The sequence below is a fragment of the Pleuronectes platessa genome, chromosome 8, assembly GCF_947347685.1.
Source record: "Pleuronectes platessa chromosome 8, fPlePla1.1, whole genome shotgun sequence".
Lineage (NCBI taxonomy): Eukaryota > Metazoa > Chordata > Actinopteri > Pleuronectiformes > Pleuronectidae > Pleuronectes > Pleuronectes platessa.
In genome coordinates this window covers 22,697,454-22,769,542 of record NC_070633.1, presented here as the reverse complement: position 1 = coordinate 22,769,542, position 72,089 = coordinate 22,697,454, and the positions used below count along the sequence as shown (strand labels likewise).

General features: G+C 40.6%; 2 protein-coding genes across 2 annotated transcripts in view; both read left to right on the top strand.

Moving 5' to 3' along the window:
- The first annotated feature begins 28,508 nt into the window (after positions 1-28,508).
- On the top strand, positions 28,509-48,121 carry gfra4b (GDNF family receptor alpha 4b). The gene is made up of 8 exons (XM_053428371.1): positions 28,509-28,555; positions 37,763-38,049; positions 38,307-38,387; positions 40,644-40,989; positions 41,677-41,786; positions 44,392-44,526; positions 46,420-46,586; positions 47,981-48,121. Exons 1-8 carry the CDS (start codon positions 28,509-28,511, stop codon positions 48,119-48,121), a joined length of 1,314 nt encoding a protein of 437 aa, XP_053284346.1.
- A 22,804-nt stretch (positions 48,122-70,925) lies between these two features.
- The window catches only part of LOC128446489 (solute carrier family 4 member 11), a 19,222-nt gene continuing 18,058 nt past the window's right edge, over positions 70,926-72,089 (top strand). Inside the window, exon 1 of the mRNA XM_053429562.1 lies at positions 70,926-71,150. Coding sequence (XP_053285537.1) covers positions 71,114-71,150 — 37 coding nt within the window. The 5' untranslated portion in view covers positions 70,926-71,113. The remainder of the gene's footprint in view (positions 71,151-72,089) is intronic.

Genomic DNA, 72,089 nt, shown 5'->3' with positions numbered 1-72,089 from the left:
TCTCAAACGTGGCCATGAACATTTGTGTCGTAAAACCGTGTTCACGCTAAGTGAGATAACAGCCATAGTAAGAGGTTTCTACTTCCCTGGGTTAGAAATAACACGGCTGCTGAGCTGTTTGCTTTACATCCAGTATGGAAAACAGCAGCGGTTCCCCTTTTGACCTCTGGCCTCACCAGATTCCGCCTTCTAATTTGGCTAATTGTGTTTTTCCCAGGGGAATTACATACACGACCGGCATGGGCAACATCAATGAAGAGGTGTCCGGGTCAGGTCAGCCCTGAAACATACCAAAAACTAAAAAATGGCCCCCCCATCTCTCACTGTCGATGCACCGGCACAACGTTATTACAGCTGGCGGTTGACTGGAAACTCCTACTGTTAAGGTTCCTCATAAAAACACGGATGTCTGAGGGGAGACAGGACTTTCTGGACACCCGTCAGGTTCTCCATCTGTACATCTCCCCAGAACAGAAGCACTTTCATCTTAGCAAACGCTGCTGACAACACTTTACTCCACATTCTTTACTCTCTTTGTGCTCAACGTTTACATTTTCAGGAGCCAGACTTGGAGCTGTTATGTTCTGTCAGTGTAGGAGTTGGTTAATATGGCGATGCTGGCTGTTTGAATGAGCTACATTTATTTAGTGCTTTTCTAGTCTTATCGACCGCTCAAAGCGCTTCGTACAATGATTCACATTTACCCATCGCACACATTCACACAGCACAACTATTTTTTCTATCTCACGTCATCCACAGGCTGACAGAGCAGCTGGTTAGTGGACGACCCGCTCTCCCTCCCAGCCACGCAGCTTCAGCTCTAACCACTGCTGTCGCGCTGTGAGGGATTGCAGGGTTTCTCTCTGGGGATGTTGGGTTTTAGATTTTCAGACTTTTGTTAACACTAACCAGTGTGCACTAATTACCTAAACATACCTGCTTAATTAACCCTAACATAAAGCCAAGGTTACGTATAGCAGCCCTGGTTCTAACTCATGCGCAGCCCTTTAATAGGTCCAGAAGGCAAAAATGTAGTTAATGGACCTGAGAGCCAATTAGAACAAGGCTACATATAACTGTCAAAACCAAAGACTGTATGTAAAAAGATGGATGACATAATGAATCCTCAAAAGTAATAAACTCGCCTCCTCCAGGTTAGGGAGCGGGACATGGACTAAACTACAAATTATTAAAAAAATCAAGTTTTGATATTTCCGCAAAAAAAAACGGCTGACAGCACTTGTATCTGGAATATTACAGCTTTATTTTTGCATAATGAGAGAAAGTGGAGACTCTGTGTCCATCTTTATTTAATCTATGCTGAAAATTGTACCCAAGACCTGAACCTGAACCTAAGTCCGGCTACACTCAGTCCGACCAGGTTCTGTTATACTGCTGATGGCATTAAAACGCTACGTAATGTGAGAGTAGCTCAGAACGAACCTGCTGTCAGCCTTTGTTCTTTGGGGAGTGATAACAGTCTCAGGTGTAAATATGTTTTATGACTCAAACTGTGAATTTCAGGGGCATAGGGACATATTTTACACTCCTGTTCACCAAAGCCGCTGCTGCTCTTCTCTTTGTTTGGTTCTATTTAGAATCAACCATATTTTGGATTGAGTCTAATCCTTGGCGGGTGCCTTCAGATCAGATATGACTATCCAAAGGTCCTTTTTGATTCAGATTCAACTTTTTATAATAGTAAGTTACAGGGCTGTACCTGTGTTCTTTGTATTTCACACCGGTCACCCTCTTAAACAGACTCTTTAGGATCAGTGGGTTTAGTCACTCAATATAACCTAAGGCAAAATGCTAATCACAGAAGCCTTTAGGGGCTATAAGCTCAAGTAGCGAGCAAATTTAAATGAGCCACACAATTTTTCCTTTAACAATATACCATCAACAATGCACTGCAGCTCGGCCCAATCAATTTTTGAAGAATGTGAACATCGTGATATCACAAAGGTCCTTAGAAGCTTCCTTCAGCACACAGCTCTTTCACTTTTAGGTCTAAACATGTCTTTTCAAACTACTGTGATATTTTGTTGACCCACCACCCATCGAAAATGGTACTGGTTATACACTTGTGACAACGCTCTAACCACAACCGCTCACAAACACAATGATAAAGCATAAGACAGACAAGGCGGCTAAAGGAAAGCCAGTGTCAACGAACACCCAGAGGCAGAGTATGAGCTCTCATATGGACACGGGTATGCAGAGACACTGAACACAGAAAGGAACAAAGAATTTCACAAAGACAATAGATGACAAAAAGTTGAAAACGACGAAAAGTAAATTTCACACAGCTACCAATTAGACTAGGTGGTTGTAGGGCATAATTTGTATCCATGACGTTGCATCGCTGCACAGACTTTGTGCTCATTTAACAGATTATGATCTGAAACAAAATACTTACGACTTTAAGTACAAGTCTTAAAAGCTGAAAATATTTCAGCTTTCAGTCAAATGTGGTTTTCAACGGCAGCATCACTTCCCGTGAACATCTGCTCGGCGCTCCCAGCTCAAAAAGACACGCGGTGAAAAGCATAAATTCTCATCAAAATGTCAGCGACAGGGGCCGAACAGCCATTTGTAAACAAACCCAAAATCTGCAGACACACACTCGCGCTCACCCACACATCTTTTCGGTGTGTGCTCTCACATTCACAAAATCCCGGGAGATGAGTTATGGATCTCGAGGCGCAGAGCTGTTGATCCAGGTGCCATCTGATTATTTTTGGCCACCAGGAGTGTCAGGAAATCAGTGATAGATGTTCTGGGATAACCTTTTCACCTCCCCAAGCCTACCACAGAGACACCCATAGAGAGAGAGATAGCCTCTTCTGGAGAAAAAAGAAAGCATTCATGAATTTATCGTCTGTCAAAGCCGGCGTAACCTGATCTTTTATGCTCTTCTTTAAAGAAAATCTCTGACTAATCTTTAATTACAAAAGTGGGAATGGCCGAAACGTGAGGTGAAACTAAAGAGAGCGATAGAGCAGATACACGTGTTTCTATATTCATCTGTTGAAGAAAGGAAGGATTGAGGGGAATAAGAAAAACAAACAACCCTCACCATTACGAATGTGTTGGTGTTGCAGCATGGGGTGCCGCCCTCCACTGGGTGACCATTAGAAAACTATTAACGTCATCTTTCTTACCATCTACCGCTTCCTCTCTGCATATGTGTCATGGCATGCATGTGCGTGTGTGTGTGTGTGCGTTTGTGTTCATCTGCGTGGTCAAAATTAGGCTTAAGACACAACCAGCATCCGCAGAGTAGTAACATAACCTTCCGTGCAGTATGTGAGAGACACACCATCTGCTGTGTGGTGAGGGGGTGAGAGTCGCCGTCTGTACGAGAGGCCGCCGTGCAGTCTTGCACCATTTGAGCGCTGCTGTATCTGGCACGTCGCTGGCTGTGAAACACCCCCCCGCCTCAGTTTGCGGTGACTGCAGGCGCCAGAAAAACCTCCCAGCGTGTGTTGTCAAATACCGGGAGTCCCTCTTTTGTCACACTCCTTGGAGATGACAAGTTAGATTTCCTCCACCGACATTTAAAAAAGGGAGGGATCACCGGTGATATCGGCTGTCCAGCTGGGATTAAAGCTTAATTACACCACGTTAAGCCTCTACAATTATTCAACGATGAGACAGTGACACTTCTGGTGCGGAGAAGAAGTTTCTAAAGTGGTCTGTCCTGTACTGACCCGCTGAAAGAAGAAGTGTCCCTGGAGGTTCCCACAGAACAACTACCGCTCTGTTTGCAATCAACCACAGACGTGACGTCAATGTCCAGGAACCAAAATGTATGCATGGCCTCCTTTTTAGTCAACCCTGAATGTGTGGGGGTGTGGAACGAGGTCCCGAAGCACATGTCACCAGGCTCATTGTGGCTCGCTGCAGCATGAACTCTCCTCTGCGCCTCTAACCTGCCTGTCGTCGTTAAAACTGGAACGTGGGTGTCCGTCTGCCTCGACCGACAAAGATCCCAGAAATATAATCACAATGATCAGAGTGACGTGCTTTACAATTATTCCCTCCTGCAGACTTGTTCTTTCCAAAACCTCAGCGTCCCCCTGAGAGGCCGTGAATTTCTGTGGATGTCGGCTGATTGGCAGAAGAAGAAACCTCTCGACGTGGGCAGTTTAGAAACACCATTAAAATGAGGACTTTGTGTTTACTCGTGATGGATTATGCATCCGGGGGAAACGCCGGGTTCTGAAACTTGTTTACCATGAGAAGGGAATGGCAGCTAATGGCTTCTGAGAGAAAGACAGAGAGCTCGGATATCTCAAATTATGGTAATAAGTACAGAAGAGAAGCGAGACTCCTGCCACATAATTAAAACTGTTCACCTGATTAGACCCCCGCTGAGGTTTGCGTGGGTTGCGACAGCTTGACTGACGTCTCCCTGAGTCTGCTGTTTTGTGCAAAAGTCAAAGCAGGACAAGAAAAACTTTGTCATTCCAAGGCCAGAAAGTGGCACAGTGAAGTTTAAACATGTGGCCTGGAGCTGGTGCTAGGAGCTTGGTTACTACTCGCAGGGCTACACCGACCAAGCTGGGATTCAAACCTCTTTCTGTGAGGAGACAGTGCTACACCCATGTTAGCCTTACCATCTGTGAACCAAGCTGATATTTTGCAAGTTTCTTTTGTCTCCAGTGGTGGAAAACCACTTCTATCACAGGACATGTTATAAACACAAACTGTAATAAAAGCTGAAGCTCTTGGAAAGTGACCAGTACCACCACCATCAACACCCCCGGCTCCCAGCAAGGATCCACATTCAGCAGCGTAGAACATTTTGAGGAGATGTAGGAAACCTTTAAATGCTGCAAAGACCTGGTCTTTATTTAGCTAAACTCCATTTAGCTGTGTGAGCTCAGACATGTGTGACTGTGCATGTCGGTCATAACTGAGACACTTAAATCTGACGGAGCCTTTGTTTCATGTTATAAATTTAATTTCTGGTTGTTCTACTAGAGCCTGACCAATGTATCAGCTGCCTGATGAAAAGAATCCTGATATCATAGCTTTATATACTTGGTAGTTTATGTTAAACTGTGAAATATCGAACCTACATAACCTTAGGCATTTAAAATGTTTTCTCCCATATTGGTTGAGATGTGTTTCCTGCTATTTGAAGCCCAAACATCTGCCATTGAAGAGGTCTCTCTCGTTCTCTCTCTCTCTCTATCTACAAGGCATCGGGTGTCCTCACATAAATCCCACACGGCCTTCCCCCCCAACTTCAACCTGAATGAGGTCTAATCAGGCAAAATAAATGAAAGCACTTGTGTGGCCGTGCCAACGACATGGACATGCAGGAGCTTTGAAATCTCCCTGAACGAGACAAAAAAACAAATCCCCCCCCCCCCCCAAACCAACGAAGAGAACATAGGCATGCTTCAAATGGGACACTGTACTTTGAACAAAGGGAAATGAGGTCACTCCGCTTTGGTTCATCATGCAGAAAAGTTAGAAGTCTGCGTTTGGCAGCGAGTAGAATGCTGTAAAAATGTTAAAGCTGCTCCAACAAATATTTACAAAGCCGCTCTTCATCACCCAGTTCAGGCGCTTTGACACAACAACTAATCTCTCATTAATGTCGGGCCTGTCCACGTTGCTGCAGCTCACAAAGATGGGAAATCAATAAACCTTTGCCTGAAGCAACAGCTGAGGGTTGTCCATCTTCCATGTTTCAACAGCACCTGCTCTCCATATTGAAAGATTGCTGTGGAAGGAAGAGATCCTGAACCTAATGACGGTAGCTCAGTTTCCCTGAATCATGTTTTGTGACAGCCGGCACTGGTGTAAGAGACGGATACATTTCTACCGGAGAAATCAGAGCTGAGGCGATTCTGATCACGTCAGGTTAGCGTTTGTCAATTTGCGGGGGTTGTGCGAGACGAGCCCCTCGGCACCCGGAATCCACTGGGACGGAGCCAGAGACTTAAATGGTTTCGAAAGAAAATAAACATTTTCCATCTCATTCTCCCTAAACCGTTGTCAGGGATTTTTTCATTCTCGCAGAATTTGATGTTGATTTGAATTACAAATGTAGGAGCACATTGCGAATATGTGCTTTACCGAAAGATCCCCATGGCACAGAGTCGCTCTTTAAAGATTCATAAAGCATTCTCTGAGCCCATCTCCCGACGTTTAAGCACTCCAACTCCCAATAGAGATGGCAATGCATTGTTTCAAATATTCTCATTGCAAGCTTGTTAGGGAGTTAAAATTACAATCGCTGAGGCGTATAGATATTCCGCAGTTACAGTCTTTCCAATCTGAGGCCTAGGCAGAAAAAAAACGAAAAGAACACAGCTTAATAAGAATGGCTCGGAAAAAAACGCTTGGATGAATATTGCAGTTGCTCATGTAAGTCCAGTGAACGGCTGTAGAGCAGCAAAGATAAACAGGAGCAGGCGGAACTGGCTCTTCTGAGGTCTTCATTCTGTCTTCGGACACAGCTGGATCATCCTTCTGGACCCCCGGGTTGCTTTACAGACACTGTCACACATGTACAGTAGAGCACACACGCTGCGTCCGGCTGATCCAACATGGTGACCCTTTTGTTATCAGCTCCTCACCAGCTCTGTTTGCCCGGATCATCTGGAAACTCCATTTGTTGTTGACGTTTTGGAGACGTACGTCAACAACAAACTCCAAACGCACAACCTGGCCCACTGACGTTCTCTGCTGAACCATAAAATGAACAGATGGTGCGAACGTTGAATTCTTAACGCTGAAGAATCAATAGCAGCCTGTTTCCAAACAGTGAGCAGCTCAGGAAAATGTGGCTGTGCAGCTCTGGTAGTCGGTTGTGACCAGAAACTGGATCCACGCTTCTCCTTGGGGACCAAATGTTTGTTTTTTTGTTGAACAAAAGAAAAACCAATGCAGTTTCTGAAAAAGAAAGAAAATACTTTTTTTTTTTCATCCAAAATTTATTCGGAGACTTCCGCCTACACACAGGATCTCCAGGTGACTTTCTATATCTCGCATCCCGAAGCTTTCAGGCTTAGGGAGGAATGTGAGGGACGGCCTGTCTGGATCTCATTGTGTAACATTTAGAGGTGAGCTGTCCACATGAATTTAGACCAACGCTTGTGCACAGAAAAACAGACAGAGGGATTCCTGTGAGTGCCCTAAATCTGCCTCTTCTAAGATTTGTGATTTCTTGCCTTGATAGAGAAAACTGCTGAACATGAATATAAAATAACTCAGATTCAGCCCTTAAACATTTGTGATCTTGATAACTCAGACCAAAAATGACAGTGACATTACAGGAAACATAATAAATGATAACTGCTTCAGACTGAAACAAGAGGTAATAACAGATTCTACATGAGAATATGCAGATTCTGTTGGCGAGGGTCTGATTTTGGTCTGAAGCCCTCTGGTTCGACCAATAATGTTTGAGCAGGCTTTGGACGCCCACAGGTAAAAAGTCAGTGTGGAGAGAAAGAGAGGAGGAACACACTGAACAATAATACACCAGCTTATTCATGGATTTATCTGCTTTCATATGCAGATAGTTGTTAATAAAGATTAGCTAAAATATTGTCTGGATCTAAAACCCCTACGTCAAAACATTTGACATGTGTGATAGAACTTGTTGGACTGTAAACATTGTACGACAAACAGAAGCAGGACTCTTTCCATGAATATTTGCTCAAAAATATTGGTTGTTGCCCCCTAGAGGCTTATTTGTCATCAGATGAGAGCCGATGGGCCCCTGAGATCGAACGAAAGGCCCCGAACTAAGGTCCTCAACACTTTACCCTTTGGCCTCAGATCAAAGTCACAACTCAATTTTATCTTTCTGTTTCTTTTTTCTTTTTTTTAATCAACACTAAACACTAAAACTCGTTATATTATTTAAGCAATGATAAGTGTTCGATTTTGGAATAAACATAAATGAGAATAAATTACCCAAATTATACCTACCTAACAGCCCCCCCCACACACACACACACCACACATACACAGATGGAAATCAAGTAGAGTACAAAGCAGAAGTTATTACGAGAGAGATTATATTCAAATGCAAATATTTACAGGGAATATGAAATAAGAGCATCAGTAGTAGACTTAAAAATAAAAAAGCAGGTTAAGATCACTATAATCTCTCTCACACACACTATAAATCCCGGTGGGAAAAGCATAATAAGGTTTCTGCTGCAGAATAAACCTCGTGTCACACTTTATTAGCGCTACAGAATCCCTGACCATGAGACCAGGCTGTTTAATGTCCTCCTGCACAAACTGTTTTCTCTCTCGCTCCCTCCCTCCCTCCCTCCCTCTTCTTCCCGGCAGCACTCAGCATCTCTCCAGCAGCTCACAGCACTGGAGGACTGGTGCGACCACAGCGACGCGCAACAGACTCACACACACAAACACACACACACACACACACACACACACACACACACACACGCGTTACTGGACCGTACAGCGCGCAGGAGCAACTTTCACTCGCATCATTTTACGCATGGCTCCGGCTTTGCGCAAAAGCGCGGCAGTGACGACGTCCTGGGAAAAACTGCTGGGATCCTAAGTACAATTCCGAGACAGCAACAAGCTGAGTAGACGCTCTGAGGATTTTTTTTGTTTTTTAGATGTTCAGAGATTTTCGCCCCTGTGCCAATAATGATCTCCACATGCAGAACAGGACACCCTCCTCTGGTAGTGTAATTGCGCAGCTGTAGTTGCAGATCCGACGCGTAACCTGACTTCTCGTTTCACACAGAGATGGATCTGTGGGGAGTTTATCTGTTCCATCTCATAACTTTGGGTAAGTGATGGCTTTTTGTGTTTGAAATCATCTGTCAGGAGAGGAGAATAATCCCAGCAGCATTTTGCTATATGATTGTACAGGCATTGCTGACAACTGGTTATAATATATTTCAAATGCCTCTTTATTTTTATACATTTCAGTTGTAAAGAACATTTTCTTCCTGTTTCAAATTGGCTGATTTGTGTGGTGAGCTGCAGAAAGGAGCTTACATGTGTGTGTGTGAGAGTGTGCGTGTGCATGTGTGTGCCATAAAATGCAGTATTTTTACATGTGTGGATTACATGTTTAGCTTCACAGTTACATATTTCAGGTCACTGCAACAGGCCATCTCCCATCTCCACATTTCAGTCCATTATATATTATAGATATTCATGCATATTGCAGAATTTATACTCTGTAGGCTATTGCCCCATCATTTCAGCCATTTACCTGCTACGTGCCAGCAAAGTTTTATTCTGGAGGAGCCTCCCAGTAAATTGAGCATCCTCAGCAGTACATCTGTCATTGCAGCGAGTGTCACTGAGCCACCTCCTCTCCATGTAATTGAAGGAAGCTGGAATATTGATTTCTGAGGCAACTATCCACAGTCTTCTGAGAGCAGGGCCGTGTGTTGTTGCCTCTCAGCGTCTCTTTGTCACTAGACACAAATGTGTCAATCCGGCTGCTGCCTCTGAAGAGCTCACAGACATCAATACACCCGCTAATGACCATGACAGCGGGTCATCACTTTAATTTAATTTCCATCAGCTCTCTTGCTTTAGTAAGGGGTGGGAATATGAATTATGTCACCTCTTTATTCACAATGAATACCAGCCTCTTTGAAGGTCTTCACTGGTGAAATGACAGGAGATGCCAGGGTGACGTAAATGTTGAAAAGAAAAGAGCACAGTTTGCTTTTTGAATCGGCTTCTCTCTCCGTCCTGACCTTTGGTGGTGAACAATTTGGCTCGTAATGGCTGATTAGAGACAGACAGAAGCAGTGATGGTCTCCAGCCTCATATACGTCTTCATACTGCTGCATCCAGGATAAATTACTGATGGCATACATATTGTTCTAGGCAGATTTAAAAGGGTTTGGATGTCGATTGTAAAGGCAGCTGCGGTGATCTGCCCAAATTAATTAGCCGAGACCAAACTGCGAAAGGTCAGAAACGATAGGGGGCCTTTTTGATGACTCAACCCAATTTATGTAGCATTCTGGGCAGTTTCAGTGACAGTGATGGCTTATTTGGTGAGCAAGCCAGGCTCCCACATTACCCAGCTCTCCCCCTAACTGCCCCAGATACCTGCGAGCCAACACAGAGGGATCCTGAAATCACCACAGTTTTGCAGAAGGAGCTCTCGGAGCAAACATTATAGGAGCAGTATTTCTCAGCTGGGAAAAGTGGCCATTAAAGAGATGGCATTTTGAGATTCTTTTCCTTCTTTGTCGGTTGAAATTACGTCTCAAGAGTCAAAGAAATTATCTTCACTTCATCATGCTCACTATATGCAGAAAAGATTCAGTTTATGTGCCTGAAAATCTTGAGGTTTTAATTGTAAATCAGATGGTGAAACATTTGGAGGCCTAGTATTAATTGTAGGAAATTTTGTCATTCAAAATATCTAATTTTATTGGTCTACATGTAAACCATAGAAACACTAGTGATGAATACTTTAAAACTGACAAGATTAGTCGATTAATTGATTGAACAAAAAAATGGCCAAGGCCCAACAGTCCCCATCAATTCAACTCAGCCGACAGTACTGTCAGTTATCAGTTCCCTAGATAAGACCCATTAATTATTCCCTGTTCCCAGTAATCAGTGAAAGTCTAAAAAAAATGCCTTATCTTGCAATATTAAAGAAAGTCCCAAAAAAATCCGTTGATCCGGACCGGCACCAAACATTATTGAGATCTTCCTCGACCCATATCGCAACTTTCCACCAAGTTTCGTGATAATATGTCCAGTAGGTTTTGCGTAATCCTGCTAATTAACAAACATTCAAACCAACCAACAAAAATACAAAGGACATCGGTGTTAACAGAACCTCTTTGTTGGGGGCAATTTTCTTTCAAGGACAAACGCTTAACATTCACATTGAGGCTGCAAACTAAATGCCTTTTATCACAGATTGCTAGTGAGACAGAATGAGACTTTCAAAAATGTTAACTTTTGCCCCGGGAAAATGTGAATCCACCCATATTGTTGGCGCCAGGCTTGGTTTATTAAGGCTTGCTCATTAGGTGGTTGGCTGTCTGACATGTTGGTCTGAGCTGAGACGTGATCCTGGAGCAGAGATGATGTTCAGTCCAGGGCTGCAGGTCCCGAAGGAAGACATCCATCTCACACAGGGTCAGTTTATTCATTCACAGGAGTTGCGGAGTTCAAGCCGAATCCCTGTTGCCTCCACTGTTATGAAAGATGAAAAAACTAAATCCCAGGCAAGTAGTCGACTGTCCAGGCCTTGATCTTATCTGCATGATAAATGTGCAGCGGGGCTCATTTTGACAGATCCACGCAGAGGCTTGAAATGATATAGAATTAAGCACAATTGCCTAGTCCAGGTCTTTTTTCCCATTTCCCTGCTGCAGTAACGGGCAAAAGGTGCAACAACAGGCCCATGATAAGAGTTTCCTATCAAGGTGCAAGTCCCATTTGTAGGTGATTGAGTTTATTATTAATGAGTCAAGCTGGAAACGTAAGCAAAGATCTCCAGAGGCTTTCAAACTGGAAATGGTTGCACCGGAAATGCAGGTGACAAGGTTCCATAAATCCATCAGGACGTTTATAATAAAATTAAAAAGCTTTGACAGACCTTGATCGGAAACCATTTCAATTATTATAAACATCTCTATTATCATAATGTTTATACTAATTGAAATGATTCTGATTCTAGTCTGTCAAAGCTTTTTAGTTTGTCCTCAGATTTTTTTTTTTACTGTAAGAGGTAAACTATTTTTTAATCGCCCTCCTTCGACAGAGCTGCTTTTTAACTGCACCAGCGCCCAGCACCAGCCGGTGATCAGGCTATATTTTTTGATTTAATGGTTTTGACATTGCGGGATATGACCTGTGTCTTTAATGGAGACAGATAAGTACTGCCAAGCATGCTATTACCAAGCATATTGGCTGGCCCCTTGTAGTGGATTTGTCATGAATCTCATTTGGAGCACAGGTAGGACCCAAGGTGAACAGACGACCCATCACACGCCCGCGCTCTCCTCACGTGGCACAAGGAGACAGGTCAGTTATTAAATCCCTGTAAAATGGTGAGAGGAGATGGTGCTGTGAGTTACACCCGGACGTTAATACCACGTTAACGCAGAACACCAACGTATGACGGGATAATACCTGCATACGATTTGAAGACTATTACCTGCTGTGTGTCAGGGTTGATCATTAAAGTTCAGCTCCTCACATGTCACTGTTAAACAGCACCCTGTGTGATTTAGTGTGAGTTTCATCTAGAATGCCATTTTTGGACCAGAGATTGAATTAGTTGTAATTGTGCATTAATAGTTAAAGCTCTATGATAGGAACCTTCCCCAAGCAGTTAATGTTTAATGGCTGTTCATTTGTTTGACAGCAGGATTGCAAAAAATTGGTGGAAGAGGCTAAAACAGAAGCCATTAGGTGAGGGCGGGGCCACATCAGCAAATATTCATAGATCCCAGTCACTAAAAAACGAAGAGAGCTTAGAGTTATATTTAGGTCATTTTAAAGCCATGAAGGGAATTTTTTCATGAAAAACTTCTTGAATATTCAGAGTTTAAGGGATGAAATAAACTACTGGAGTGGGACTTTAACATTGTGAGACATTGTGGGCTTTTTCTGGACATTTCCACAAATTTGTCCAATTCATAAGGGAGTAAGGTTAAATTTGTGTGATTTTATTTTATTTTTATCAACCCATCAATGCTCTGAAATGGAGATTATAATTTCATGTTCGGCTGTAAGGCTCGATTGAGCTTAACGGGACTGTCGGCAGAGGTATGTGCCATTCCAGTTCAAATTATGAAAAGTTAATACAACAAATTACTTTCTACAGCCATTTCTGAGTGTTTTTGTGGCCGAGCAGGGGAGAGCTGAGCTTCGTGTCTTAGAGGGACAGAAGAAACAATGGCTTTGTGGCACTCTGTTTTATGGGCCCTGCGTTTCCCCAAATAAGTTCAGAGGGAGGAACAATTTAACTTCCTTTATTTCCTGGGGACTGTCCTCTAACAGAGTACACAGTTTGGGATTGAACGTAACCTTGTTCCAGACCTTTGAATTGCATCCCACATCCCAGGGATTCAAATGACTTAGGCAACACAAAATGGCAACTGAGTCTGGTTATCAGGTGTGGGGGGATGAAGTGTTCGTTTAGCGCTCTCTGCACACTTTCCATTTAATTTTTGTCAGTTGTTTGCAGTTCAGGTAAACACAGGAAATACAAAAGAATGGAAAACTTTCTGAGTTATTTTATTAACAGGGTACAAATACAATCATCCAGATCAACAAACAGAGAATAAACTTGCTGACTATGCTCACAAAGATCTTTCGTTATTGTTTTGATTGCGAGAGCCCTAGTGGCTGAAGATACACATTATGTATTCAAATTTATTAAAGTCTGACTGCATTAGTTTTAGCTGGATGCACTCGGCCTAATAAACTGGAAACTTGATTTCTGTCAGTCTATATACTTATTACGAATGCTGCAGTTCTTTCAAAAAAAAATGTATAAATCTGCAGATTAATGGTACAACAATAAGGGAGATTTACAACATATATATTTTTGTATAACCAGGAAAAATACTGCTAATATTTGTAATAGTGTTACTGTAATTGTGTAGTTATAGAAATCCATGTTATCATGTTGTCGGAGCTCACTGCTACGTTACAGAGGCTGTAACAGTTGATATATAAGCCCATACCAGTATCCCTGCATTCTGTTGATATTTTCCAGTACATGGGGTCTGTCCACACCAGTTGGGCTACCTGGGTCTGTCACTCCCTGTTAATTGGGATTAAACTGTGCATCTTAACCTGAAGTTATCCTTGAATAAAGGTGAGGAGACTGGTTATCAAACCTTGAGAGTCTGAGCTGCATCTCCTCAGCGTCATGGTCTACAGGAAATACAACTCTATACAGGAAAAGAGTTTCCCATTTAAACCCCATCAATACATTTGAGTAACATTTACTCGCTGACGGATCTGAGGTTTAAAAGCTTCACAGACAGAAAGGCTGTGAAGCTTTTCCTGTGGGCTGCTTCTCTTCTCCAGCCAATTTCAGAGCCCTTCAAAAAAAAAAAACGTCTATGTACTGCGTTTAAAAATCTGGCAAGTTAATCTGATATCAGTCAGCCCGACAGCTCTGACCTCTGATGGTGACTTTATTCAATTTAAACAAATAACCGCCTGCATGTGACATTAAACTTTAATAACTTGAAACAGTAACATAGAGTTTGGAGTAAAAGGGCTAAAAGACGGGGGGCCACGAGGGTTAATACCAGAGACAGGGCCATTGATTAGCTGAGATGTATGAGGGGGAAAAAATAAATGAGTCTGAGTTTAACGCCCTGATCTATAATGAAGTGCCTCCAGATAAATCACTGTGCACTCGTTATAGAACGTGTTTACATGTGGAGATTTATGTGATTGCAGGGGTTTTGTTGTTACCAGCATCAAGTAATGAGGAAAAAACAGTGTCAGATTCTATTTTACTCTTGTTTTCATGTTGTAAGAGGCTTATTGTGCTTGTAAGAATGGGATAGAACCTAATTTGGTAGAAACTGTAAAAGAGCTTATTTGTTGATTCAGTCATATTTTCCCACTCCCATCCTTAATCTTTCTTCATGTTGGCAAATTCAACAACATGTGTGAAACAATTATATTTTCATGTCATCAGATTATTTGTTACACTGGATCAAACAATTTTTTAAGACTTCTTTCCGCAGCTTCCAAGTGGCTAAACATTCACTTCAGATGTAAACAGGATCTTCATTTAGCAAAATGCTGAGGGATTTATTTTAACTACCATCCATGTTTTTCTATAATGTTTGTCTGAAAACATCCCTACGTGTTCTCGTTATCATAATATAAACTGTCCTAACTATCACTATAGCTCTAAAACCGACATTGCTATTAGAGGATTACTACACTTTTGTATCAGTACACTTTGTGGGATTTCTAACTCATCAGATTTCAATTTATTAAGCAGAGTTAGAGATTCATTGCACACATTCTTCCTCCTGATTGAACCGATCCTCATCACCTCCGTCTAACTCAATCCTCTCCGATCTTTTTTCTTCTTCACAGTTTCATTCCCAGGTGATTTCACAGAGATCAGGTGTCTGTGAGCAGACTTTGGTGTGAAAAAGTAATAACTGTAATTAGTAATTAAGATTACTGCCAGTCGACTAATGCTAATAATTAGTTAATAATGACAATATGAAACCCAGAGGTGATATTAAACAGAATAATTGAAAATGATGAACATCCTTTTACAGAATGGAAATGTGAGGCACAAACCTTCATTGGCCAGATGAATATTTTCATTTGCCTTTTTCTTTTGGTTTACACATGAGTCAACATTGAAATTCAGGCCATGTAACAATAACACTGACAAAGGTTTTTTTGGGGGAAATCCCTAACGTGTTCGGAACAATCTAGCTCATTGTTAAACGTTTTGGTTTGGGAGAAGAACGTGATGCTTTGTGGTTGTAGATCAATCTTCCCACGAGTGTACTGGGTTTGGTTTGATTTCAATGTGTTCAGTGAAACGCTGAGCAAGCAGTTTCTTTACCTCGCTCTCAACTAGTGGAACTGTTGGATGGAAAGTTTTGGTGAGAAAAAACACGATGCATTCCAATATAGACAGATGACACTGCTCCGTTCCTCTGAGAAGCTCCAGGATAAATCTCTGAAAAACGGATCCTGCGAGTAAAGGCAGGATCTTTGGGTGAGGGATGACATTTGGGAACCGGATTATCTCTGGTTTCTCTTTCTAGTTTGACCAATCAAATTTGAGTAGGCTTTGGTTGCCCACATGTAAACAGTCCATGTGGCGAGTAAATGAGGCACTTTGAAAAACACTTTGACGGAAGTGCATCAGCCTTTTCCATTTACCTTTTTTACCAGCAAAAATGAAGTCTGGACCTAGAACCTACAAAACGTTTTGCTGTTTTTGTATTGTGTGGAGAAACATTAGACTTTCGATAAATGACACCATCGGAGTGTAAACAGTGTGCAGTGAATGGAAGAGCGAGTCCTGGATATCCGCTGTCTACACTGGAAGCACCAAAATATTGTCCTTGGTCCCCAGAGGCTACTTTGTCGTCAGTCAATAGCCAATGGGCTCCAGGAGTCCTCCAGGATTAACTCAGTGAAACGTGCGATGGACATGCTTTACACGACTCCAATATCCTGCAGGATCTGCTTTCACTCCACACACTTTTTCTTTGGCTGAGACTTCCCTCAATTGTCACCTTTCAGGTCAGGGTCCGAGATCTCAGCTACGATTGTCCGCTAAACGTAACGTCTTCTGTTCCACTGGTTGGTTATAGCTCACCAGCAGGTGAAAAGAAAAAAGCAGCAGTGGTCATTGTCCCAACTCAAGTGACAGTGATATTTCCCAGAACACCATTCCTTTAATGGACCTAAGACCATCTGTTTAAACCTGCTGTTGATCACCAAGTTTATACATCGAGGGTGGAAATGTCCTTGAGTCGAGCTCCTGATCAGATAAAAAATGGAGTCTCTCTTCTTTGAGCCTGTTCACAGAGCGGCTCTGAGGTTACTGACATACAGTGGCCTCTAAGGGCCAAACACAGGCTCATTAACTCGGCCTCTCTCATGGTTATCCAGAGAGAAAGACCGTTCCAGACAAGTAGGCACAGCCCCATTGTGACACTCTTTCAAATGCAGGGATTAGACTCCACTTCCTGTCCTCTTGTTGAATTTCTGGGACGTTGCTAAATCTATCTGGGCTGAGCAAAGTTTCGTGAAGATTGATGGAAGCAAATCTTGGAAGAACATGTGCGACAAAAGGTCCAAGAACATAAATCTTGGTCTACCCCCCCTCCAGTTAGCTAACTGTGGAATTTGTATTTTCATTGCCACAATATGCCAGTGAGTGAGGCATATTGAGTTATTTTACTTGTCATATTCAGACCATCGCAGATTTAAACACCAGTTTTATGTCGGCAAAAACGTACTTAAAACTTTTTCTAGACTTTAGTGAGATCCAGACAGTTGTAATCCTCTTAAATATAATACTTTTTGCATGAATAACATCTCTCTCCCCCAATTCCGATAAACCTTCAGTCAATTTGACCTTTTTTAAATCAATATATGCCAAGCTTTCTGTTTCCTCTTTGACTTGCTGGCATTAATAACCAGTGATTGAGAGACTTTTTCACCAACCCTTCATCAGAACTGTTTTTCCCTTCCCAAATAGAGATGACAGCTGCTGATAATCATTCCCCCTTCCCAGTTTCCCTGTGGTAAAGAGCTACTGTGTCATAATGTGGTCAGCTTTTTGGGCAGCTGTGTGTAACAGTATCTTCCACAGTAGCAGCCCTAATTACTGCTTGAACACAAGATTTATAGTCCTATGAAAATATTTGAATCTGTAGAGTTTGTCCAATGTAATTATTTCCATAAACACTGGCCTATTATTTCACCTCGGAGATATTCCAGTGTGTTAAGAGTCTGATGCAAAACCTAAAGAAATCTTTAGGAGCCAACCTTAAAGTTCGACTACAACATTGCTTGCGAATGATGAATGTAGATGCCTTGTATCCTTGTGGTCCCCGCGCAGGTTTTATGACAGGCACGATGAATGAGCTCCCCAACTGAATTTTTTAGATATCTGTAGCTGTGCATGTACGCTATATGCTTTTATCACTGCTGTTATTTAATTAAAAATAGGTGGAGCCACAAACCTTATAGTATTTAATTACTGTTTCATTGTTTGTTTACATGCACCGAGTGAATTACACTGCAGTTCAGCCGGCAAATGGAATAGTTTCTTATCAGCGTTCCCAGACCAGACCATATACCAGCTGAGCTATGGCACCGCACGGTTTCTCAGGGAAAATTAATTCGGCTTCTTTTATGCCCAGGAGGAGCTCTTCAGTTAATCAAATCGTTGAAATCAGCTTGTGGCCTCGTCGTAGCCACAATAAAAAGGAATGACTGGAAATGCTTGTTTGTGCAAATTGAATTAACGTCTAGACTGAGATGTATGAAATGTATAATACAGAGAATGGCAGAGCAGGAATAAGATCGTAACCTTGCAGCAGTTCACGAACCCCTCACAGGCCAACTGTCCTCAAGAACACATCACTTGAACTACATTCCTGGGGACAAGAGGAGAATATGCAAACTCCACACAACAACTGCTTCACAGCAACCTTCCAGCCCGATCGTTCATGACAGCATTTTTTGTGGACAGAATGAAAGAATACATGTCTGATCCTTGTTCAGGTTCCCTGAGGTGATAACATGACACAGCCTGTACTCTGTGGGCACAGACGATAGCTGATTCAATATCATCTGAACACAATGTTACAATTTTGATATTGTAACCACCATCAGCACTGAGACAAGTAAAATGATGCAGGTCAGTAGAATAGTAGGAGTATGTGTGTCAATATTAACTATCGTCACCAAGGCTTAGCTGCAATGATTTACCACCTAGATAACAATGAGAGCTCCTTTGCATTGACAAGAGACAGAAATCCTGATTAGTTCAAGCAGTTTATTCGTCTGATTAATAAAAGGGCTCTACAGATTATAATCTTTCCATATTCAAAATCTACATACTCTTCATTTTCTTCCACCAAACACCATCTTGCAGTGATTCGTCAACTTGGTGTTGCTGCTGTTGAATCCTGAAACCTGATGATTATAGAGGCTGGACTGAGCACTGCTCGATTCCTCCAGTGTCCCAGGGAAAAGGAAACACACCATTACCAAGGCAGCAGACGGGAACCGGCTGGAGGGCACCTGTCTGTGTGAGCTGCAGTGGATTTACAACATCTGCTCCACACGCAGGAGAGGAAGCCACCTCCGCTCGCCACCACTTGATTAATTATTTCAGACTCGGGGAATGACGCCGCCAACAAATTGTGCGCGCAGAAGATGCTCATCTCGCACAGAGGTCAAAGATAGCTTGTCTGTCTGAGGAACTGCTGGGCGTCGCCAATGATTTCCTGAATCGATTCAACTCGGATTGCCAAAGTCTCAATTCGATTACCGATTTAATTAATTTTCGATTCAGTCAGGAATACTTCAGGAACCCTAACTCTAACCCTAACCCAATTTTGCTTGGATATGCAAGAGATTCTCAGAGATCTAATGGTGTAAACTGTGAAAGGAAACCTATAACCTGGTGCATTATTAGAAATGTATCCAACACGATTAACATGTCCAAATCCTCTCTTTCTTTGTAATTCTGAAATCTTGGCTGTGCCTTCAGTGGAGGAGCTGCCGCCATGTTTTCACGTTCACAATTCCCTCTCAAGATTAATCTCACAACTTTTTGAATCGATATCAGATCTGAGAAATCTGAGAAATCTCTTTTCTACCAGTCAGCATGCGATTGGAAACCTCGTCAGTCACAGTCACAACTTTCTTCGACACATGCGCTTCACATGTCTCCTTAATGGACAGTGTGTAACGAGATATCGGCCTCGTTTGTGGAGGCCTTTGACTCTGTCGCCACCCTGTAGATCTGAATCCCTTCCCTTTCCATGCCTTGTTAGGCCCTAATTAATTGGATCAAGAGAACGCCGCTAAGCGTTTGACAGCTCTGTGTGAGTGATAACTGTGAAACCAGAGCCACATTCCCATGGAAATGCCCCTGGAGAAGAATCACTCCATATTAGGTCCATTGACTCTCTGCCACACACTTCCTGGGGGATTCGACACTGCTGCTGTGATTAGATGCAGGGAGACCCCTCGGTTGGAAGGCGCTGTACAGTGTGTGCCCTGATAAATATATCTCCGTACTGTTTATCATAATGCTACAGTACATGAACGTGTACAGAATGTGCTCAGAAATGTACAAATATAACCGTGACGATCCTAATGAATTTCATTACATTGTATCAGAACAGTATTTATCGACTGCTCATGCCAAATGTTTCCTGCTGCTCCACATAGATAATGTTCATCTGTTGAAACATAGTAGCAACACAACATGCAATACATTCAAATCTGGGATCTTTCAAACAGCATCCACACAATATGACAACCTTAAATACATTTTTTTAACAACTACTAATTTTATCATCACTGAAATTATTATAAGAGCTGAGGGGTGCTGCAGAGTTTAGTGACGTTTCTAAAGCTGCAATCTTTTACATTACACTTAATTCGACAACATAAATTTTAAGTATTGATTAATGCAAATTCAAATACTTAATTCTTCCTATTTCAAATGTTTCTCCAATTATAATTTCCTATTATTAGTGTAGTTTAAAACCAACTACTCAACTAAAAGAACTAAACTATTTAAATAGTAGTTTTGTTGAGATTCGTGAGCAATGAGCTATAATATAAAGGGTCTATACATTCTGTCTATAGTGGCTTATAAGCCAGTAAAGACAATAAGACTTGAACATCTGAAGGGTCTGGGCTTGTTATTTCATGTGTTGAAAGTTTCTTGTGCCAAATGACCCATTAAAGCTGGAAAAAAAGAGAAAAAGAGCCAAGTCGAAGTTTGGGAAGCGGAGGAATCTCTTCTCAAACTTTTCTGCAGCATTGTTATTGCTTTCGAGATGTTGATCCATTGCCCCGCAGGTCTCATGGCCTGCATCGTAATGAGAGCCAGATTGAGATCTCTTGCAGCATCACATGTTCGGCCTGCAGAAAAGTAAGGGGCCTTTGAGCCAGGTCGAAAGGGGGGGGGGCATCTTCGTGGGTTAGCGGAGCAAAGCTGTTGCCTGCTTTTACCTGCCTCTGAAGTTTGCCCTTCGATCCTGGGGAGCAGCACCTGTTCCGGGGACGCGACATATTGTGATGTTGTTGAAAACAAAAGGTCGAGATAAAGCTGACTTTGTTCTTAGAGGCCACCATTTTTTTAAGCCTGGCCTTAGAAAGGGAAATGTCGCCCTCAGGATTAATATACCGCCCTAAGTATTTCTTGAATGCTGTTGAAAAGGTTATGCAGAGAGACAAGACAATGGTGTTTCATGCGATGAGAATGTAACTGAGCAACCTTTTGTCAGAAGACAAATTCAGCATGACATTTTGAAGAGCAAATATTGTAAATTTCAAAAAAAGTTATATCCGTCAGCAGGTAATAGATCATATGTGATTCATTTCTCTTCTGAATATTGTGTCATCACATTGTCAGTCTCGGTTTCTAACAAAAAAAAATAGCTTTCTCAAGTTTAGACTGTCAGTGGCGAAGAGTTTGTATTTCCCATTATCATTATTAAGCAGGTTAATCACAGAATGTGTCTATATGCACTCGTTTTGAACAGATTAACACATCAGGAATCCTTGAGCAGGCTGTTGGGAAGGGACACATGTTGCATTCATAATGAGCTACAGCCTTGACAGTCTTGGTATTCAGGGACAAATGAAAGTAGGAGAAGCGATCTATGTGATTATCATATAAATGGCACTGGAGCACTCAACCCATGTAACCTAGTGTTGCTGAATGGGCTCATATGCTTTATTCCAAGTATAATAGCAGCTTAAAAGACTTCTGATGACATGGAGGGAAACAGCCGGGAACATTTCTCTTTCTTTTCAATATTCTTGTCTTTTTCCACCTCCATTGTTTTATGTTTTCATGCTGAAAATCTGCTTAGAATGTTGGTCTGGACCGGCTCACATAAAACAGCTGTTAGAGGTTTATCAGTTAGAGCAGAAACTCCAGTCCGCAGGTTTACATTTCATCTCTAAAGCCTAAAGAAGTATCCTCAAATGCATGTTCATCAGATCGGATGGACACGAGAGAGTTTCAGAGTCACCTGACCCAACAGCTAACATCACATATGGAGAGAATGATTGAGACTACTATTTCTGGAGCCAAATGTACATCAGTCAGCCGTGAAGTGTTATGATGAGGAGATAGATGTTTATGTTTCAAAGCCCTTGTGTTTGTATATATTGCAGCTTTAAAACACTTAGTTGGTAGCATACAGTCAATGTGTTATACTGAAAAATCTGTTACAAGCTGCTATCTGTTGAGGCCGCATTAAATCTGTCTGTATACCTGTTACTTCAGACATGTCAAATGTTTTGAAGTTAAGTGAGTATATTTTATTTTCTGTTAACGAAGATGAGTTTAAAACCACTTTGAACTGTCTGGTTTCTTCAAATTTCATTCAGCAACACAGTTCAGAAAGAAATCACTCATTTTTGTGTTGATTATTTATATCGAATGATATGAAATTGAATCCCTACCTGGATTGATGTTGGAATTACAGCAGCCCCCGTGTAGAATTTCATATTCATCATATTGATTTTGTCATTCTAGAAACACACAGCTCTGTAGTTCACCTTTACAGAAACTCAGCAAACATGGTTAATGAACCCTCTTATTCAATTATGCCTCAGCTCTAGCTATGTTTGTCCCTGCGAGCTACAGTCCACGCCATCTGTTTGACTGAGTAACTATGAATTTCAGAGCTGAAATTAATTAGAAATTGTTATGGTTTATTGCCAGTTAAAGTGAAGCGACTGAAAAATAAAATTGTAATCATTTCATGAGCAGAACTGCATATGTTCTACAAACTGTGACAGAAATGCCTAATGGATTTAACTGTCTGAATAATGAATAACTGTTTGAAGTGAGACTCAATGCTGCTGTTTACTACAAGCATGAATACGGGTAAGGCTGAAGAAGTCAAAAAGCAACATTCACCATAGGATTTGAAGATAAATAATTAATTGTTTATTTAGGCTAATATTCTAAATAAATGAAGGAGACAAAATTACCTCAATATACATATAGTGTTTCGAGAATGCATTTCAAATAAATAAATAACTCCAGATTAGTTATATTGACTCAGAGAAGGGCAGGACCTGTATTGGCACAATGGAGAAAAAAACAAGCAGTGTTTTCCCCAAAGCCCAATAAATAAATGAACAAAGCAACAAACGCTCCAGTCGGACTTATTAATGTTGATGAATGTGAGTAACAAAAACAATCACCTTTCTAAAAAAAGGTTTGGAGCCGCATTAAAATACACCTTCAGCTCACCGTGGAAAACAGAAGAGAGCTAGCTTGGTAGCTCAGTAGCAAACCTGCCATGGTGCGACATCCTCTGTTCTTAACCCTCAACGAGAGTAAATCGACAAAAAACTTAAACCAAACTGTAGATAGAGAGACAGAGCCTCATGTGAGTATCCTTCTACCAGGATGGACAGATATGCAATAGATTCTGATTGTAGCTGGACACATCAAGAACATAACAGTATGTACAAAACAGTTTGTAACATAATGGAAAAGTGTTTCCATGTTTAAAGTATTTGTACTTAAGAAAATGTGTGATAGAGATGAAGGGGGCTGCAATGACAAATCAAAGGAGTTATTGTCAGTTATGGTACAGTATGTGAGTGGGCGTATTGTATGTCAAGCCTGTTTTAATCATAGTCCGCGATCAGCTGCCAACACAATCAGATGCCACCATGATCCACAATCCATCATCATAATCCACTACCAGGATCACTATCCAAGACCCTCATACCATTAATAGGAAGTGCAAAGACTGTCCAAAGACGAGCTCTGGTTTATTGAAGGCATTAAACCAAAAGGGGGAGGATTTCAATTAAACATGCCCTGTGTCAATTAAGAAAAAACCCAACCTGTTTTATGGGCCAGTCACAGAATTAATAAAAAGACAGTTGGGTTTTCCCATGTGGGCTCACCGCTCTGCCAGATGGACATTAAAGCCTTGACTAAAAGCTTCTCTACCAACATGCAAGGCCACATGACATGTTATGAATCACTCCTGTGATATGCTAATGAGGAGAGGAATATGTTATCCTGTCATCCTGTAAATTCCTGGTATTTTTTTTAAATCTTGGCTGTAGATTTAATTTATCAGCAAGAGTGAAGTAAGCTTGACTGACAGCTCCGAAGATGACAAATAGGTGACCGGGTGTTAGAGCTTTGATAACCGACTTTCACGTAACCTCAACAATCGTGTTTAGAGGTTGCAAAACTGCCAAACGTGACACACACTGAAGCACTAGATGAGAGATTTGGGAGGAGACCGCTCCTGTAGCGTTGGTTGGCGTGCGACTCGTTGGGACTTCAGACACATGAGGACTTCTGTTCCCTCTGATCTCCAGACCCGGCCTTTCGGTGTCTCTGATCCGCTTGTGACCTTTCATTTGAGGCTTTAAAACAGTGAATCACGAAGGAGTCCAAAGAAGTCGTGTAACTGAGCTACCGCAGATCACTTGCTGTGTCCCCTGGGTCCTGCATGATTGACAGAGTCCTCTAGTCTGGAGTCTACCTTAATAGACCAACATCTGGTCATGCTGACCCACTTTTCACTTTCTGTCATCTAATGTTGGCTCTAGGTGAATGATAATTTCCCTGCACTGAGATGATTTTACAAAGAGGCTTTGAAACCAACTACAGATCATGGAGGCAAACGGAGACACATAATCAAACAAAGATCTAAAGCATTGGCTCTTACAACACGTTTAAATAATGTGCAGCCGAAACAGACTAGACTATTGTTATACATCACCGGTGTAATGTGCATCTGGACCCATAAAACTGATAAAACAGCAAAAGCCCCCAGATTTATTACCTTAAAACACAACGCACTATGGAAATTGCCATGTTGCAAGTCTTTATCGCAGCGGGGGCAAGTGGAGGCAATCAGCTGAGAAGCCCTATCTGAAGATTCATGTTTAAGCTGCTCTCACTGCGGCTGTTTGTGCTGCTTTGTAAAACAAAAGACGGGTCCGGGAACTGGAGGCGTCTGAACAACACACTGAGGACGCTGCTGTTAAACAACCTCATCAGTAAAAGTGCCCATCAATCACTGTTCTGGAATGTATGGCTCCTCCTCCTGTGGTGACAATTGAGTGACAGCCACAGCTGGCAGGTGTTATGACCTTGCCACAACATCAGACCCAACAGAGGGTTAAACACTTCATCACTTCATTAAGGCAGCGGAGAGTGCAACTGCGCTGTAAATGCTTTCCCATGAATTAGAATAGAAGTTGTGGTTTGTGTAACTCACAGCTTCTTAATTAAGGAGCTGATACAAGGCCAAAGGAAGAGTTGTTTTAAAGTATTGGTTTGTCTGTTCCCTAATAGACTGCTGCAGGCAGGATTCCATCGGCTTCTAGTCAACAACAACCGAGTCAAGTGTCTTTGAGAGCTCTGTTCTGTACTTTGTGGCTTTCATTCGCACATTCTCTCCATTTGACATTACTCTTGTGTGGCTGGTAAAAGGGGAAAGCAGTATTTTAGTTTGTTGTGGGGACCGGTCTAGGGCATACGCCCAATTTGCATAGGGCATCACAAAGTATGTCCATGAAACGAAACTTGTCTGTCTTAAAGATACAAGCTCCTTTTTGTTTGTCCACATTTGTGCTGTCTGGAAGAAAACAAACAAAAGTGTCGTCTAAATGACTTGACAAAAATATCATTGTAAAGAGCAATTTGCAGCACAGCAAAATAAATCATAGCACACAATATGAAAAATAGAAATTTTTCTAGCGTTTCATTACACATCATCATTTGGCACAGCTATAAAGTGAGGTAAAGCTCGCTTAGCTGGCTAACTACAACTTATTAAACCTGTCAAGAAATGACAGAACTGTGTTAAACCATTTCTGGAGCTGAGGTTGAAATCTTCACCCAATTCATGCAGTGACTGGCCGACTGTGTGGAGGTAAGAAGAGAGCCCTGGATTGAACTTCACTTTGTAGTTGTGTTTTTGTTAGTTACAACTATTTGTGGTGCTTGTTGTGTTTCAAATACACTATGGACATCATCCAGGAAAGACTATTTGACTATCTGTACAATTAGTTCCTGTATTTAAATGATATGATGCCTCCCTCTTCTCAGCAACAGTGTTTAGTTTAACAATTCAATTCAGACATAAACACTTTCTGACACAGTTTCACATCATGTCTAAAAAAACGAACATGGTTTTAAATTGAGGTTTAAAAGGAAGGAGGTAAGTCTGTCATAGTTACTGTTATAAACTGCATTCCTGCAATGATTGATTAGAATGATTAACTGTGGGTTACTGTTGCTATCGACAGGCTTTGCCATAGACAACAGGAAGAATCTAGTCACAATGAGATTGAGATTATTAATAGAAATGTTAACGAGGTCGATGTCTTGTTTATGAGGCTTTCTGGTCTTTTTATACCACCCAGATAATTGGCAATCATCCTGCGGTGTGACAGGCACATTGGAATGACTCAGGATCAGCATTTGCCTGCTTTCCAAACCCAATATTAGAGACGAAGGCCTCTCATTTGTCGACCCTGGTGGCTGACGGGAGTCGTGTTTTGGTTCCGCAGACAGCCGGCACTTTCACACTTAGAGATAAACATGATGTGTCACAAATCAGCCCCCTATCGCAGGCAAAGGACCATATGCTGATAAGTTAATTGCAGCCATTACACACCAATAGTCAACGCACTCATAATGTCACAATTTCCAAGTGAAGATAAAGCAGTCTTTGTTGTGTGACATTGAGACTGAACTTGACAGGCCGTCACACACACACACAAAATACTTCGTTCCTTCAGTCTTGCACCTGACGCCCTGCAGGCCTTTATGTTACTCACATCTGGGAAAATGAATTAGATCTAACTTTTCAGAGTCAGTGATGGAAACTGTTCTGCATAGCAAAGGAAAAACCTTCATCGTTTGCTTTCTCATTAACTGAAACAAGTTGCATCTCCTGCTTCAATATAAATGTTCAACACCGCCTGTTGGCTTGTGACAGGAATAAAGCAAATAAGTGAGGTATGAAGAAGTACTTTCACATTCACAGTGAGAATAAATTCGTGGATAGCTTCAATAATCACATATTTTATTAAACACAAAAAAACAGTTTAGCCATATTTGTATTTGATATTTGCCTGAAGCACTGTTCTGTTTCTCTAATGCAAACAGGATATATTCCAGAGCACGGCCACATTATTCAAGTCACTTAGACATTTTCCATCCCTGAAAAAGTTTTTTTATGAAGAAGTTTGAATCAACTTAAAAAAACTGTAAACAAGTTTACTGTTGAGACAGTCGACTGGTTTTCACCAAAAAACCTCTCTTGTAATTGTTTGCTTTCGGTCACAATCATTTGTTTTAAATGATCACAGAGTACAAGTGTTTTAAATAGTGATTTGATCATTTCTGTCCAAATTTAATCATTAAAGATCTTAGAGATGAATTCCTTATTTGTATTGATACAACAAAAACATTTTCAAACACATTGATGTGTATGCCAACAACAAAAGGAGGAAAAGAAGAAATGTTATGTTGACGATATAAACCTTTTTTCAAAGCTATAAAACAACATTGTTCAAACTAAACCTATATTTTTGGATTTAGCTGCAGGGCTTAGTATAAATGTACACTTGGTCTCAGATCACCCAGAGAGAAAGGCCTGTGTGACGATGCTAATCCACTCACCTAAGCCTCCAGAGAGGCTCTTAATTGTTGCTGCTTGTTATCAATGTCAGTTTGGTCCCACTGAGTCTGCACGTCTTGTGATTTCATGTCGGGGGGGGGGACGGTTTTCTGTCAGTGTCGAGATCTGATACCCGTTGGCCCCAACAAAACAGCCATGCCAGTATCTGATCACGGTTCCAGGTAGCAAAATGTCTGCCATTAATTATGGATTGCCAGCAGGGGCAGCCTGTTCCGACAGAGTCTTTGTCCTTTAGTCTTTCTTACGGCTCAGTGAGGAAAAAAACAGGCTGTAGTTCTGTTCATGTCTGTGACAGCAGGTGGGTGGTGTTCAGCTGGCTAGAACTCTGGCACCTGGCCCAGAGCTTTAAGACTACTTCAGCCTTCCAGTGATTCGGTGCGAGCCGCAGGTGGTTCAGAAAGCCTGTAGAAACCGCCTGAGGTGGAACAGTGAAGGCTTCGGCTGAAAACACACACAAAAGTGGAGAATGTCGCTTTTGTTTCACTTCAGCAGCAATTATACAGTGAAGGACGAAGTTTTCAGGCAGCATGTTTGCAGGTTAGGTTGAGCTTCAGTATTAATACTGATGCAACAACTGTTGGAACTTGATGTTCTTGCCTCTATGCTGGTTTTTGCGTCAGAGTTGAACCTTCTAATGTTTCTTTGTGTTTTATCGACCAAGTACAAGACCCATGTCTTTTTTGATTCATATGTTATATTAAAAGATGGACAACATGGCAGTTCTCCGTGACTGGAGACAAAGCCTCTCAATCGCCCCCTGGTGGCTGGCTGCTGCAGTATAGGTCATTAATCTCACCTCCTCCATGTAAGCAGATGAGACATGAGCCAAACTAAAATCTTAGAGATGTGGTTTATATATTAAACCACATTGATTTATGTTCAAGTGTCACGATAGACAGCAGAGACTGACCCGTCATGTGTAATGTTGGAACCCCGACATTACGGCTCCATCCCCACATTGCTACTGCTAAGACTCTGGCTCCAAATGGCATCATTGGAATAAGTTGGCAACTATCCAGGATATTTTGGCTTCATTTCTGGATAGTGGGAGGAAGTGGAGAGTTGTCGTCCATCTTAATGCACAGCATAGTTTATGATCTGCTTGGTCTTTGGGCCGTTCATTGAAAAAAATGACAAAGATGAATTGCAGTTTCACATTCAACATTACACCAGAGAAGTGATAGTGTATAAAATGATTGCTGTGGTTTCTTTATCAATAATTTGCCACATATGCACATCAGACAGTATCAAAGTGAAAAGTAATAATGATTTGATGATGATTTACATTGAAAATAAGGTTTAAAACATATATGCAAATAGGCAGTATGCAAATAAAGGTTCTGTTAAGAGAGATTATCTTCACTTAAAGTCTCTTGCATATTTTTTTCTTCACCTGTGGCAATGAGAACACTTCATCCTGCCAGTGATATGATCTCATGTGACACCCCCGCCTGAGTCCTGTCAAAGCTGCTGCTGATGGAAGCTGATTAATGTCACATCTTAATTCATGCTCCTTTAAATCCCAAACTCTTTAACCTCCCCGCTCACAGTGCACATGTGTTCTCATTCAAGGACCACTAACACCAACTGGCTCTCCGAGGGATAGCACAACAAACACACACACACACTCTCGTTGATATCAGTCAGAGCTTCCTCCAAAGAGAAACCTTAAACGCTACGAGACCGGTCAGTCTTATAGCGAACAGCCCTCGGATCAAGATGACACGAGTGTTTGCCCGAAACAGAGACAGGAATAACAACCTTCCTCCAAGGCGCGTGCAGATATCATCTTTTGTTTACAACTAGCTGCCTCCACAAGGCAGCCCTTGCATTATGGGATCAATTTGTGTGTTTGTTTTGATGTGTGTTTGTCTTTTCAAGCTGCACAGTGGGGGTTTGCAAAATTCAAAAGTATGGGTGGCATGTCCTGGGAACAATGACATGTTTGAAAAGATCCTGCTCCTGCCTCCAGTAATGGATGGCGATTAATAATAAAAATAGTTGTCAACGGAAGTTCCTCTGGGGTGAGATATAAGCAGAATAATTAGAAAGAGGCGGCTGAGGGAGTGAGGCCGGTGACATTGGGTTTATTACCTATTTATTACAGAGCATTTAAAGTAGCACATAAACCACTGTTTGTTTTGAGGAGTTGAGTGATGCTTGGCAGTGAATGGGATTATGCACTGTATCATTTGTTTTTAAGAGAGGTACAAGCAGTGGGAGATAGGCTCGGCTTAGCGCAGCCAGAACAGGACCGTTTGCTTTCCAGTCTGAGCTTCCCTGGAGGAAAGCATCGATAAAGGCGGCGGTGGTCGTAATGGTCGGTGATGCTAATCAAGGAATTAAATGGTTTCTATGCAGCGGCAGATCCTATCTTGAAGATGTGAGACTTCCCTGAGGGGAATACAGTTTCTCCAAGATTCTCTCCGTCTGTGTCACCGTCAAATGAGATGTTTACGTGCACATGGCTGCTTTTGTTTGAATTATCTTGATTGTACATGTGATTTTAGACAGATGTTGGTCAAGTTTATGAGTTTTGTATGAGGACGTTTTTTATGGACGATGTTTTGCCTGTGAAACAAATAAACGTATAAAGTCTATGAGGTAGTTTGTTATGTGTAGTTCCTAAATATTTACTTTTCATAATGTGAGTTTGTGCTTTGGTTGTTTTGAGTATATGTCACTTCATGACAACTTGCAAGTTTAAGACATCTGCAACAACAGTTTTTGATTTGAATGTTTTGTCAATGCTAAAATCTAATTTGAACTGAATTAGATTTAGTTTTGTGAAAATAAAATACACAGTGCTCTGCCTTTTGAAGCTGGCATAAGAAGTAACATGGGAAACAGTCAGTTTACTTAAAGCTCTGTTCAGGACCGTGTGAAAACATCAAACCCCCTCATTCATTTTGATGATGGGCTGCTGAAGCAGAGCGCTCTGGCAAAATAAAATGAATAAAAAAGCAGAACAGCACTCAGTCGAGAACTTATTGCCCAACAGTCCCCTTAAATTCAATCAAGTCGCACCAAGTTGAACACACTAATAGATATCAGTTCCATAAATATGCCAGATTTTTTTTTATTAAGATCCATAAAGTATCGCCTTGGGAATTGGTGCAAATGTTTAAAAAAAACACCCCTTCTCCCAATGTTAAAGAAAGTGATTCCTGGATCCGCCAATGTCCAGATGTTCATTCAAAATTAATGGGTTCCCTCTTGGCCCTTGTCCCATCCTTCCACCAAGTTTCTTGGTGAAATGGCCAACCAAATAAACAATAATGCTTTAATGTACCAGCTCGCTCTTTTAGATCGTGCTTACAGTTTTTCTCCATTGCTTTGGATCATTTCACGAAACAGAAATGACATTCTCAGAGCTCTAAGTGCAATTGGCAAAATAGCCCATATGGTTCAGCACAACTACATAGATCACCTTCAAAAGGTCATATCTCACCCAAAACAGTTAACTCAAGTTTCAAAACCAAATCATTTTCTCATATAAATAGTCAGTGCCCCCAAAATGAAAATTTCCTTCTTGATTTCTGTGGCCCATCTCTCAAAATAACATAGATGGTTCAGCAAAACTCCATAGCACACCTGCAAAAGGTCATATCTCTCCCAAAACAGCAAACTCATCAGTCAAAACTAAATCCTTTTCTCATACAAATAGTCAGTGCCCCCAAAATGAAAAGTCCCTTTGGCATTGTTTAAACACTACAGGTCAAAATGTTTAGATGTTTTGTCAGTATGGCAGTGGACCATAGAAATATCCCTCATGTGCACATTTCAATCTTGGCTCAGTCCTTGAATGGTCACTGAATGGTTACAGTAGATGTTTTCTTTCCAGAATATTATGTGTATCAAACAGAAAAAAGATTTATTCAAGGTTTCACATAAAATATGTTTATTGAACTCATACTGCCATGGAAATTGTTACAGTAATTGCCATACATCGTGCTTACAGTAACATTGAACAAAATTTGGCATAGTGAGATATGACCTTTTGAAGGTGATCTATGTAGTTGTGCTGAACCATATGGGCTATTTTGCCAATTGCACTTAGAGCTCTGAGAATGTCATTTCTGTTTTGTGAAAGGAGCCAAAGCAATTGAGAAAAACTGTAAACTTACTGTGTGACTGGTGATCAGATGTGTGATACTCAACCTTGATTACTAAAGTTCTAGTTGCACCTGAAAATTAAGCCAATGATCCAAGATATCCTTATTACAGTATATACCATGATGTTTTTCATGGTATTATGTGCCTGTACGATTTTGACAGTAGAGTGAACTATTGTGCAGGTGATGATGTAAACAATGAAATTATGCCAACATGTTCTGCAGAGAACAACCACTTGACTGAGAAGCGACAGTCAGTTTTGACCAGCAATATATATTCAATTGGTAATTGGGCTAACTGAAGGCAATTGTACCTAACCGTTTGCAAAGGTGTTCTAAATCATTTGAAATTTGTGCAAGCTGTTGGAAATTGTACTTGTCATTGCAAGGATGTGCTAATACAATTGCAATTTGATTAAAGGAATGAGATATTCCAATCTGTTGTGAACCAGTGCCCAGTGGTTTGGAGGTTTGGACGTGTTGTTTTGAGAATGTCATTTCTGTTTCGTGAAATGACCCAAAGCAATGGAGAAAAACTGTAATGTATCAACTCCTGCTGTCTGGATTTCTGGGTAAATATGTACAGGCAACATTTCTCTCTGTGAAAGAGGAAAAACCTGCTGTTGAAAAGGGATCAACTGAACGACTTTCTAAGAAGATTAGAAAAATTAAGTGGAGCCCAAATTTAGGTTATTTATTATGTTCTGCTTGAAAGTCTCCTCTGTAAACTTTGAAGCTAAATTGCTGCACTTACCCAGGTCTCCATTCGCTCTTTGTTTGAAGTACAAGTACGAGTGGAGCTGACGCTGCTTTATTGTGAATGCAGATGGATAATTTGCTTGGGCATTTCACCAAATTCACTCTACTCAGCTTTGATGTCTAAAATTGTTAATTTTATGCCATGGAATCAAATAATGTCTCATGCATCGGACGGCAACAGAAAACAATACAGGCTGCATCTCTGCAAATATGATTCATGCCCTGAACAATTGGCATTCACTTTTTTCAGCTACTAATAAAACAAACTATATAGGACACATTGGAATATACAAAGGAACACAAAAAGTGGTTTTACAACTCGATAAAAACTCTCCTTTTCTCTCAAAAGCAAATTGTGAAACTTTGAGAACAATAATGTGACCGGAAGAGATCAATAAAGAATAGAGATCCACATTTAATATTTATAAAGTGTCTCTTTTCATTTTAATGATGACGTTTGATGAATGTATTAAAAAGCAGATATACCAGTCTGAACCAGTACCAGTCTTAATAATATATCGATAATATCATTAATTTTATTACCATAAAAACTAACTAAAAATAAACAATTGATCAGATAGAGATAATTTTTTCAGCTACCAAGCATGTGGTAAAAAAACGAGGAACTGTAGGAAGGTTTGTAGAATAACAAGTGGGCTGAGAGAAGGAATATTCAACATGTGCCAACTTTACTTGTTGACTTTCTAAGACCTTGAACCAAAAAAAACAGTCACAGCTGAACTGTTTATTTCTTTTTTTCATTCTGCATTAAACCAAACACAGCTGGATAAACTTCTGATGAAGGAGCAGCTGCTGGAGCATATACTGTCTCAGGAATACTGATATTATAAGTTCTTGTGGAAAAACACAATGGCCTGAGAAACTAAGGGGAGATGCGTTACAGGCAAATTATGAAATATGGTTGAAATAATGCATAGAAATATAGTAAGCAGACCTTGAGGAAAGATTTCGATCCGCTACCGAGCTGCTGTTGATCCCGTTCTGTGCTCAGAGCAGGGATCCTGGAGACACTGCTCAAAACAAAAGCTCATATTTAACACATATGACATGAATTATTTAGGTTGTTTAAATATTTACAAACAACAGTATGCTGAAAACTTGGGTATTTCATAAACCTATAAATTAATATGATAATAATAAAGACTTAAGGGCATGTTAAACAATGTGTATGTATTCAATTGATTTAAAAAAAAACAAAAAACATCTGATCTACAACCAGAAGAAGAAAACTTATTTTTCTTATGCGGTCATAACTTTTACCTGAGTGAAAGACGACATTGCTTATTATTTGTATATATATATATATATATATATATATATATATATTCCTTCCTATACATACATATGTATGTATAGGAAGGCAGTTTCAAGTTCTTATATTTATTTTTTACAAACATTTGTATTTGTTGATTGCTTTGTTGGTTTGTCTGCAGGATTTCACAAAAATTACTGGATATATTTCCATAAAGGTTTGTGGAAATGGGTCAAGAAAGAACCCACAAGATTTGACAGATCCTTACGAAGGATTTGATCCAGTAACTTCTTTCTAAATCTTTAACATTGCAAGAAAGGGCAGTTATGATATTTCACAGATTTCCCCAGGAAAAATCAGGTCTGTTAAATTTAAAGAGGACCCAAATAAATATTCAAGTCGGTCAGATTTATACAGGTTTTATTGGCTTTTTTTTGCTGCTGTATGTTAACAAATAAACTGTAACTAGCAACAATGTGAAGCTGAGATTATGTTGATTAGAAGGGGACTTTTCGGCCTTGGCGGAGGTGTGTGTTCTACTGAGTGCCTTTTAATATAGACAGGTATGAAAGATTATAACAAAATCTTGCATGAACTCAAATGTGTTTGAATTTAAGTTGTCACTGCTAATAACAGACCAGAATAACTACGAAATGAAAAAGGCTTGTTTTAAGTTGCTCAAAGTTCTGAGTGGGAGGCGGCTCGCCTTAAAGCGAGGCCGCTTGCTTTAATCCAACCATCCAGGATACATTTCTAAACTTAAGTGCGGTGTAACAAAGGTGATACCCATTAAGTGCATCAATACTTAACAATACCCCTTCCTTCCGCAGCCTCACTGCTTTGTAGGTATATGGGAGTGAGGCAGACAATCCAGCTGACTTCATTAAGTTTCATTTTCCATTTTATCTCTCCTGAAGTGGACCATTAAGCCGCCGCGCGAGGGTAACTGATCAGCTAATCTGCCGGTGATTTATGTGACAGGGAAACAGAGAACTTAACCGAGCCTCCGAACACATTGATTACTGACATGGTTAATTGGCTAAACCCACTGGTACATTGAGACGGGCTTATTGGAAATGTCAAATCAAGCGGGTCATTTGCATTCATGATGTATGGTGTCTATTCCAGCTTCTGCCCCGGCAGCACAAACTGACACACATAGCCATAGAGTAAAGGATCTCAGACTTGAATATGCAACGGACCATCTGGCTTTCCAGAACATAGGAGTTGGTTGGCATTCACACGTCTGTCCAGTGCGCTGAGCGGAGGATGAGGGCTGGGACGAATCCTGATGCGGCACAGACTCGATGCACCTATAAGGGTTTCAGCAAATGAGATCGATTGAAGCGTCTCGACAGAATTGAGAAGTTGTTTTGTTGTGTCTTTCAGTCTTTCTTCCCGAGTGTTTGTTTTCTGAGATCAAAACAATGGCTGGTTGTTGTTTTTGTTTTGCTGCAGAATAACCAATGTAAACAGATGAAAGCTGCATGAAATTGAAATGGTTTGATCCAAGGGGATGGGGGGGGGGTTGGCATTACGAGAAAAAACAAGAGATGGTGTGAATTTACATTGTTTGAATCAAAGGATCCACTTATTCTAGCACATGCCTTGGAACATGTTCTGGAATATAATCAAAGTCCTCTGTGTGAAGCACAAGTTGTTTTCAGACTAGAGTTGAACACTGACAGTAATGAAAGGAGTGGGTAGAGAGAGAGAAAACGTTTCTTTAATGGAAGTCATTGTACAGAGTTCAAAACTGGAAACGTTCAAAAGAAGAAGAGTGGCAGCGCTATTTAAATATTCACCACCTCCACTGTAATTAACTCCAGCAAAGTTCTGCATTTAACTTTGAGCACTGGGACTTTTTTGTCAACTTTCATTCCTGCATTTCTCCAGCTGCTTTATGCTATATATACTGTATATCAGGGGTCTTCAACCTTTTTCAGGCCAAGGACCCCAAACTGATGGAGAGATGGAGCAGGGACCCCCTACTATATATATTGTATTAAATTGTGTTTTAGATTAAACTGGGCCTAGTGCCATATATAAACATAGCTACCCTGTTATTGTGCATTCAATACTCAGCTATTCAAATATAACACAGGTTCATATATTCATGGTATAACATTTTTTGTAATCAACCAAACATTTCGCGACCCCCCTGCAGTACCTCCGCGGACCCCCTAGGGGTCGCGGATCCCCTGTTGAAGACCTCTGCTGTATATGAAGATGAAGATGGCAGAGAGTTAAAAGCATCTTGATCGCCACCTAATGGCAAGCTGCAGTATAAGTCATAAACCCTGCCTCCTCTGTGTTAACCCGAAAAGTCACAAGTACACGTCAGTACACGTCAAATAAAGATCATTTCCATAGGTAGCTTTAGGTTCTTTTTATTAAACTGATGTTTGTTCAAGAAATTGTTTTCAGTTTTCAATCAGTGATTTGATGCTACAAAAAAGGGTGGAATACTATGATTGACAGCTGAGACTGACGCCTGATTGGTCGAGTGAGCGGATCCGTGCACCGCCATCGCTAATGCGCAGACTCTGGCTCCAGATGATGGCAGCGTTCACATCCTGGGTATTTTGGCATCATTTCGTGGAGGAAATTGAGATGCGTGGCTCATCTTTACATTCAGTATATGAAACAGTACAGATCTGTTTCCTCACAATAGTTAATTTTGTATTATCTGATTATTATTAAGCCCCAGAAACATCCCTGTACAATGAATGACTGACTGTGTGAGAGCAGCAGAACAATATGTTCAAGAACATTTGGTTTAAACTCAAGGCATGTAGCCAGATGTAAAGGGCACAGCAGTAAATTACATTTCCATTACATATTAACAAGCCTCCCAGGTATAGCCCATGATATAATTAACAACTAAGTTATAGCTATGCACTTGATATAAATCTCACTTTTTCTTTTCATCCCTCACTTTTACCAAAAAAAAAGTTCTTCGCCTGCCGACCCTGCAAAGCGAAAGGAAACCGTCATCCACCCTATAACCAACTGTTAGACATAAAGCTCCAGTAAATTGACAGAGCGCTGCATAGATGTTTCACCACTGATGAATATCTAAGGTTATTTCACTTGTGAGGCTTCTGGTTATATTCAATACATGTCACAAACATATTATTCAAGTCCCCTGGCTCGTTGAATAGGCCTGAGTCATGAGGTAGAAGTGAAAGTGTCAAACCAACCGAGGACAAGGTTTGCAGGGAATCGACGAGGGCACAGATTAGCATCTGTATAACTCTGCCACTCAAGAAAATATGATATTACATAACTTATACACCCGAGTGATTCAGCCTGGAGGCTGGTGTCTTTTCACAAAGCTGTGAATGCTGTGGCCTGCAGGTCCAGTTATAAGATATTGGACAGTCACAAAGCAAAGGAGCTGGTGTAACTATAACCAGGGAAGTTAGTTATATTCTAAAACAGCTCATACAAAAAGTTACGTGGGTCTGAAAGAACTTTCTCTTATTTACTTTAGCTCGACTCTGCCATTATATTGTGTCATGATGATGATGCTGACATGCTGATGTGTAGCAGGCGTGTGTTTGCCATGATTACTTGTTTGGATTATTAGCACAGACCATTCGATAACTGACTCTAAACACAAAATACACCTGAACCTGAAGGGGCTTTCATTAGTGCTGCAGGTAGTTATAGATCACCAAAGTCAGCGGGGTTCATCCTCAGGGGATAATGAATGTATCTGTACAAAATCTCACACGGGCCTGACATTTCCCAACAGAAAACCGAGCACCACCAAAGTATCCTGTTCAGACTTTCATCAAACTCATTATGCTTGATGTATCTTCAACTTTTGAAGCAACAGAGCAAAGACAAGCACAAACTAAATCATTGAAAATTCCACCGGCTGCTATTGTGCTGTATCGACCTCCGCCTTCTCATGTTTGCAGAATTACACAATTAGCCCACCCCCACACCCCACCCCCATCGACTGTAATGTTTGATATTCTCTTATATCTGTTTATATCTCCCCTGCATAATATTCTTTACTTTCTCCTCCTACCTTATCTGTGACATTTGGGTTTTATATTTCACCATTTCAGTTTTTCTTTATTCTTAACTCCCCATCTCGTTTAATAACCTTATACCTCGACTACGATCTCCAATCCGCTTATCGCTCACGCTCCCTGTTGTGCTCTGATGTCTTCCCTCGCAGCCCTCATGGAGGTTATACTGGCCGGCAGAGACTGCTTGGTGGCCGGAGACTCGTGCTCGAGCGACGAGATGTGCAGTCCACGTCTGCGGACCTTGCGCCAGTGTGTGGCGGGCAACGGCAACATGAAGCTGGGCCCAGGTGCCAAGAGCCAGTGTGCCAATGCCGTGTCCGCCCTGATGTCCAGCCCCTTACGCGGCTGCCAGTGCAAGCGAGGCATGAAGAAAGAGAAGAACTGCCTGAGCATCTACTGGAGCCTTCATCAGGCAATCATACATGGTCAGTGGTCACTGGAGAGCAGCTTTCTGAACTGCTTAAATACACACTTTTTATCTATAAGGCTGCAAGTCTAAAATCAATTTTATATAGGAGCATAACAAGTAATGAATAACGTGCAGAGTCTATATGATTAATGATATAGTCGATGGAAGCTTTGGTGGCTAAATGAAAACGACAACATGGGAGCAATATTTGTGTTAAGATGAATTAAGGTGTTACAACATTCAAGCCAATGTTTCTATCTGTAATTATCTCAGGACTCAACCTGGTGGAGCGTTATCCCTACGAGACGGTGCAGAGGGATTACGACTACGTCCGCTTGGCCTCTATTTCAGCCGGTAAGTTCAATTTCATTTATTCACATTCCATTTCACTTTATACCGTTGTAAACTTTGAAGATGTTTTGTTCTAGCTGGAATAGATGGGTTCAGTTAAGTTTTCCTGGAAGCACGCCCACGGCAAATGGAGCTCCCTTATGTTCCTGAGACACACTTACACAAGTATTACCATTCATCTGAACACAGTCCGCACTGCCAGCATCCAAAATTATATATTTGTGTTCAAGTTGCTGGACGGCAAACTCATTTATATCCCAGACTCAGCTGAAAATACATAATCCGCAGATGTCAATGAATACTAATGTTGTTATTTTTTGTACCGCTGCCTTGAAATGATGGAATATCCCATATCCTGCATTGTTTCTATGTATTACAGCCACAGGCTCAAGAATGTATGCAATCTGATTAAATGTATCAAAACAAGCCCAAACTCTGAAAAGCAGAGTACACAAAATGCTAATGTGTTAAATAGCATACACGTACATTAAACCCAAATATATATATATAAATATATATATATGTGTATACTTTCACCATGTGAAACATTTATTGAAGAGCCTACATGTAAAAAAGAATAAGATCAAAGTTAGGCTAATCAGATGTTGTCTGTGGTCCATTGATTTAATTTAATCTTATAACGAAAGTCCAGAAAACAGCTCACAGGTGCTAATCTGAAATCTGGAATTTACTTATAAATGAATAATAAACTGATTAGTTGCTTATACATTTTCTATTGATTGACTAATTGAGTTATTGCTGCAGTTTCAAAACTTGACCTGGGCTTTTTAGGAAAACCTACTTTATTTCAAGAAATAAACCAGTCAACCAAAGATGTATTTGCATGATTGCATCTGAAGCTGCTGGAGTCTGAGCCACATGTACAGTTTATATGAATCGAACCCAACCAGAACCTCTGGCAGAATCACTACAAACACACTGCAGGAGACTGATGACTCATCCCTGAGACAAAGAGCTCAGTTCAGCGACCTGCTCATTTTTCAGGCAACGTGTCCACAAAGGGTTCATTCAGAAGACGCCACACAAAGTGCCGAGGCTTCACTCACACACCAGACCAGACCACTCATAAATTAAAAACAGCTTCATTCACTGGTGCACCGAATAGAAGGCGTCTTGATGTGTTTTGGTGCAGTTTGTGTTTTCCTGGCTGCAGACGAAGACACTGACACGCACTCTAGTTACACCCGTCTTCCGATCTGTGATCTTCAGATAATTGGTTATTAAATATTTTATGCATTTTCCTGAATCTTATTTAAATCAACGTCTGCTTTGCTTCCTCTCTTTCTGGATCACTGGCTACATTGATCCATGACGTGAGGACAGAACCACTCTCAGTTACTCCCTTAATAACACAGCCGTCAGTGAGCCATTCTATAACCGGCACAACAATGACTCATCTGTCATTTCACGTGCAAATGGTCAAAATAATCAATGGGAGGTAATAAAGAGAAGAGAAACACACATTGAAGCCTGATTGTCGGAGTTAATAGACTTTTAGACAGTCTCATTGAAAACCTTCAGAATTATGATCTTATTTTAAAAAAAGCAAATTGATTGTCGTGTGTGATTGGCTGTTTAAGGCTGTAACCTTGAAATAACAAACGAAGGGAGTACCCACAGTGACTTAAGCAGGTTTACCAGACGCAGGACAGCTGTGAGGGCAGTGTACAGACGTCCTTCGACTGAATACCAACATGGGGCCTGTGTTTCTGTAACGTGACACCCAGCAGGTTGTGTGGTCGAGCAATATGTCAGCAAACCCTGAACGTTTTAATTGGTCGCGGAGAGAGGTGGAGCCTGGACCTGGTTCTCGTGCTAACGTGGGAAAAGAAGGGGAAAGGAAATGAGAGGCAATTTTTTGACAGTTTTAAATTCACTTTTTTCTCTTAATGTTCTTGCAATTCTGGGTTAATTTACGTCCTAATTCTCATTTTATGAAATTGTCATTTCCATAACGTTTTAACAGACACCCGGCCGCTCTCTGTTTTCCTGCACGTCAGCTAATGAGTTTGTTGTTGATACACAGACACACCTTCAAGCTGAACTTTAATTCCAAACTACTAACTTTTCAAACTTTTGACAAGATGAGATTGTATCGCAGCGTTTGGAATAACAAAACTAATGCATTCCACAGGTCACAGACGCTCCTGTTCACATCAACACACAGTCTCTTTGTTCTACTGCTATTATTCCTCCGCTCATATCTAAACCCGTCTTTGACCTTACTTCTATCCACAGACTCGGATGTTGGCATGGGAACTGTGAATCGCTGCCTCGATGCAGCCAAGGCGTGCAACGTGGACGACTTGTGCCAGAAGCTCCGCACCGAGTACGTCTCGGCTTGCATCAAACCCACGGCCAAGTCGGGCCTGTGCAACCGGCCCAAATGCAACAAGGCTCTGAGGCGGTTCTTTGACCGCGTCCCCGCCGATTACACGCACGAGCTGCTCTTCTGCCCGTGCACGGACACGGCCTGCGCAGAGCGGCGGAGGCAGACCATCGTGCCCAGCTGCTCGTTCGAAAGCCCGGAGAAACCCAACTGCCTCACGCAGATGAGGATCTGCAAAGCTGACTATGTCTGCAGGTTAGAGAAGAGACGCTTCTTTCATTTCCAACGACTTAGTCTCGTAAAGATGTAATAACATATTGCAATAATGTAAACATAATCCCCAAGTTTGTTGTGTTTAATGATGCAGCTTTTTACTCGCGGCCTCTCTATCAGCAAAGAAGGTTTTTCATTATACCCACTTTAGTTCAAGTATTCCTTGGATATAGATTCTAGATTTATTCACCATACATATTTGGGCCGGTGTTGCTCTGTATTATGGCTCTTTGAGACCAAATAAACAGCCATTCAATCAACAAAATGGCCTGCTGTTTTACCCTAAAGCTTTCTACCCCCATTGGTTAGAACACCCCAGAGAGCCTGTTGGAATAACACATTAAATATTTAGCACAGATAAAGAGCCAGATGGATCAGAGTTATCGCTCATTGCTATCTCTGGTCATGGCCATTATTTTTCACAGCCCCATTACACTCAGAGGGCTTTGCTAATGATCCCAGGTCTGGGGGATGAAATATATTACTCTTTCTATCACTTTCACATTACAGTCCAATGCTTTCAGTCTTCACCACAGCCGACAATATTTCTTCATGTCAGACGGGCAAACTCTTAATTAAATGGCCGAGTTATAGTGCGAGGAATGCATTTGAAAAATTATCTTTATTTTTTTTTTCTTGAAACAACACTGATGTACCATGTTCTTGCAGGTCTCGTCTGGCACAGTTTGTGTACGACTGCGAATCCTCCGAAACGTCCGCCAGCGGCTGCAAACAGGGAACCTATGGGGCATGTCTGCTCGCCTACACAGGGCTCATAGGTAAGTGCTCACCTAAACAGTGACATACAGATAGGAAACATACAGTATAAAGGGGAGGGGGAAATAATATGTAATGAACAGGTGGAGAAGGTAAGAGTCAACTTGAGAAAGAAGATATGCGCCATATGCTTGAGAAAGAACTGAAGGGTGAGGGAATAAAGATCAGGTTATAGGAGGGAGTGAGAGAACGAAATATAGGTTTATTGTAAACAAAGGTTTATTTACACAAATGCCTGAAAATTGAATTGAATTCAAATGTAATTGTATAGCACCAATCACAAAACAAACATTATCTCACAGCACTTGAAATTCATCGAGACAATAGTTTAAGAGAAACCTAACAGTTGCCACGATGAGCCAACACTTGGTGATTGTGGAGTGAACTTTTCTCCACGTTATTGGGTAGGAGTGAGAGGTGAGTGGAGAAAAATGGGGGGGGGGGGGGGAGAGGAGAGGAATGCAGAAAAGAGAGAGAAGGGGGAGATCAGGAACAGACATTATAATAAAAATAATAATAATGATACTAATAGATAATAAGGTTATGAATGATAGCTGTGAAAGTAAAAAATAATAATAATAGTTGAGTTATGTCAGATCTGGATCCTGCAGCTCTGGAGTCAGAGTTACAGTGCCTTGCATAAGTATTCACCCCCCTTGGACTTTTTCCCATTATGTACTGTTACTAACTGGAATTCAAATAGACTTAAATAAACTTTTTCTCGTTTGATCAACAAAACATGCATAGTACTTTGGAGGTGCAAAATACATTTTATTGTGACACAAACAATAATGAGAACAAAAAAGTTGACATCTGTTGGGTGCATAAGTATTCACCCCCCTGTGTCAATACTTGGTAGAACCCCCTTTCGCTGCAAATACAGCTGCAAGTCTTTTGGGGTATGTCTCTACCAGCTTTGCACATCTAGAGATGGAAAGGTTTGTCCATTCTTCTTGGCAAAAAAGATGAAGCTCAGTCAGATTGGATGGAGACCGTCTGTGAACCGCAATCTTCAAGTCTTGCCATAGATTCTCTATTGGATTGAGGTCTGGGCTTTGACTGGGCCATTTTAAGACATTAACATTCTTTAATCCAAACCATTCCTTTGTAGCTCTGGCTGTATGTTTAGGGTCATTGTCCTGCTGGAAGATGAACCTCCGCCCCAGTCTCAAGTCTTTTGCAGACTGCATCAGATTTTCTTCAAGGATTTCCCTGTATTTGGCTCCATCCATCTTTCCCTCTATTCTGACCAGTTTCCCTGTACCTGCTGAAGAGAAGCATCCCCACAGCATGATGCTACCACCACCGTGTTTCACTGTTGGGATGGTGTGCTCAGGGTGATGGGCAGTGTTGGGTTTTCGCCACACATAGCGTTTTGCATTGAGGCCAAAAAGTTCAATTTTGGTCTCATCTGACCAGAGCACCTTCTTCCACATGTTTGCTGTGTCTCCCACATGGCTTCTGGCAAACTCCAAACGGGATTTTATATGGATCCCTTTCAACAATGGCTTTCTTCTTGCCACTCTTCCATAAAGGCCAGATTTGTGGAGTAGACGACTAATCGTTGTCCTGTGGACAGATTCTCCCACCTCAGCTGTGGATCTCTGCAACTCCTCCAGAGTAACCATGGGCCTCCTGGTTGCTTCTCTGATTAATTTTCTCCTTGTCCGACTCTTCAGTTTGGGTGGACGGCCTCCTCTTGGTAGGTTTGCGGTTGTGCCATATTCTTTCCATTTTCTTATGATGGATTTTATGGTGCTCAGAGAGATTTTCAAAGCTCTGGATATTTTTTTATAACCTAACCCTGCTTCATATTTCTCCACAACTTTATCCCTGACCTGTTTGGTGAGCTCCTTGGTCTTCATGATGCTGTTTGTTCAGTAATGATCTCCAACAAACTCTGAGTCCGTCACAGAACAGGTGTATTTATACTGAGATTAAATTGCAGACAGGTGGACCCTATTTACTAATTATGTGACTTGTGACTCCATTACATAAACTCACGATGAAATAAATTTTAATCTGTGGTTATACCATGACAAAATGTAGAAAAGTCCAAAGGGGGTGAATACTTATGCAAGGCACTGTACATGCAGAATGTACAAATGTCTCATAACAGAGAAACAAAGGCTCTTAATACAATGCAAGGTGTTTCATTTATGTTTATAACAGACTATTTGAATAAAAGAACAGCCACTTGTGTTCCCACACACTGCAGAGATGTGCTAGTGTAATGCACTTCAAGAACCTTGAATGTTGCCCCTCAGCACAAGCATTTTCATCCCTGTCTCGTATTTATCAAACCACTTGAACTGCCACCTCCACTATGTAAAAAAAAAGAAGCCAAGAATCATTGCAATGCCAGACACCAATGTGACCTAGAATAGAGAATATTGTAGTATTTCTCACAATGTCTCTATTACACCATACGGGTCCGTGGGCAGTCTAATCAGCAACACTAGCTTCTCATCCTCCCTTTGCATCAGGTCAGGAAATGCAGTGTCCATTAATGTTTCAGATAATAATGCACTATGAACACAGTGTAACAGCTCAAAGAGGAATTAATATTTCATACTGATTGAGGCCTGGTGCGGTGTCTCCCTGCAGGAAGCACGATAACTCCCAACTATGTTGACAACTCCACGTCCAGCGTGGCTCCGTGGTGCTCCTGCTCAGCCAGCGGGAGCCAGAGGGACGAGTGCGATGGTTTCCTGGGATCCTTCACCGACAACATCTGTCTCCGTGAGTCTCCCTTTGTCCTCAGTGTACTGGAATGTTGTGACTCGGGATTTTGGGGTAAGAGGTTGAGTTTACTTTGAGGTATTTGCTTTCATAGTACAGGAAGACGAAATCTCTGGCTGCTGTTTTAGTGTCTTGTTTATCATTCATTTCAACGGAAAGAACTGTTTTTTTTTTAACTCGCTGTCTCCTTAGACAACCTGAAGTTAGAGATTTTTCCCAAGCAACAACCATGTTTGTTTCCAGTCTTGACAGCTGAGACGCACTGAGTCTATTTCCAGGAAAACTAGGCCAGCAAGAGTGTAACAATCCCGAGTTGCACGTCGCACATTTTAAATCCTCTTTCATGCTGCCTGTATGTATAAAAACAGACATTTCAAATGACGTAATCTTCCCTGAACGTATACCTCCATGCATCTTTTACGTTGGTTTTTAAGCAAAAGATCCAATAGAGGGCAGCGCAGAGTCGAGGGTTTCTGACAACAACAAACATGGCGACTGGAAGAGTTTGTGACAACTCATGGAAACCTTCCTCTAAAAACTGATTATTTAAAGCAATTGAACACCTGAGCAATAATCTAGATTATCGTGATTAGCCAGTGAGCCCAGTTCTAGCAGGCTTACACAGCAGGCTCTCATGTACACCCTTTTGGACAAGTATGTAGAGTGGGCTCCAAAGAACAGAACTATCTTCAGCGAGCCCTAACTTGGCATACATTAAACTATCGACCAACCCTATCATAAGTTTGAGACGTATCATAGTATTGAACAATCCCTGGAAATCCAAGTTTCTAGCATGAATAGCGTAAAAGTAATGACTAAATTTTAAAGTTTATAAGGGCTCTGACCCCCCTTTCCCCCCCACATTAAATTCTCTATACAGCCCCCCCTCCAACACCAGGTGCTGGAGGAAAAGTCAGGGGATCACACATGTTAGTCTGGTTTGCCATCTGGGACCCATGAACGACAGTATAAAAGTTAATGGTAAGCCATTGAGTATTGCCATGGACCCACATGACCTAAAATACACTCAGGAGTTCAGGGGGTACTTGAATATAATAACTGTAATTAACCTGCTGTTATATCAGGGTTCTGCAAATGCAAATCAGGTAAAGAAATATCAGTAGCCTACACAAAATATAATACTGCATAAATAAATAAAACCTAACATGGATTACAGGTGAGCACATGAGATCATCTTATATAAGGACGTTACATCAGACTCTATCCAGACGTCCCACATGTGTGTTGTATAATTTATTGTGTCTTCTGTTCTTCTGCCGAGTTTCCATATGCTAATTCTCAACCTTACACCTTTTTTCTTATTGCTTCTGCTCTTTGTGAATGAATAAGTTCCTTATTAATGCCCTCAGCGAGAATGGCATATATGCTGTATGTGAGAAGATTAAGGTTTTCATTGTAGCCTGTGACAGACAGTTTCCTGACGATTAAGTATGAACATCTATTACGAATATATATATATGTACAAATATACACATGTATGTAAATAAGATTGATCCTGTACACACTATGAGTATCTTAGCCGGGTGAATCTTTGGCCAGTCCTTCCTCGGGCCCCCAGCCTAGAGGAGATACAGAGAGGTCTCAGAGTTGTTTGGCCAGAGCAAATGGTCCAAGAGTTAATGAGGTCGATGTGGAGAGGCAGGTGCAGATTGGTTACTCGAAGAGAATACTGATTATTTTCTACTTCTTCTCTCTGCGGCTGCTGAGTAAACCCAATCTCACTCTGGCCTCGCAAAGGCTCTCATGCAAAATGCACAATTCGGAACCAAAGGCCATGTTTGAATAAAACATGAGTGGACCTGGAAAAACATATCGAGACAATGTTGCAGAGGTCTAATAACATTCTTTCACCGGTTTTGTCTCGTGTTTCAGGAAACGCTCTCGTGACGTTTGGAAGCGAGTCAGAGCCGCAGCCGACACTCAGCCAGCCCAGCACCCCCGGCCCCGGCCTCAGCAGCACAGAAAACAGGAGCACCACTTCTCCACCACAGACCGTGGAGACCGTGAGGAACCTTCTGGACACATTCATCCCCACACAGGTGGGCAGTTTTACGTCATTGTCGGCGGTCGCCTCAGCGGCTTCACACAGTCACACGTCCAGCAGGGAAACCTTTTTCTGACACCAGGAGAAAACACTGCTCAGAAGTGCAGAGATGATAGACCGCCACTTTAAAATATTAAAGCCACCATGTGTGGACTCTGAGCACAGGGATAAAGATGTGCAGTGTGTGTAATGATCGCAGCTGGATGAATCAGTAGGAAGAGGAGAACTGCCTTCTATGATTCAACACATAGTGGTTTTATATTGCTTTTTATTTACTTTGTTACAGCAATAGTGCAAAAATGTCGACTACGATGTTTTAGTGAGCAAACTATTACCACTTGGATGGTTGGAACACTAAAATGCTGAGATTAGCACCACACAACCCCACCAAGATAACACACATGGTTTGGGTGAGGACAATGAGCAGCAGTGTATGTGACATCCTAATGAAAAAGGGATAGTTCACCCAAAAAGGAAAATTCACTCATTATCTACTCACCACTATGCCGATGGAGGGTTGGTTGAAGTGTTTGAGTCCACAAAATACATTTAGAGTTTAATGGGTAAACAGTGTTGCAGCCAAATCAAATACAATTGAATTAAATGGGGATACATTTTTCAAATGCTTAAAAACATGAAGGTAATACCCCGACATTCAAATTCATCTCGAAACGGCATCATTTATACTGAACTAGCCCTTTAATGTCCAAAATGTATCTGCTGAGATTTTCCATTACGTCCATCTTGGAACACAGTGCACATGGAGAATCGTACGAGGAGTAAAGAATCAAACATAATTACACGTGTAAATATTTGTTGGAACGTGAAGCTGGTCTTTGGCATTTAACAGATCATCTGTGTAAATCTTGCAGGCTGCGAAAGACAGAGAGCAATGATTGTTTAAAGGATCAATATGCCTTTAGTGGTGGCATAGAAGGAATTTACGACTTGCCTGAAGTGACACAGTGACCATTTCATTAGGTAACTACAAGTGTGCTTAGATGCTACATTCCTCCAACATGACCAACACCATATCTCCCCATGTTGAAAGTGTTATGAGATCTTCCTCGGCTCATGTCCCGCCCCCATCACAAAATTTCATAAGAATAGGGTCAGTAGTTTCTGCGTCATTGTGCTGACAGACAGAAAAAATACAGGTCCCGGGGGTCTTCTGACTGATTTAACTGCAGCACTAACCTCCATAGCAGCCGAGCCATGGCCCTTGCTTTTACCTTAACCGCAGTATTAATCCTGACCTCCAGTTCGAAGATTAACCCTAAAAGACAATGTTTGTAGCCTGCTTTGGCAAGATAAGGCCTGCACTGGGCTATTCAAGAAAGACTGGTCATAAACTGATCTCTCTCTCTCTCTCTCTCTCTCTCCTTCCAGGCCCTGGGAAACGAGCTGCTGGTGGGCCAGGCCACCCTTTCACCGAACAGCCTCCCAAACTCTGCTTCACCTCCCTGCCTAATGCTCCAAGCTGCCTTCATCCTTCTGTTGCTTCTTCATCTGCTGAACAGTGGACTCTAAAGACTGCGGGTGGGGGGGGGGGGGGAGCGGTCAGAGGACCCTGCTAACACCAAGGAGATGGGAGGACCAGTGCAGCTTAGAGGAAAACGGACCATGTGCTGTTCCTCCTGCCTAAATATGTACAGCAGTTTTTGTTTTCTCAAATTTTGTGTCTCAGTGGTCCAGGTCCGCCCGCTCGGGCTCTCACTCCAGAGAGCGTGAGATCAAAGCCGGTCTGTACATTTGTACATTGTCATTGCGATCAAGGCGAGCCAGAACGAAGCCACGAATACCGCTTAAGTGGCCTAACCCAGCTCACAGCTATACCACAACTGTATCCATTTTCCAGTTATATATATGAAAAAACATAAAGCACATATGTGTGATACACAGACATGGAGTAGGCCAGTAACCGTGTAGATTTGTATGGGGTTTACCAGTGGATTCTGTGTGCGAGCTCGACCCCGTCGCACGCTGATTAGAGAGCTGCTGGTGTATTCGGGGGCTTTAACTCCACTCTCCTCAAGCTACTGAGAGAGGACCATTATTTCTGATCAATACTGGAATAGTGGAGTGAAGGAGAGACAATGGAGAGACATTTTGCCCAGACATCCCAGATAAAGCCCTGATTCTAAAATGTCCAGCTGCGCCTACTAGAAGAGATGCGGCAAACCGGAGTGCGTAAGATCCACCCTGACAAAAATAATCGTCCTCTACGTCAAACTGTTCTGCCCTTTGTCAAACTCTCTCACGTCACCTTGTTTGTTATTGCTAAGGCTGCAGTAGCTACTCAGAAAAAACACAAGTCCTTGGTCTTCATCGCGTAGTGGCTGAAACCTGAAAGGAAATAATCAGAAAAGCAGCAACTCTTTACCTGCAGCTGCTTTACAATGTGTTTGTGAACGTAACACACTTTTATTTCTCACTGTGTATATGAACATTGTTAAATGAGGCTCTGAGTACTGGTCCCAGAGAGGAAAGTGAATGGTCTGATGCCACCACCAGTCCAGAGCCTGTGCGAGATCAAACCATTGTGAACTATTCAGAAACGTCTGTTCTGGGAACATCCCAGTGAATTCTGAACAGGACCAGAGGTGCTGCAAATAAATGTTCTCGGTTCATTATGTTTACTCATTTGCATCGTTGTTATTTCTTTTTTCTAAATGACAAATGCTTTTGTTGGTTCTGTTGAAGCGAAAACGTAGTTTCTACTTATGAGGAAATCGAAGCGACATAAACTTAAACCCACACGAGTTTAGTTTGGTCCTCTTGAGTGTATTATTTTAAAATATAATATAGCGGGATTTACAGAATAACAAATTGTGACCTCAAGCCAGCTTCTTCACTTCAGTGTTGTACTTATACTGTATATATCTTGTATTTTTCTTGAATTTAAGCTCCAAATTTCCACCATAAAGACATTACGACATGCTACCATACAAGTACTGTATTTGTTATTTTTAATGTATCCGTTACCTGACCATTACTTCCACCGTTTAATCTTTAATCACCGTAATTACCGTGATGAGTTGGTTGATAGTGTCCAGCATCGACCAAAGTCAGCAGGTCTCCAAGATGCAGGCGAAGCAAGTCACCATAATCGTGATACAACCTTTTCACCATGTTTCATCTGACATTTGTAACTCTGCAACATCTCAAACATGACGATAAGGTTTGGTTTTACATATGGTACAGTAAAGTTTATTGCCATTCACACACACATTCATAGAGTGGATCTATGGGCTGCACTTTTCTTCTATGAGGGACAGTTCGGGGTTCAGTATCTTGCCCAAGGACACTTCAGCACGCAGATGGGGAAGACTCGGACCGCCGACCTTCTGGCTAGAGGACAACCGCTCTGCCCCCTCGGCCACATGACAAGTTGCTGTGTTCGTTCATAATTCAATATTATTTTCCTAAAAAGATCAAGACCATGAAAATAGCTTGAATTATACTCTGAGGGAAAAGCGGCGACTCTGAGTGATGTCTGCTGAGAATAACCCAGAACTTTCCAATGTGTCACTGTTGACATCTTGCCTTTAGTTTGCTGGAAACAGAAAATTACACCAGTAATCAAGTCACAACAGCCCACATGATTAACACCTGACCGTGACACAGGGTGATGTTATTATCTTGTGAGTCAAATTTGAGGTAGAGACAATCAGCGCCGTCAGGGATCATGAATGTGTTCGGCAAGAGGAAAAAACATACTGCAAGAAAAAACAATGAAAAAGCTGCAGCTATTTCTTATGCAAAATTAACATTAGTTTTACAATTCATCCTGAAGGTAATATGAATTCTGTTCCTAATTTAATGCCGATACATGCAGTTGGTCGTAGAGTCTGGAACAAAGTGAGCGACCAACCGATCCTCAGGCCAACACTGAAATCCTCCAGCCATGCACCTAGCAAGGCTGAGGACTGGACACATTTATCACATTAACACCATAACAATTGTGGCTTATTGCAACTTTAATAAAATGTCCGATGGTTATATTCAGTTAACGACCAAAGCTCCTGTTTGGTAATGCACATCAGGTTGTGTGTGTTTTGTTTAAGGCTTCTCCTTGAAGCACTTAACAAATAATCAGTTATGAAATTGATATCTTTGAAAATTCATATTAATGAGTCAAGAGCCACACATTTTAAATAAGAAATGAACAATCGCAATGGGATTTGTTTTAATACAAACCACCTATGGCTGTTTTTAGGGATAATTACTTCATTTGCTCATTATGTTTTTAACAACTCATTTATCATTCGATATAGGAAAAGTCCACAAAATAGTGAAAAATGGCCCAAGGTGCTGGTTTACTTAGTATAATTAACAGACCCAAAGCCCTGAAGATATTTTATTCCAACAAGTAAATGTTTGTGCTTCTCGTTTCTTGTTTTTTACTTGGTTTAAATAGTTAATCAATCAAAAATTGTGGCAGATTAATCGTCTGTCGGTATTAACTCATTGTTTCAGGTCTGATTCCACCTCTGCAGCAGGGTTTGCAACTAAATGATTCATGTACATACAGTTTGGTTTCTTTTCTATATCACACTATGGTCACATTTTGACTACAACCTTTATTTTGTATGCTTTACTATAAACAATCACACAAAAAAACAAATTTATTTTTGTTCATAGCAAAGCTGATCTCACAGTAAACAACACTTTTCTGTGAATGCAGAAAAACAAACACTCGGGAAAACTGTGATATAAAATCAAACTCTGCTCAGGAAGAGAAACTTAGTCGGGTGGATCCAAGTTGTCAGAGGCTCAGATTTATGATGCCTGTAGAAATTCTTAACTCACAATTAGACCCTCATTGATATTGATATATATATATATATATATATATATATATATATAAGGGAGCAAAACTATGTACAATAAAAGTTGTAGCAGCAGTCACATTGTGAAATATCATCCTAACCTTTCTGACAACATCTCATGGATAGAAAGAATTCTCACGCCTTTCATCAGGCTATCAAAATTCTGTGAAGACTACACCTTGTCTGCATCCTGTAGATACTGCACCACAGGCATTGACAATGAAGTCAGCTCGAGCAGTAAGTTCACAAAAACCCAAGGCACTGCAGGGAGGAACTGTGCTCATTATACTACAAGAGCAGCTGAGGAACAGGTTGCTGCGATGAATCTGAATGCTCAGAATACGATCTGCTCAGCTGATCTATCCCAGACTCATCACTCCACGATTAATGCAGTTTCATTTTTCCATGTGCAGCGTTCTGGAAAAAACAAACATAGTTTAGAATCACATCTTCCCGCTGATGACCCGTGACACAATTTATAAAGCCGGAGCCTCACTGCCATAAAACCTGTAATTATAAGCAGAGTGTGTGTGTGGAGATTAAGAATCTCCCACAGAAAACTTCACGGAGCTCATGAAATATGTAAATAAGAAAGAATGTAATCTGAACGATAATGATGAAGGTGAAATTCACATCTATTGGAGAAAAACCGTTTTGTTTCCCTGTGTTAGTCACATCTCATCTTTGCCAACGTAACGTCCTTCTGTGGTTCAGCTCATCGGCAGAGATTGTGGTTGATTACATCCTGTATCACATTATACAAGAAGAGGTTATTTGTGTTTCATAAATGTTTGTGTTAATGAAACTAAATACAAACAGGCTGATGTAAAGACTTTATGAATGACAACAGAAAATTAGGGAAATGAGGCTGCCTAAATGACATGAAATTGACAATTCAATTCATACTTAAAATGCCCCATGAGTTTAATTCAGCGAGACAGTTTGGCACAGCCGACACATATTTAAAGCGGAACGTGACCCAGTGGACACATTTTCACATCATTCTGTCCTGGAAAGCTCCGCATTCATCACAAACAGCAGCCTTGGCCAACACAGGTTGTGTTTTTTATTACATTATGAACCAATACAATTCAAGAAAGCTTCTTTTCAACATTGTCCTGATGAAAAAATAACCTAAGAATATTTCCTGTATGATATGTTGTTAATATACATACTTTTGAGAGTGTTCTATATCTTGTGACCCCTTGAAAGTTATATAAACCATATTTCTGTTTGAGGTCAGAAATATAAATAAATTAATCACATATGTTATTGTTTTGTAATATCAATGTGACAGTTTACTACAATATTGCGAGTGTCAAAGCTATTTATCCTCTTGAATGCATGAGCTGTCGGTTAGATAGAAACTCATCAATAAGGATAAAGGTTTCTATTATTTTGTTCACCCTAAGGATATAATGTTGTATAACATATTACAATATTCATATTTCCTGCAGCACCTCAAACTACATCCTCCAAATGATTTTATAATTATGCAGTTAAATCTTCTCTATAAAACAGATTCAATAAAACTGTGATTTACCACAGGGCAGTTTTATTAGGCTGCATTTTAGTGAGATGTATTTAATGTACATAAAACACCAGACAGTAGGTGGGAGCCGATAAACATTACACCTTGTGATTAGTCCGACTGTGAAGAACTTTGCCTTCGACATTTTATGTACAAATAACAGCAGCCATTAGAGATGCTGTAACCTGCACCGCTTGAATAACAATGTGCGAGAATGGAAAGTCATTACGTGCAAGATCTAATGAATTATTTACAAATTAATTGTCACCTTTATTAACCAGGGGTTTCAAATCATATCCATTATTGAACGAGACAGTTACTGGGAGAATTAATGCATCTAAACTCTGTGCTGAATAAAACTTTGCTCATCACTGACGAGAAGCTTTTTCAGGACTCAACATACATGAATCATTAGCTGTCACGTCCACCGAACTGTCGAGGGCTAAAGCTTCATGTTTTAATCCACTGGATGGATATTTGTACATCTACCTTCACTGGGTATTGCATGGGATGATGCTGGTATGGACTCATACTTCGAGGTGCAGGATTTTCAAATATTTATGACAACAACCTGCGCAGGCTATGAATGGCTTTCCAGAAACCTTGTATAATTCAGTGTTAACGTTTGTCCGTTAAACTTAATTGAAGTTAAACAAATATATAGATTTAATGCCATTTTGAAGCAATGATGGCTCACTGTGTATTGAGGTTTACTCGTTTATTTGCATTTTTTTCTGAAGCACAAAACAAGGAACGTGACGTCATCCACTGCTTCATTCTTTTGTAAAGTGCCCTCTATTTTTCTATAGATTCCATTTGTGTGCTGGAGACCATCACTGGGATTAATTCGCCCCCTTGCCCCTCCATTCACAGCACTCTCAAGCCAATGGAGGCCTTGAATCCAGCACCGATCAATAGCAACAATCAAATGTTGCTCTGGGGTGTTGACGCCTCCTGCCATTTACCACTGGATCATTTTACCTGCAACACATCCAAGACATTTTCACCACAGTGGTATTTTCAGACTCCATTCAGTCTATACGTTTTTTTTCCGCATCTTCTGTCTGGTAGGAAGAATTGAAATTGATTCCTCCTGCTAATTGCTTTAAACAATGCAACAAAGTAAAGCCGAGGCTTGTATGTCAACTTCATTTGCTCACCACTTTTTCCTTACCGACATGATGACTCTTTAGCAGCCGCCGCATGATTCTACTTCCAATGACGAACGGGATTAAAACTCACTGCAATCACCAACAAAGCCCGTTCAAGGCTCATCCTTAGAACACAGAGCGGGCTGTAACTCAAGCTGTTGAGAGGGGAAGCGGGTAAAGAACTAAAGAGCAGAGAAACAGGAGGGTTTGAACAGTTCACTCCAAGTTGTCATCTGAAGCAAAAGTGTGATATATTTGATTAGGATTTCAATCTTCTTTTGGGGGGGGGGATCATGACGTCTTACTTAAAATGAAAATAAAGCACGACTGAAATATGGTTTAAATACGCATCTCAGCATAAATAATGGTTAAAAAAAGGTATTTGGTACGACAGATGAATATCAGAGACAGAATAACTTGATAATTGAAGAAAAGGTGAGATAGCGTAGGTGAGAATAACCCTTCAAGTGGGATGCCAATTAATGTCAGTTTTCCATTAATTGGTAGTTGTATTAATTAACTCATTTCTGTTTGGTTGAAAAATAAATACTTATGGACACATTCCAAACTACAGTGGCCCTCAGTAAAGTGTATACCTCCCCTTAGGCCCAACAGTCCCCCTATGAAAACACAATTCAATTATCAAAATCCAGATTTTTATTTGCAGCTGCACCATATTCCAAACAATCATAAATATCAGTCCACTGATTATTTCATCATTATCCATAATATTCTCAGAGAAATCAATGAAAATGCTGAAAAACGACCCACCTCATAATGCTTAAGAAAGTTAAAATACAATATTCCGGGATACGGCCCCTTGTGGTAATCCAGAAACATGGAAGAGAGAACAAAAGAAGTAGCATGAAATGTATGTTAATAAAATCAAAACCTAGTTAAATCTATTTTTAGGACCTAGTACATAAAATGTTAAGATATATGAGACTTTTGGAGGCCTACATATTAAATGATGACTTTTTTTCTAGACTATTGAAGAACCAGCAGAAGCCGTGATGTACAGTGGCTCCAAACTGTGAGTCCACACCACGTCCTCTGTCTTGAAGTCTGTAATCCCCACAAAGGGGCTTGTTTACTCACTGTGGCTTTTAATCAGCGTAACCCAGTACTAATAATCTGTTTGAAGGTCATCAACATGATTCCCTGCTAGAGTCCCATCCTGCTGCTGTCCAGTACTCGCAGCGAGGCAGATCTATAGCAAAGTCATTATTACTCTACAGTGTGACACTTGTAATCCTCTCCTCTAAAGCATGGATATCCTAAGGTGAGGATCACGCTTTGTGTGGTTTTTGTAGACTTCTCCCAGGTTAATGTGTAATAATGTCAGGAAATTTGAATTTGTTTGACATAATACATAAAACCTCATTGGCTCCATTTCTACCTCCCCCTCCCCATGTGTGGATCTACTCTTCATGTGCAGTGGGGGATTTATTTGTAGGACAGACCTGTCAACCTGTCTCCATGAGCTGAAAACTGTTTTGCATATTTCGATGCAGATACACTCCTCCAGATGTACAAGTACGTTCACATTTGTGTGCCGTGTCTGTAGGCAAATCTGTCTTTTCATGCATATGTGTGCGTGAGGCATGTAGGCGTACGTCTGCGGACATCTGTTTTTGTGTCTGTGATCTGTGTGTATCCATGCAAATCTCTGTCTTTGTGTGTTTGCATGAATGCACATGCACACATCTGTCTTGTAAAGGTAGCGAGGGGCTCAGTGTACCTACAGTAATGCACACGAGGATGTGTCCTGGATTTGCAGGTTCATGTGAGCGCAGAGGTTTAACTCTCACTGTGTATGAATCCTTGTTACAGTGGCCAGTAGCTGCACAGTAGAAGACTCCTCCGTGTCCCTGAGCAGGACAGTGTCGGAGGGGGAGCAGCTGAACAGCAGCGACTACCCACCACTCACAAATCCCTCACTGGCTTCGAACCCCCCTGGGCCCTGGTGGGAGCCTCATGGGACCTAAGAAGATTGCTTGATACTTGAAATCATCTCCGTGGTGGCTGTTTTCTAAGTGAATGGCTCCCCTCCAGAGGCACTTTCACAATTACTGCCACAGTATTTAATGGCAAGTTGGTTCAGACTTGTAACAGCGACACACAATCACAGTAAAATGCAGAGCTCACTCACTCCCACCCAGTAAAGAAACGAGGCAGCTTTCCCACCACGGAACTATAATTATTGCTCATTTTATTCTAAGAACATTTTGGCCACTGGGGGCAGACTCTCCACTTCCTCCCATTGTTCAAAAATTATATGGGAAACACAAGTCAGTCTCAGCTGTCAATCATGATGTATCATCCCATTTTTATCAGATCAAATAACTAATAAAAACCAAACTGGCAGAAAGAATGTTTGGGTTTCTTTGGCTTTTTAGTTTGATCAATATCCCATTCAGTAACATGGAGAAGGCAGGGTTTATGACTTGTACAGCAGCCAGCCACCAGGGGGCGATCAAGATGATTCCACTACGGCCTATGTTACCAGCTGCCAAGGTGAATATGTTAGTAAAACACATCCACATCACATAGATCAGGAGTGACACTTGCACAAGGGCTGCAACTGATGATTATTGTCATTATTGATTAATCTAATGACACATTTCTCAGTTAATCATTCTCTCTAAAAAAATATGAAAACAATAGCAAAATAAATACCTGATGAAAGGTAATTTTAAAAAATGGCTTGTTTTATATGATAGTCACTACAAACCTGTAATTATTCAGTTTACTATTATTCACGAGAAATAAAAGTGTCTTATCTACTGCAACAGCCACGTGCGGATACTGTAAAGAAAAACGATTCAAGCATTTGAAGATGTACGGTACAGTAACATTGTGTGATAGCAATATGAGTCACGATCTTAGTGGGAATGGTGATTTTACTTTTTCCAAACATTGCAGGTTATTCAGCAACTGAAACTAAAAGAAGGCTGGTTGCCCCGCCACGTTACGATGGAGCATAATAACACATAACCTGAAGGTGTAGAGTTCTGTAGACAGATATGTCAAAGCATCAGGAGGCGTCAGTCTCACACTGACCTCAACTCCCCTCCAGTTATTCTGACACAACAACACACCTTTTATCTGAATGTGCAGTTACACCTCAAACAAAGGCTCAGTTTCTCTGATATCCTCTATTGTTTCTCAACAGTGGCAGCAGGTGGCACTGATCCCCCCCCCCCCCCCCACCACCACCACCAGCACCACCTCCTTGCACAAACTCATGAAATGAAATCTATGCCCCTGATAGGGTGAAACTACAGTACAGGGACGAGCTGCAGATAAGCCAGCTGGCAGCTTTGCACTTCTCACCCCTTATGACATTTCAAAAATGCCATCCACAATCATCCCTTGGCTTAAATCGTGTCCCACCACCAGGGAGTCACAGGCGCACTTTAATCTCTACAGGACAGCTGGTTTACATAAGGTAATTATTGTGTAAGGACTGAATTTCAAATATGGGCCAAAAAATCCAATGTGGGACCACTTCACTTTGCATTCAAGATCAAATTAGTATTGATTATTAACAGGAGCTGACAATTCAGAATGGGGAGTTGAGGAATGAAGGGAGGACCCAAACTTAACAATAAGATGCAAGTTAATAATCCAGACATATCAGGCAAATACAGAATAAAGTGGTGAAGTTAGTGTCAGGTTGGATATTTGACAGACAGGGCTTTGGGGACCATTAATAGATTCACATTTCAGTGCACTGTTTTTAATAGATTCAAATCATCAGATATTGTTGCCAAATGGGACACAACTTTTTTTTATTTGATTTCAGTGTTTCTTTATTTTGTTTTCTTATAAATATCTAAAAATACTTTTTTAATAGATTGCATTTTATCAGACTCCAAACCGATACCAAATTGTATTGCAGCCCCACACATTGACACAAATTGTTTTCTGGATTGTAATATTTCTTATATTTTATATGAATACTAGTATTCAAAATACAATTTTTTCAAACAAACGAACTGTCTTATTACCTTATATAAACCAGACGAAAAGTAATATAGTTAGATGTTCAGAACTGATAATACTTTATATGGATAATAATGTTTTTCAGTAGCTTCCATGCCAGGAATCAAATGATGTTCCCTCCCGTGATCCAGAGTGAATGTCTTTCTAATATACAATGAAACTAACATCACAGCAGTACAGAGACTTTGAGTTTTACATTTGAGATATTAACTGTAGCTTCTGTCTCCACCCACAGCAGTTCACAGTGAGTCAGCGTGTGTGTGCAGGTAATGACGTCAAGGACAGAAACTCAGTGTTCAAAATATCCGGAACTCAGAAACCTTCTGTTGAGTTATACTATTAAAAAGAAAGTACTCAATAATAGTGAGAAATACAAACTTTTTTCTTTTTCCATCATGTCTTACATGAACCATTTAATTATTCACTTATTCAATGGAATATGTTTGCTTGGAAATAAATGTTCAATCTATGAGTGTAGTGTTTCCATATCAGAATGACTCTTTCTGTATTAACCGTTTTGTGGTAAAGAAAAGTAACAGGCTACTATGCAGTGGTTGCAGCTCAGAATATTCACAGATGGACAAACATACCTTTGATGTCAAGATTTTCTCTTTCTATTAAAATGTATGAGAGCCTCCATAGATGACAATAAACAAGAAAAGTTTAAGTGCAATAGGTCAAACACTTCATCCTTGGTTCTCCCCATAGTTTCCACTTTGATAGAAAGCAAACACAACAGAAGCAAAGCCTCTGGTGGAATTAATGTAAAATGTGCATAATTATTTCATCAAGATCCATGAAATAATCTTTAGTCTCTCTTCGGATCTTCACCAAATTTTAATGGGAGCTTTCTCTGTCCTTGTCCCGTCCTGCACCAAACTTCGTTGAAATTCGTTCTGTCTTCTTTGCGTAATCCTGTTGACAATCAAGGAAAGAAACAAATCAACACACGGGTACAAAAAAAAGGCCTCCAAGGCTGAGGTAAAAACATGTGATAAAGAAAGCATATACACTCAGTCATTATTCATTTTTGTTAAGCAAATCATACATACAATATGCAACTTCAGCCAATAGGGACCTTCGAATCCAGTTTGACGATTTTGTGAAGCAGCATGGGATAATTGGAGTTGTCTCCATCTTTGTTTGCTCTTTACTTGGAGAGACCACGCTACAAACAGCAATGAACAATTGTGATCCATTGTGTGTGACCAATACAAGCAGTGGAAAGAGAAACTGTCCATCAGTGGTTTTCTTTAGGGTTAGGTAAAGCGCATATGATACAATTAACGGGCGACCAAAAGGAAACATCCTTTTACCTTGACGACAATTGGGGATTTGAACTTCGTTGGAATCTGAAACACCTCTTACAATTCACACTACGTGATTATATACCACAAACATAAACATTTCCACAAAAAACATATTGCATAGTCTTGACTTTGGACCAGTTTGCTGAGAGTAATCTCTCTTAGTGTGTCTCTGTCTTTCTGCTCTACTGCTAAATGAGACATTCTGAAGGCAACAGGCTGGTGGGCTGAGAGTATGGGGATGTCACTTCACATCCACCTCTGATACCAGCCATGCCCTCGCTCAGTCACTATCATTGTCCAAAAGCCGCTCAGACTAGACCGAGCAGCAACTTGCCCTCAGGAAGAGTCTCTGCATGGGCACAGATATGGGCTGGAGGTTGGCCTATTCTCTTTCTGTCTTTGTCTCTCCTGCTGACACCCACCGACTGCTCAACAACTTTTCCACAGCTTTAGTTCCAGATGTAAGTCGAGCTAACACCTGCCCAATAGAAGCACATCATCTAATCCAGTCAGCCTTGATAAAACCACCTTTGCATTTTTCCTCTTTGCCGTACTAAAGTTCAAATATACTGTTCCTTTCATTCTGGAGTGTAATACTTCAATTATTACTTTCCACGCACTGGTAAACACACAGAAGGTTAACTATGCTAAGGAACCGATAATGATAACTTCCGTCATTTATTAATCTGCCACTTATGTTGTCATTTTATTCAGTTTTTCACATAAAATGTCCATTGTGAGACTCAAGAGTCACACGCTGACCTTTGAACTGTTGAAGTTTAAAGACACTGTGTGGGAAGTAGCAGCTTCACTCAAACAATTTACAGTCTTGGGGAACATCTCATGACGAATTAGTCTCCGGGGGCAATATTTTGGGGCTTCCAGTCTTGCCAGTTGAAATCTGGACCAAGTCGCCATCTTCAGTTCACCGTACACTGTTGACTCCAATGAGTCCACACGAGGCAAACGTTTCTCCACACAAAACCCACACAGCAAAACCTTTTTGAAAGTATTTCAGGTCAAGACAACATTTTGGCTGCTCTCATTAACAGCTATCTGCATATGAATGCAGTTTTATTAACTCAAACACGACAGGTCAAACTAGACACCGAAAACCAGATGAATTATTGCCCCAAAATCGTGTACCTTGCCTACAGATTCTGCGTATTCACATGCAAAATCTGTTTGTAAAGATTAGCACGTTTATAGCTGTAAAAACGTCCCATCGATCGGTTCATAGTGAATTTCGATCGATCCAGTGCTCTGCATTTTGATGTAGTCTCACCTAATACATTAAAACCCATTTTTGATCCATATCAGTGAGTTGTTACAACCTTAATACATGTGTGTATTTATAAATTACATTTTGTTTTACAATGTCAAGAAATTACTGAACCTGTTGTTGTCTGACACATAAAAATGATTCCCTTCTCCTCCACACACTGAGGCATAAACAGATTAATAAAACAATAGTATTGGTTTGTTGCACAGTATCAGCAGACACCCAAAGCCAGAAGTAGCATAACAATATTAGATTGGTGCTTCCATAATTATAATTTTCAAGGACCATGGCGTATTAAAATCAATTGTTTTGTGTAATCAAAAGTCTAATTAAAAAAAAAAATCTGTTTATTATGATACCAGAAAGTGACATGTATATTTGAGAACCTGTATCCAGGGACTGGGATAGAAAATAAAAATAAACACCATGAACTTGTGCCAGAGTTCAAGTTTCTTTCATAACAAAATTCTATGACATTCAATAAGACTGACCACAGCTTCAGCCAACTCACATGGAGGTGAGAGAGAAGTGAAGGGACCAATTACCAATCAAACGCTAAAGCATGGCAATCAGTGGAGGACCTGACATAATCACCCACACTCACTAGACTTTATGTTCTCAGTGTTCAGCAGCACTTCAGGCCGCAGCCATTTCATCAGTGTTACAGCAACGGCCTCATTTGCATATCTTCATTGTATTCGCTTCAAAAGATTATGTAAATCCTTAACTTTTATGTAGAGTGAGGAAATAGAACACAAAAGAGGTATTTCTAGTTTGTGTAACTTCTCGAGGAGACAGCTGACGTTAGAAGGGAGAACTATGAAGAACTTTTGAAAGGACTCTGAGCTGAGGTTACACTGCCCTCTCATGTTTTCTACAAGCAGTACAACACTGCTCCAGAAATCAATGTAGAAATCCCCCATATCACACTTCACAATGATGGTTTACATTATGTCCACATCAGTGTTGCGGCCGGTGAATTCAAACTATTCCTGCAGCCAAGACAAAACCAGGAGACCCGGACCACAATGTCTACACAGGCGCTCAAACATACTTATGCGGAAATGCCACGTTTCATACAGACCACAGAGAAATGTCATGAGAAAATGTAAAATACAAATGTCACTTAATAAGTTATCCTTGTACAAACTTTAACATTTCGCAGATGCATATAGAACAGAAAGAACATTATTTCCCAGTATGAAAAATGTGAAGAAAGCTTAATGTGTGTGGGGGAGGGGGGGAGCAACACTTCAGTTTTTATTGTATTGAGGAATTATGAAGTGGATTATGGAGGAATGACAACTATCATTTTCTCAATCTTATCAAATTATTTGACTGTATCTTGATATAAATGAGAGAATTTTTTTATGTTTTATACTTGAGTATTTACAAAAACAATGAATAAGTCCAGATGAAAGCGTTTTGGGTTTTAAAGTTTAGTTCAAGGAAAAAAGGCTGTTGTAATGATAAAACCATGGGACAGGCATTGTTTCATATTTTTTGTTTGTTTTAAGAGCAAATAATGAATCAAATTTAAATTCAATTCAATTAAATAACTGTCACTTGCTTGTATATAATAAGGAAACCAACATTTTCTCAGTACTTTATAAAACAGACTCCAGGACTTATACAAAGCCGACAGGAACTTCTTAACCTTCCTGTACCACAGAGAAGTGTCATCCTTGATCTGGAAGTTTTCCCTGTCACCTTATTAGTGCTGCCTCGCTGCCTCAGGCCTGCTCATCCAGAAAATATGTCATCTATCTGTATCATTATGCCCCCATTTTCTCAAGCTCACAGTTCCTGCCTCGGGCTCACTGCAGTCTATTATCCTGTTCAAACTAGACTGTTGGAGACGGAGCGCTGACATCTCCGACCGTTTCAACACTATCCAGGGTCACTGATTACCTCATTGTTGCTCATTAACTTCAAAGTACCTGTGACCTCTTCATAAATCCTTCCTTATCAGAATGCCAACATCCAACCTGGACCAAAAGATGCATCCAGGCCGCGGCAACCCATTTCAAAACCTCCTGCTGATCTCTCATGCTCCAAATTTATGTGATCACCATTATACAATCCATTACTAAAAAGATCCCACCATCAACTACATTTGAATTCATTCCTCATTGGTCTTAGAACCCTGGATAGACATTAGGTGTATTTCAATGTCTGCAGATACGTTCCCGTACCTGTGTTTCTCCATGGGAGGAACCAGGGTCCAAATTAAGTTCCTGGGAGAAAGTTTTGCACTCAAAATAAGTTACTGCTCCAGTATCACAGTCGAGCTTCCCAAACAAATGTTATACACCAGGCTTCTTATACAAAAATAGTAAACACATTGTTGTGCTTGTAGTTTGTGGCTGAGAGATAATTAGCATAGAAATTAAAGATCCTGAAGATTCAGCAAAACGGCACTAATTCTTTTATCAACCTCAGTAGGTCAGGATCAGGCAAAATAACTTCATTCTGCATCAACTGTGACTCCACATAAATACTGCTTATGCTCAAAACCGGTTACATTCGAGAGCTGCCAGGAAACTAGGAAAAGTCCAAAGATCATATTTTGTTTTGAAGTTTATAATGTTCACCGTGGCTGACCCTCTCATGGGGGGGGGGGGGGGGGGGACGCTGGCCCTGCTGTCGGTTGTGTTAAATCAGCAAGAGCTTGGTGAAGACAACACTTTATCTTAAATAAAATAAAACAAGACATGGTTTATGTTTTCATAAACTTCCAATTTCTGTCCAGGACTGTAGAGATGCCAGCTCCAATTTACAGTACGGATAAGAAAACTCCTAAACTGTATTTCAAATGAATAGGAAGCATGAAATAACATTTGAAATGATAGCTATAGTTATTTATAGCTGGGGATTGTGTGGACAACCGTGCATCTCCTCTAATACATCCCGTGCCCCAGTCTCTCACTTTCTCTGTGGAGCTTCAGCAGGATTATGTAAAGCTCCTAAAGATTGTAAATATGACTCTTCAGGTCAGGTCAGTGACTCACTTTGCTGAGGATCTCTGCATTTATGCCACTGGTTTACTATGAGTTGAAGAAAACATTACTTTAGTTAAATAGTTTGACCTAATAAGTGCACAGGTAAATAAATTACTGTAGTTTATAAAGTGTATAAACTCTGCACAAAAACAGTAAGGTTTTTTAAAGTTGAAACTTGTTGAAACTTGCAGAAAAACCTGTTAATGTTTGTCAGATGAAACAAAACAATCTCAATATGGTATCTTTGGTTAGAGGTGAATACCATTTTTCACATTTTGTTCGATTTAATAAATATTTAAAATGGATTGATGATGGAAATTATCATTTTTGCAACCGTACAGGATTGTGCATAGCTACTGTATAATCTTCGGTCTACACTGTGCTTCAAATAAGGAACACAACCTTCCAAAACATGAAATAGTAACTCTCTCTAGCAAGAACAGTAAACAGCCCCTGGTCTTTCATGTTGGGTGTTGCTGATGTTCTATGATAATGAACACTGAAGGAAACCGTGAGTACAATGAGTTAACGCTTACCCTAGAACAATCAGATACAGATTAACTATTTCTGAGGACCTGGTTTACTTTTGTTTTACGTGTCAGCACAGAACAAAGACATTGTAAGAATATCGTCTAATACCTAAACATGGAGAAGTAATTGTGCATTTGTGTTCAAGGGTTTATCATTTTGGGGAATCTGCTCTAATTTTGGGGTCGTTCTGCAATAATAAACTCAAATGAACTATAATGACTTCATCCCAAACTGTGAAGAGTCCACTGTGGATTAATCATATAACAAAGGTGCTTTATTACATAATAGGGGCAAACTGCATGATGCCAGGTTTATTCAATTTCCAGAGAAAGATTAAAAGAATATGTCTGTCAGGAAATATTGTTTAGAGTCCTTAACAGATAGATTTTTACATTTGGTGGCAGACATGAAGTCTTGTTATTAAATGGGCATCAAGTTTGAAAAGGTCTCTGTGGCACAAATCTTCTTTATTGGAGACAATTTAATTCTATATCGTGTTCAGTATGTCTGCTGACACTATTTAAAATTCTCCAGCCTTTTAGTTCCTGGTTAACTTTCACAACAGCTACTGTTTCGTCCTCATTGAGAGATTACATTCTGGCTTAGACACCTTTATGCTACTTTTTACACATGACGTCCACAAATACTGGCTCCGTTTTAGTTTGAACCCATGGCTTACAATTAAAACATTCATGTTTTACAACAAAGATGTTGCCTGCGTGGTCGGGTTATATTTAAGTAAATGGGTCTTCCATCCTCACTAGGCCTGATGAGCTCTCAGAGAAAGGATCTGCAGCCATTTCATCACGGCTGCTGCTGTTGTTTTTGTTCGTACATTCAGTTTTAATATGAACAGCTTCAGAGCAACGTTAAACTTAATGCATCAGTTCTAAACCACTGAGGAGATTTTACAGTGTTGGTTAATTATGACTGCGATCAGTGAAACCTGTGCAGAAAATCTGCCTAAAAAAATCATCTGAAAAGTTATATTGTGCAATAGATTCCGTTTTGATACATATGATGTTTGTCTGTGATACAATATGGTGACACAATAAGTGACCGATTTCAAAAGGTAAATGATTGTTGCAAATTCCTAAACAGGAGCAGCACCGGTGGATGTGATGTATCTACTGTGCTTTACATATAAAATGTGACAGTGGAGCACGGTGATGGTAAAGTTGAGCTGATTCACATTAACATACATGCTCATAAGTAGAATATAATGAAAGAGACTGATCATTCATTACATTACCTGCTGTGTTAATAACACACTTTTCTATTAATACGTTACATAAGTAGTTTTTTCCTTTGTCGCTGTTACTAAGGCTGCATCAGATGAGACCTCTAAAGACGAGTTTGGCACTGCAACACTTTTTCCTACTGTTACACAATCAAGAGGATCTGGAAACATCCTGAAGTTGCTTGATCCATGCACATAAATCTCCATTTCCAAACTAGATTCTGAGGGCCAGACCAAACATTTCAGGAGTAATGAGATGGAGAAGCAGGGTGAACAAAGAGTGTTTCATCAGAATCTGCCGGCAGAAGCTGCTCTGATCAAACATCCCCGACATTTGAAATGGGGTTCACCTTGAAGACACGCGCACCCACTTCTCACATTGATTGGACAACTGTGAAGAGTTGAGAAAGTTAGCTGGGTTCGAAGTAATCTCTCTAGTTCATCCACTAACCTGTTTCTTTCTGTCTTTTTTGATATGTACCAACACTGAGTGGAGAATCTCCTGCTGTGTTGATCATGTGTAAAAGCCAACCTCCAGTGAAAGTAAATGTTCATTTTGCAATCATCCTCAAGGGTACATGTCATATCTGGTCAATCTCTCTGACCTTTAACCCTGCCCCAGGTAGGACAAGACGTCGTGGGAACTTTTTTTTTTTTTTAATTCCTCTGCAAGAATAACTTTACAGTATTCTACTACTGGACACTTGCAAAAGCGATTAAATCAAAGTAAGGATGTGATGCGGTTGCAGGGACGAACTGTAACTTTCGGCCTTTAAACAGATGCATTAACACGCTTATTTAGAGTTGGTGTTTGGGTGCCATTAGAATCACATGAATACGATGCGATGCTTCCATTCATAGTTTAGCAAAACAGCAGTGGTAAATGTCTTACAACAGAGTGACATTAGAATATCAATGAGTCCCAGCGTGAGTTTCCTCACACCTTCCAGCCCCCTCCATCGCCCCTCTTGTAATCCTCCCCCCTTCCCCCTGTCTCCTATTTTGTGGTGCCAAAATCTCACATTGAAGTCAGCTTCTCTGTGATTGGCAGAGAGGACATTAAAGTGTTATTCATTGGCAGCGACCCCGTCCCATCTACCTGCGGGCCTGCCACTCGTGCTGCATCTCACACAAACCCCTCTCGGCTCTGTGTGGAGTTTTCATCTCCATATAGAAAGCATAACATATTTTACATTAGTTTGAGTTGAAGGAATCCTGATGAAGAGCAGGAAGGAAGCAGAGGAGAAACCAGGAGTTACTGTGAATCGTTTCGCTGAAGGTAAGAATCATGAGACTGAAAAAAAGTACGTGTGGATCATCTGTTAGTTCTCGTTCTTTGATTTTAGGAGGCGCCCGCATTGGAAGTTTTAGTCCAACCAGGAAATGTTTGGCTTGTTTTCACGCAACTGTTATTGCATCAACTTAGCACTTTGAAATCATATGCATTTATGCACAACTATTATTAGACTCAAATATTATTGAAGTAAACAAAAAATGTGACAAACGTGTGATGAAATAATGGACCCTGAGATTTGGATTGTCCCTTCATCTACACACAGGTTTTGTTTATTCATGCAGGTTTAGAATGATATGAAGTTGGAGTTTTGATTGCAAATGTGATGACCTTCAAGGAGAGAGGTCAAAGTATGTACACAGGGGGCTGCAGATTAGTAAGAACGGATTTTATACATTCAGGGCTAAACTGAATCAGAAACATATGAAACAATGAGAAGAAGAACAGCTTTTTGGACACCTCCATAAAGTTAAAAACACTTATGTCTGAATTTTTTTTGTCATACAGAGGAGAGTCGTGTCAAATATGTCAATATCTTCTCAACAAAATCCAATTTACTTCTTGCAAAATCACATCTATTGCTTCAGAATAAACGGGTAAATACGCATTTGATGTTTGTTATCTTAGAAAGCTGAACATTGCCATGAACGAACCATTAAAAGGTAAACAAACTCTGGCTCCTGTATAATAATCTTCATAATAATCACACCGATCAATCTCTCCGTGCCCATAATTAATGTTTGACATGAGTCCTGTTACAGATTTATAGCTACACTCAGTCAAATATTGTCAACAAGTTCTAACAGTTTTGTTTGTCACCTAAGTCTTTGATGTTTGTGCAGATTTTACTTGAAAATTAACTTTATATGTTGCTTTAATAACCAACAGCTCAGACATCTCGTTTTTCCCTCTGAAAATGCTCCTCAGGTGTTCTGATGTTTGCGTTTCCCTCAGTTATGCCCCTCAGGCACTCATGCAGGTTGATTAATGTTTCACTGTGGACTCAACTATACTCACGGTGTTCTTGCAACAAACCCTTTGACCACAGAACAGTGTTTAGTTTATTAATGCCACACATCATTGCTTTCCTGGCTTCTGTTTGTGATGCCGGGGTCACTATTTGACTCAGGTTTGATACAGTTATAGGTGAATGAAGTTAAGGTTGTTTGTCCAATTCTTACTTCGCCCCGCAGAGAACATGTGACTAAATTCATATATTGGGTTTTGTAAAAAAGGAAATATTACAAATAATAAAAGGTTTCTGCTCTAGTTTGAGATCAAAAATAGATCTTATCAAAAAAACTATATTATAAAAATGGCTTTAAAAAATAAGAAAAAATTTAATAAAATGCTGCATTGTAACATGAGACTGTGCTGCCATCTTGCGGCAGAAACAGGAACAGCCACACTTCCACTTCTTTGTTTGACTTGGGCCAAATGATGATTGTCTGAAATGTGTGCGCAAATGGGCGTATCCCTGTTATCACAACATAACATGAATGTGGAGGTTTATGTCATCTGCATCCATCCAGCCTACACAAATGAAGCTGCCCTTGTTGAAAATTACTGAGCACCAAAGTTGATTTCACCTAAAAAATAACTTTAATTAAATTTGGCTTGTAACTTCATAAATAACTATTACATCTATAATGTGAGTAATTGCATCTTGTACTTGTTAATTCAATAGAGGGAATCCACAGGGAGAAACTCATCAGCTTTTACAAGGACTCTTTGTTTTCAATGCAAATGTATGTCCCTGTAGAAAGTCACGTACTCTCACTCATGTCATTTTCTATTACTTTCTTGTTGTTTATATTAATATTCCTCAGTGGGAAGGAAGTTTTCCTCCCAAGCTGTCAGATAAAAACCCAGCATTAAAATCCCTCCTACATTTTTTTCATCTCAGAGGAAATAATTGCAGTTTGTTCCTTGTGGCTAAATTAAATATTTCTCTGGAGTCTTACTGAATCCAAAGCTTCACAGCCTGTGTAAACAACTGGTGATAAACAAGTGATAGTCGAGCCTCATTATTTCCCTCACTTAAGTTTTATTCAGTGAAATATATAGAAGAATGTTCAGGACACCTGCGTTTGGTCACTGCTGCTGCCGGTGTGTGTGTGTGTGTGTGTGTACACTTGTACAGCTATCTTTGTGAGGACCACAACCTACGGAGTGAGGACATTTCGGGAAAATGAGGACCTATTGGCCGGACCTCACTTTGTGACCCCCTCTTTAATTGACTGTTTGGGGGTTAAGACTTGGTTTTAGGGTAAGGGTTAGAATTAGTTTTACGTTTAGGTTTAGGTTAGGATTAAGGTTAGACATTTAGTTTGGATGCTTAGGGTTAGTATAGGGGGCTAGGGAATGCATTATCCCAATAAGTGTGCTCACTAAGGTAGCTGTAAAAACGTGTGTGTGTGTGTGTGTGAGAGAGAGAGAGAGAGACACATAGAACAAATATATTATTCATGATATCTCTTTGTTTAAATGTGTCATTGTTCTTGGGGTGGTCCCCCGTTGTCCGATTGTTTATTTATTTCTCTTCTTTAAGGGGGATACACTGTCTGCTTCTCATAAAAAATGAACGGTAAATATATGGTTTTAAAGATGCAATGATAAGAGACGATATGACAAGGTATGATAAGATAAGGTACAATAAGACAATATAATATTAGATAAGGTACAATGAGACAAGATTAGAAAAGACAAGTCAGACAACAGGGAGATTTTTTGGTGGACAGTAAAGAAGTAGACATCAGTGAAGCAAATGAATAAGTCAACATGCAAGGAAACATAAAAATAGAAATAGAATAGAAATAATATATAATGCCAAAGTGTGAATATACAGTGAAACAGGATTGTTGCACATGAGCCATAGAGCTGCACAGACAGACGTGACACAGCTGAATGACTCATATTACTTTCCATTAAGTTAAATGAATCTCGTTTAGTTGAGTCATTCTTTCCACAGTTATGACTATTTCATGAATGACTCAAAGATGCACATTTTCCACGAAGAACCCGCAGAACCTTGATCATTGAGTAAATCTATGCATGGGCCGTGTTCCAACTGTTGGGGGCGGTGTGTCTTTAGTTTGATGCTCGATCGAGGCCTCTTTTCCACAGCTCTCTCCTGGTCCATTTGTGTGTTATTGCATGTGGCTTGCATCAGGCTACTTCTTCGTAGTGTAACCTTGACAGTGTCTGACAGGGCAGAGCTTTGTGTGTTACTCGTCGTCTGCTTATTTCGCTTTAGCGGTCGCAGCAGTTTTTGAGAATTTCACAGATCTGTGCGAACGTTGTAACAAAGAGAAAGATGAATTAGTGAGGAGAAGATATTCATATGCACGAGGAGAGGAGTGACCTTTGTCCTCTACAGAGTTTGTTCTAACAAATAATTGAAGAGGTGTTCTCTGTTAAAAGTATTTTGTGGAGTTTTTGAGGAGTGAATGGACTGATTGAAAATTCTTCCAAAATGTTTTGATTAGCAATATTTCAGTCCTAAAGGACACACACAAAGTATTTGGTGAGAAATATAAAATTAATTAAAACTGGAATAACTAACTCTTGAACACCAGTGTGATAAGAACTACCTGACATGACGAATACTATCTTTGGTAAAGTTTGAATTGCCATGGAGACAGGCAGAGTTTGTTACCAATACTGTAGAAAGCCACCAGGAGGCGATCAAGATGGCCTGGCTGCACTTTTAAGGAGTTTCCCGGATACATCTTTACACACACATTAGCACCACACTGTTTGAAATAGGACTCTGTGGGCATGTAGTGCGCACACAAACACACACACAAACACACACACACACACACACACACACACACACACACACACACACACACACACACACACACACAATGGAGTGAAAGATTTTGTTTATTCAAGTTAAACAGGTTATTCGCTTTGTTAAATAAACAGTGAAATAACGGTGACAAACTTTCCAAACTCACCTGCACGGCCCATTTTCAGTACAAAACAAATTTAACAGAGGATTTATTATTATATTAAATGAATCTAAATACAAGTCTTATTCGCAAATACTATCCAACTATGTGAAATTAGCTCCGGTATGTTTCAGTACATAGGCACAAGGACCCAGCAGACACACACACTTCCCTCTCACCCTCCTCAAGCCTCCCCTTCCGGCCCTCCCTCTCCCTCCCCCACAAAGCCATGTGCTGCTGGGAGATTCTACTTCAGCTTGTGTTTGTGTATGAGAGACACTGAGAGGGGATCACCAGAGAGTCCAGGGTGTTAGAGAGCAGAGAAGATGATGATGGGTTGACCTTTGGGAAGCGTCTCACCTAAGAAACAAACCTGGAGAACATGGAAGCCAAACAGGTCCTCCATTTTGTGCCATCTGGTGAGTTTTACAGGGTTGGTGTGGGGTGAGAAGGTCTTCCATGGTGCAACATGAGCCATCTGTGTCAAACTCTCTCTAGAGCAGTGTGGCTCTTTGTGTGTGTGTGTGTGTGTGTGTGTGTGTGTGTGTGTGTGTGTGTGCTTATGATATTTATAAAGTGGTTTCAAAGGGTCAATAGCGTGTGTATGAATGGTAATAATCTTAAAATAGTACAAAACTTTGTTACACTACAATTTTCAAAGTTTCCCAGCTTTTTTGGCTGCAATTTAAAAGTCTTTATTAATGCCTTAATATTCATTGTGTTCAAAAAGGAATATGAACAAGATACTTTTACTGTTAAGAGAGACAGAAAGACAACAGCCCAAGATGTGGGTCAATATTTACAATACAACAAATAATGATACTCTTGTCTGTAATGAAAACCTGCATATTATTTTCAACATCTGTTTGAACGCATTTACAGCAGCAGTCCAGTGAATTGAATCAGTCCAGAGAAATATATTGCGTCCATAGAATATTGTTTATTCTTCGAAACACAACAACAGTTACTTTCCAACACAATAGAACTAACTGACAATTAGTCCACAAAAAAATTCAGCAAACGCAATTAATCATTGAAAAATTCCAAATTGCAGTTATTGTATGTAGGTAGAGCATGTCTCTGGTTTGGATTGCTGGTCAGATATCAAATTATCTTTCAGAAATAATGTTGTTAAATCTTTTGATTAATTAGTCAAAAATTGGCAGTAAAATTGTTATTGAGAATAATCCTCGGTTGCAGCCCAACATTGGAGTTATAATGTGTTTCCTGTGCAGTGCCATTTAGGGGTTAAATAGATTTTTCTCAGGTCAGGGATTAAGAAGATTAACTGGTGGGAAAATGTCCGAAATTCTAATCTGGCGAATTTCAAAGCTTTTTGTTCCTGTTGATGGAATTCT

Bases quoted from the DNA above. Each gene is read 5' to 3' on its own strand.
- gfra4b (XM_053428371.1), top strand. From the start codon at position 28,509: ATGCACAGCATAGTTTATGATCTGCTTGGTCTTTGGGCCGTTCATTG. The intron at 38,388-40,643 runs GTAAGTTCAATT...TTCTATCCACAG, and splicing joins CTTGGCCTCTATTTCAGCCG to ACTCGGATGTTGGCATGGGA. The intron at 46,587-47,980 runs GTGGGCAGTTTT...CTCTCCTTCCAG, and splicing joins ACACATTCATCCCCACACAG to GCCCTGGGAAACGAGCTGCT.